Below are 72,089 nucleotides of genomic sequence, written 5' to 3'. Positions count from 1 at the left end.
TGAAGGAAGATCTATTTATTCCCTTACTTGTAACATAAACCATTCAGGGCTCTTTTTTTTTTTCGTACAAAAACACCACCACCACCATCAACAATGATCAAGTAGCTGTCATGTATGCAGTGCTGCCCTATTCAAGGCGGTGCTGAGTATGTGAGGAGGGTTCTCTCTAAAACACAGCTCTGAGGAAATCTGTCTCCTTCGCCCTTTTACACACGCAGGGAGAGGAGCCTGCAGGAGGCTCCGTGAGTTGGGTGAAACCACACGATGAGTGAGGAGACCGAGTGTGAAGCCAGGGGAGTGAGAGCCCAGAGTTCACCACTTCACCACCATGCTGGTGTGCACAATTATCGAAAGGGGGCTACCAACAGCAGGACAGGAAAAAAAACAACTAAAGCATGTAACTTGTGGTTTTAGCTCTGGCTTACTTCCAAAAGGAATATTTTTGTTGTTCTAGAGAGCTTTATACCTCTATAAAAACAAAAGGCTACTGCTGTCAAGCACCTTCAGACTCAAGACAGAGGAGAGCAGTCCCAGTGGACTTCCAAAGTTGTAAATCTGCACAGAAACAGAATACCTCCTGTGGAGTGGCTGGATGGTTCAAGCCAGCAACCTGGCAGTTAACAAGTACTTCCCTTGTACCTGTAATACCTGTATAAAGGGTATTAAATATGAACTACTCCTGGTGTGTGATTTTTTAATTGAATTAATGGGCCTGGAACTTTTTTTAATAGCTAAGAATGGTGAAATCAGACTCCTTTAGATGTTATGATAAGAATACACACTGCACAGGGCTTGGACCCAACCCATTTCAATTCAAAGGAAGACAGATTTATTTTCTTCTTCTTCCCAGAAGGTTCCTTAGCAGAACGTGTGTTAAACAAAATTGTTCAGATATGGAAAAGAGCAACCTCTTCTTGGGAAGGTTCTGGCAGAAAGGGGCTTCGGTTAGATATCCAGCTCAACCCAGCCCCAGAGGCCTCATCATGTTTTATTTTGTTTTGTCCTTGACACTGATTGTCTTGGGAACTTTGGCCCCCGAGCAATGGCCAAGAAGTCAGGTCTTCTTGATGTAAATCCACTAATATCCCCTACTATGATTTTCAGTGCCAATGGTAAGTCCCACCCAGTGGCTGCCACATGCCCCTGAGCAGACACGTCAGAGCAGATGAGAGCATGAGACAGCATTTAAGAGAATAGTAGGCTGATCCTTGACGTAGCTGTTTGGCCTCTCCTCAGAAATCATTAGTGACACTGACTGGCTGCAGTCATGGGTTTCATTAAGAACAAGTCTATCTTTACCAAAGAAAACCGCAAGGTAAGAGGACTTTCAGCTCCAGCTACATATGGCCCCAAACTTACGTACCTATTGTCCTGTTTTCAGAAGAAAAAAAAAATTTGCTCAGTGCCTCCCTGGCAAATAAAAACTTTGGTACTACAACCCACAATCCCAGATAAAGTGTAGGTATCTGCTTTGGCAGCTCCCCTGGATCAAGCTGCTCCAGTAGCTCTTCACAACAACCCTGTGAAGAGATGATCAGTCAGGATAGCCTAGTCTGTTCTGCAGAAAGAAGCTATCCCTGAAACCTCAGTGGCTTAAAATCTAGAAGTTTATTTCTTGTTCATGCAAATTCTGATGCTGGAAGGGCAGTTCCACAGGGTGTTTGTCCCGCACACAGTCACTCAGTGATTCGGGCTGCTTCACATATATGGTGCCACCAGATCAAAAGGTGGATTCCAGGTCATCACAGCAGAGGAAGAGAGAAGTGGGGGTTGTAGATCAGTCTTTGCATGCTTTGACACTTTAGTTGACATAGGTCGCTGGATACTGCTGCTTATATAAAGGTTATCAGTTCAAACCCACCTAGCTGTACCACGAAAGGAAGGGGTCATCTGCTTTCATAAAGGGTACAGTATAGACAACCTCATGCAACAATTGTACTCTGTACCACAAGGGGCGAGCATGAGTCAGAACTGACTTGAAGGCAACAGGCTTTTTGTTTGTTTGTTTGTTTGGTTGGTTGGTTGATTGGTTGGTTGGTTCATTGGTTGGTTTGGTTTGGTTTGCTGGTGGGAGGTGGTTCTACCTACAGCGTATTAATCTGAACTAGTCACTTTAGTTTTTTTGTTTGTTTGTTTTTTGAGAGATGTGGAAAAGCTCATTGGCTTTAATGGAGAGTTAACTCTGTCACAGACGGCCTCCTCAAAATCCCCCCCCCTTCAGAAACTAGCAGAGATTTTCAATGAAGGAGCCCTGCTGGCACCCGCTGCACATCTCCCTGCAAGGTCAGTCCTTTGGAGCCACTGGGGGGAAGAAAAATGAGACTTTCTATTCCTGTAAAGAACTCCAGCCTCAGAAACCCTCAGGGGGCAATTCTACCCTGTCCTCTCGGGTCGCTGTGAGTCAGACTTGAATTTATGGCTATGAGTTGAGTTTTAATTCCATTCACTTACTGCTATTGACAGGTTTCTAGATTAGGACTTGTCATCCCAAATGCCAACACTAAATGAAAATGAGCTGTCCAGGCCACACTAAAGGGGTTGGAAATAAAGCAGGCACACTAATTAGACACCTATGGCAAAATTCAGAACTGAGCATGCCCTGACCCAAGTCATCTAGGCCCAGGTAGAAGGCACACAGAATATGACATCACACACATGCGCCTAAATCAGCCAGTAAGATCGACCAATGCCCTCCAGTGGTGCTGGGAGATGATCCAAGCAGGCCTGGGCTCTTTGTCGCCCTCCCTTGTTCACGTGCTCTGCAAGTGGAGGGTGAGGCCCTTGGGGGTTCCTGCCGGGGCTCCTCAGCTGGTTCTGCACTCCTGCTCAGGTATTCCTCCCATGGAACCACCATATTCAGCTGCAAACTTTCCCCACCCCTGCCATGCAGCCTAGCGTGCTTGTGGGAGAGAGCGGGTACTTTTTGAGACTGTGATACCTGAAACTTTCCTTCATAAAATTCACTTGGATTTACAAAAGTGCTTCTGCCATGTGAATTCTTTCAGTGTTGCTAAGCAAGAACTGAGGGCAACCACCCCAGAAACCTAAAACTATCAAGTCGATTCTGACATATCAATCGAGGGGATCCTCAAACTATGGCCACGGGCCACATGGCCCTCCGAGGACATTTAGCCGGCGCGCCGGGTGTTTTGCCCCGTTTTGTTTTTTACTTCAAAATAAGGTATGTGCAGTGCACATAGGAATTTGTGCGTACTTTTATTTTTAAACTATAATCCGGCCCTCTAACAGGTCTGAGGGACAATGAAATGGCCTCCTGTTTAAAAAGTCTGAGGACCCCTGAAAGGACTGTTAGGCAGCTTAGCCTAGGGAATTGGGAAGTCCATTTACGCATGCCCAGGAGAGCCAGCAAAGGACAAAGCTGGATTTTCCCGCCAGTGGGCGCAGATGGGCGTTACACCTGGAGCAGCCCACCTGGGCCAGGTGACTGCAATTCAGCCAATGGGATCAACCTCAGGTCGTTCACCACGCCTCCCCCGGGAATCCTTGAAAAGGCAGGGACCGGAAGGGAGAGGGGCTGGTCTGGTCGTCTTCGTGGGAGGAGAGAGATCCTTGCGTGACCCGGAGCAGTCTCTGCCAGGCCGCATGGTCAAAGGAATCCTATGGGTGCCGCGTAAAACCTGAAGTTTCTTTTAATTCTCATTAAATTCAATTGGATCAAACCAGCCTGGCTTCGGCGTGAAATCTTTCTCGTGTGGAGCCAAGGACTGAGGTTGGAATCTAGCCAGGAGAGAGACACCTTACAGGACAACGTAGAACTGTGCCTGTAGGCTCCCAAGGTCATAAGTCTTTACAGGAGCTGAGAACCTCACCTTTCTCTGTGCGCCACCAGCGATTCCAACTGGCTGGGCTCATGGTCACACACATTCCATCAGGCTCCTTGAGCCTTAACTTGATAATTTAATGAAACGACACTTCTCCCAGTCACATCGTATCATTGTCTATAATCTTGCTATTCTAATATCAAATTTAAAATAAGGAATATATTTAAGCAATCAGATCATTAAATCTCTTTGAACGCTTACTTAAAAAACGAAAAAACTCTGTCCAATTATTTTCAGCACAGAAAAGATTCCAGTGTTTACAGCTTAGTATTTAATTGCTTTTTCTTGTTTTCTTTTGCATTGGTGAATCATTTTGAGCTTATAATAATTTCAAAAATAAATATTTTTCAGAGCCTCCAGCCATTCAATGTGCAATGATCATTTAAAAGATTTCTTGGTTAGAGGGTTCTCAAAAGAATAAAAAGCTTGTCCGCATGCCTGGTCATTTCTGTATTCAAAAGATGAAATTGCTCATTAAATGCTATGAGTCAATTTCTTCCTTCAGCCAAACTGCCCATTTTAGCAAAGATTCCATCACTGAATTAAGCAAATGGTTCTACATTTCAAAGTCAACAACGATACTCTTTTCCCTTTAACATGAGCATCTTAAATAGCTCCAAAAGTAGTCAAGCTCTTTATTTTGCCTTTTCCTGAGAAAGCTGTTTTGTTGTTTGTTTTATTTATTCATTTAGACTTTCATTTTAAGATTTGTGTATTTTAAGTTCTGCTAGTCAGGACATTTTAAATGGAGCCAGATATTTTTTTTGCACCTTGTCTTTTAAAATATAACGAGGCTGATCAGTACATTCCATAATGAAATATAAAGTCTTCCTGTTTCTGTTTGTTTGTAATTTCCCTAAGGATAACTGTTAATGTAGTAAAACCAACCCCCCCCCCCCCTAATGAACTACATTTGGTCTACCGAGGGTTGTGGCCAACCTTTTGATAGAAAAGCCCAGTGACCCCCTTCTGCATCTCCTTTCCCAACCAAACCCCGGTGGCTGGAAGCTGGAAGGAAGAAAGAGGCTGGGCTGCTAGGGCAGGGTGAAGAAGGTATGACCTTGCAGATTATTTCAAATTCTACCCTGAAGGCAGAAAGTTTTCCAAACGCGATAGCTAGAGATTCACTTCCTTAGAAAAAGATTAAAATGTATTTGTCCCTTAGAAAAGCCAAAGGAAAAAGTTGTTATTAATTTAGGCAATTAAAGAACTTTGAAAGCTGTGTCTAGTACAAAAAAAGAATCTGTCCCTAGAGCCCATCGGCCTAGGAAAACGGAATTTTTATATCACGTAAAATAAAGAAAGGTTATTTCTTAGACTTGCTCAACAGAAGACTGTCATTTAAAAACGGTTATTGTAATGAGAAGCTGGGTTTTCTTGAGTCAGTTTGAAATGAAATTAGAGGTGCATGTTCTGCCCATGGCGGCATATCCGGAGGAGTCTGTGTTCCCGTGACTCTTGCTCTGTCTCGTGCCTTCTGGGAAACTCACAGCTTGGTGCCCACATCTAGTCTCTTGGACTTTCTTGCCAGCTTTGGAAAGGTGTTGAGTCTGTTGGATCTGCTGCACAGAGACAGCATGCATGTGGACCCTTCCCAGATTCCTCATAGAGCAGCCCCCCAGTGTAAAGCTGTGGGTGAGGTTTGATGACCTTTGCGCCTTCTATAAACCCTATATTCTTTGACAGACCCAAGCGCTCCCCCGAGGCATTACCGGAGAAGCAGCTACCCCATAGTTTCCAGATGGTGGGTATCAGCCTGTGTGCTCATTGGGATCGCCAGAGAGCTTTCCAAGAGATATCTTTGTCCCATCTCCATGGAGTCTGATTTTATTGGCCTGGAATGCAGCCCAGGTGCTTGGATTTTTTTCTCTCTCTCTTAAGTTTTTATTGTGAATTGGGTGAAGGTTTACCAAGATCATCAGTTTTCTATTCAACAGTTCATACACATTGTGTTTTATGCCACTTAATGCAATCTCCACAATATAATATCACTTGTTCCACTTCCTACTTGTGCCTTCCATTTCCATTCCTCCTCCCTTCCTACCCTTCTGAACTTGGGCCTTGGATTAATCCTGCCCTTTTGAGATCAAATGGTTTGCTGTTTTAAGGTTTGTGTACCTCACTTGTGTTATTGCTCCCATTGTAGACCGATCTATTCTTTGGCTGAATATTGAACCACAGGTATGGGTTCATTTTCAGACTTAGTGAATAAGGACCATCATTTCAGAGGTTCTGTTAGTCCCTATCCAGCCAATAAACCTGGTCTCTTTTGTGACTGTGAATTTTGCTTCACTATCTAGGACCTTTTGATGTGATCTCTTTCAAAGAAGTTGGAATTGATAGTTGGAGATCATCTAGTTATTCTGTGCTCAGAGTCATGAAGTCTACTGTTCATGTGGCCCATTCACCGCTCTTCTTTCCTCCAGGGTGAGAGTGACAATACTTGCCCACTAATGGCCACTTGTGAGCTTCTAAGATCCAGCTGCTACTCACCAGCGTGGATGTCGAACATTGTCTTTACCGTCTAGATTATGACAATTGACCTTGGTGTCCCTTACAACTATAATCCCCAGCCCCCAAGCCCAGTAAAGCACTCCCTCCAGTTGTTTGGTTATGCTTAAGGAGTTTTTATGTCTTTATCCTCTGTGTGCTCCGGAATATTCAATTCCCTGCATGATCAGAATGCTCAGTCAGGGCTCAGAATCTTGGTGGTAAGGCTCCTGGTGAGATCCTGGTACATCAGACACAAAGTAGAGGGTGTGAGGCTAGAGGATGAGCAGAAGGGATCATACTGGGTCTAACAAGGAAAGAAAAGGAAATGAAGGGTATAAGTAATTAAAACCAAGAGCATAAATAGATACAAATACACAGATGTCCCTTGCAACATCATTCCCAATCTTGCAAATGTGTAAACAGTCTAAATACCCATCAGTAGATGAATGGATAAGTAAAACATGTTGCCTACGGTATATACAATGGACTGCTACTCAGCCATAAAGAGAAATGAAGTCCTGACACAGGCTACAAGAGGAATGAATCTCATAAACATTATGCTGAGTGAAATAAATCAGCTTAAAAAGGGACAGATTTTGTTTAATTCCACTTACATGAAATATCTAGACTAGGAAAATGAATAGAGACAAACATCTATCAATTGCTTCCAGGGATAGGTAGGAAGGTAAATATGGTTGTTACATAATTTCATGTCAATTGGATAAATAAGTGGGGTGGAGTCTTCCTTACACCTATATGAGTGTCCTTGGATTTATTTCTCTAGTCAACCCAGCCTAACCCAGTAGGGCCTGGAGGGGAAGTGCCAGCCCTGAGACGATACTGAGCTTCCATAAGGGTGATGGCATAATTTTGGAATGGGTAAGGATGATATTTGAACAACTTGCAGAATGCCACTTAATTATAATCTTGTAGAGTGTGGAAGTGTCAAGTGTTTTGATTCATGTATATTTACTACAATTTTTAAAGAGTGTATGCAAAAGAGCAATATGGCAAGTCTGCGTTACCATTTGCTGCTGCTCAGCTAAAAGCGATTCGGGCCTAGGTAGTCCAATGGGAACCGCAGAGGCTCAGGAGGAAAGCTGGTACCATCTGGAAACTAAGGCTTGTCTGACCAAATGCAGAGTCTCCCTTCAAGTAACTGACAGGTCAGAGGCAGCTCATCTCTGCTGCAGAAGCAACGATTTGTCTTAATTCCTAGACCACTGCCACAACCATGCCTTGTTGCCCTCGGTGCCCTCCTTCCCCACCACAATAAGTCACTAGAATGTTGTGCTTCATTGAAAAACAAACAAACACCTTCTGTCTCCATCCTGGCACTGTTTCCACTTATTTAACATCATAACATATGTCACCTGTTTCCGTAAACAATCTAACATGGACATGGCATGATGGGACTGATGATTTAGGCAAATGAGAAAGAGCCTGCCCTGCGAACACACACGACGGCATTTGATTTGCTGTCAGTAGATGCTATCGTGTTTCTGCTCCTCTTTCCTGGAAAATAAATACAGAAAAGAAAGAGGACATGGAAAGGGCTGCAAGATGTTTAGCTCTGGTCCTTCTAGAAAGTCTAGAAAAAGTATGTGAACCCTGCCTGCCTTTAGATGCCCCACTCATCTGGCAAACAAGGATTGCGCATTGACATCTGGATCTGGGGGGAGGATATGACAATTGCCCCCACCAGCAAAGAGCTTCTAGATTTACGGGAGAGCACAGGCCAGGGAGCAGCTCATAAAAAGAACAAGATTAATCACATAGGAGGGTGTGCTCCAGCACCACTTCGTCCAGCTGCAGACACATGAAGGAAAAGCTTCCTTTGCTTTGAGTCAAGTTTATGATTCCCACTGCATCCTTACCAACACCTTCACAAAGATCTAGGTTCTTGGGTTGTTTCAGTCCAGGGCTGACATCTCCTTGGTAAAGCCACACTTTATGGACAGGGCATGGTCCAAGAATTCCACTTATATGTTCTGAAAGGGGCCACGCTAAAACCCCTGGCTCAGACTTTCAGGACTGGGCACAACACAGCAAGCCCACCATGGGGACAGCGGGATTTGGTAACACTCTCATCTCCATCACAACCTGGAACTGGCAAACCTATTTTCTTCCACTCACCATCTTTCAATCAATAGTTACTCAGCTATTAATTGCTCCCAGCCTCAACATCAGAAAAGTGTTCAGACATTACCAAATTGTCCATCTAATGGTAGAGGTCTGTACAGAGATATGAGAGCAAGAGGCTCAAAGATGATCAGTGGGTAATGAGAGAAGGATTTGCCTTTGAAAGAAAGCCCCTGAGCTTTAGTCACATTGGCAGACTTTCCCTGGAGCAAGCAAATAAAGCTGCTCCTGGCTCAGCTCCATTCCTGATCTGATCTTGCCATGAGACTATCCAACCCCAACCCCACGTACTGGAAACCACAAGTGGAAGGAGGTGGGTCTTGGGGATACCATTGAAAAGAATGGGAATTACAGAACACTTCATTGTACTGATATGGAGCTTACACATAGACCAAGAGATAGGACAAGGTGAGACTGTGAACGGGACAAGGTGATACTGCATGGTTTAAAATCAGAAAAGGTGTGCATCAGGGCTGTATCCTTTCACTGTTCTTATTCCATCCGTATGCTGAGTAATTAATACAAGAAGCTGGTCTATGTGAAAAAGAACATGGCATCAGGATTAGAGGAAGGCGTATTTAATAACTTGTGATATTCAGATGACACCACCTCGCTTGCTAAAAGCAAGGATGACTTGAATTCATTTCTGATGACAACCAAAGATTGCAGCCTTCAGTGTAAAGAACACCAATATGCTCGCAACTCCATTTCAAGAATAGCACAATCCACAGAAAATAGGGAACATCATGACAGATGGAGAAAGATTACAGTTGTCAAGGCGTCCATTTGTCTCACATCCACAATGATGTTCATGCACATGTTATACAAAATATTGCATTGGGTAACTCTGTTGCGTATGACCTCGTCAAAGTGTCGAGGGCCAAGAACAGCACCTTGAAGACTAAAGTGGACCTGACTCAAGCCATGGCATTTCAATCACCTCGTGTACATGTGAAAGTTGGTTAATGAGTCAGGGAGATTGAGGAAGAATTTATGTAGTTGAACTCCGGCGTTGATAAAGAATCTTGAAAAGTACTGTGGACTGCCAGCAAAACAAATAAATCTCTCTTGGAAGACATGCATTTAGCATGCTGCTTAGAGGCCAAGAATGGAAACACTTCATCGCACCTACTTTGGGCATGTTATCAGGTGAGCGCACTCCTTGGACAAGGACATCGAGCTTGTTAAAGTGGAGGGGCTTGAAAAAGAGGAAGACTCTTACGGAGATGGATGAACAAAGTGGCTGCTTCAATGGGCTAAACCCAACCCAATTCTGAGGACGGCACCGTACTAGGCAGTGTTTGGCTCTGTTGCGCATAGGTTCACTAGGCGTCAGAACTTAATAACATGCACTTGTTGGACTAGCAGGGATCAGCAAATGCAGCCCAAAGACGTATGCAGCACTTTGAGCATGTACAGGTGGCTCTGAAGTAAAATGAAAATTTCTAAAGGATGTTATTCAGATAACGAGGATTTCATTTGTCTAGAAAAAAATATATTTATGGCTCCAGAATTCTTTTTAAATGCTTGTTAGGGACAGGATTAGCTCTTCCATCTCAAAGGCTTGCCAACCCCTGGTCTTGCCTAATGCTTCTCCCCTGCTCCAGGTCCTTAGTCATTCATTCCCACCGAAATATTCACTACTTGGTTCTTGTAGACCCCAAATTCCTCTACAGTCCCGAGACCCATACTCAGTAAATGTTTAAGGGTGCTTTTCCATTCTCTCGGGGGGAAGAAAAGATTGAACATAAAAATTGTCACTGTTCATGTTATTCTCAAATAAGTTCTCCATTTCTCAGAAACATGCAACGTTATGATGCAAAGTCTCTCACCATAAACGGTACAGGTCTCGGCTGTGTGTTCCACTAAAAGAGGAGAAAGCTGGAAAACAATTGGGCTCAGACTCGGGCAGATGGACAAAATCAGGGACAGTGAACACTGATCACAAGAAGACAGACTGTAGCCTAAAAACTTTGGAACAGAGTGCTCAGGCACAGAATGAATCGACATGGAAGGTGGTGATCTCCTTGGCCCAGGGGACATGCAAACAGCTAATAGATCATAAATGGGTGAAAAAAGTATAAAAGGAATTGAAAGAAGACGAAGAACTTTGCTCCAGTGTCAATTACGTGTCAGGCACTCCGTTTGAACTTTGTATCTGTTACTTCATTTAATACCCACCATAGTGCTGAGGAAGATCTTGTCATTTGCACTGTGCCCACGAAGCAACTATAGCTGGAAGAAGGGGGACAACATTAAAATGCTATAACTGGTGAGTGGGCCTGATGCAAAAGCTCATCCTTTTTCTATTGGAACATGCTGCCTCCTTAGCAGGGACCAGGGACAATGTACAAGATTCATTTGTTCATATATACAAATATCTGGGAGTTTCCACAGACTGGAGTGGACCTGGGGACACAGGGAAGAGTGCCCGTGACACCAGGATCCTGGAAGGCAGTTCCAGCAGCTGCTGAGCTCACCACAAGAAGGACTTGCCAGGCCAACACTCCTTCTCCTTCTGTGTATGTTTAGATCATGATTAGAGCTGTATGAGCCCCCAGCAAAATGAGATTTCTTTTTAAAACCCAAACCATTTTATCAGGAACTAATCTAGATATCATACCATTCTATAGTTCAATAATATCAAGCAGTACTGTACAATTACTACCACAATCTATTTTAAAACATTTTCTCCCTTCTTGAACTCCTTGATATCAGTTCCCCTTTATCCCTACCCACCACCTCCCCTACTGCACCTCCCAGGGACCCTGATTCTAGTTGTCTCTGTAGGTTCATCAATCCTGGGTTTCATATACTGAAAAACATAGAAAAACAAAAAACGAGTCAAAGTTACCCACAATGTCAAAAGACAACAGAGATAAACCCCAATATGAAAAAATAGAGAGAAAATATTAAACATCAGATCAAGTCCAAAGTGTATCAGAGGGAAAATCAAGAGGAAAGGTTCTAACCATTAAAGTCAGATTTATCATTTTAATCTACTATATATAGTCTTTTTGTCTCCTAGTCTCTCTGTCTGATAACCAAGTGATTCCCAGGCCTCAGTTATGGTTCGAGAAATTACTGGATGAGGTTTATTTCCTGTGTAGATCCTGAAAATGTATTTTGGGATTCCACTGTCGTCCATAACCTCCGCACATCAGAATCTCACAATTTAAGCTCTGATACTATTCCCTCCTTCAGATTTGGATTTATAATCCTTGAATCATGGATGTTGCTGTGCTTCTTCCATGTGCCCTTAGTTGACATCTCACTTAAATGGCTGCTTGTTTACAAACAAGCCTTTAAGATCTCGTGCATTATTTTATCTGATAGCTGCCATCATCTAATTTTTTCACCACACTTGGCTATAGCACTCATCAGGAGGGTTTCCATCATGAGGGTGAGTATCAAGTACTAATGCTCCTTTTGACCAGCCTACTGACAAAAGCATACAAAAAATATGCCCCCTCCCCAATAAAAAAACAAACCCACTGCCATCAAGTCAATTATGACTCACAGCACTCCTGGGTGGCTGGTAGAACTTCTCCAGAACGTTTCTGAAACCATAAATCTATATAGGAGCAAATAACTTCATCATCCTCTCCTGGAGCATTGATCTTGTGATTACAGCCACATATTTAACCCACTGTACAGCCAAGGTTCCTTGTGTCTAAACAGGGTTACCCAAGGGTGAATGTTCCATTCTTTTTCCAATTCATTCACCTAGAAGCAGTATTTCCCAAAGCAAGTCCCCAGAACACAGAGCCATAGTCTGCTGCTTAGACTAAGATGATGGGTCCAGGTGGTGAGCTTGCCTGCAGGTTGCTCTTGCCACTGGAAGGTATCAGTAAATGCTGGTCCCTAGCAGAACTTCTTAAACATTTTCCATTCTCCACCCCTTCTTGCCTGAGCAAATTATATTCAATCTCAGGTATATAGGTATGTAAAACAGGTAGACAAATCAAATGCTTGTAGTAGTTGTTGTGTGCCATGAAATTGGTTCCAACCCATAGTGACCCCAAGCACAACAGAGGGAAACATTGCCCAGTCCTGCATCATCCTCACAAGTGTCCCTGTGCTTGAGCCCATTGTTGCAACTATTCTGTCAATCCATCTCCTTGAGGGACTTCTTCACTGACCTGCTGCTTGATCAAACATGATGGCCTCCTCCAGGATCTGGTTTCTCCTGACAACATGGCCAAAGTATGTAGAAGGAAGTCTCCCAATCTTGCCTCTCAGGAGCACTCTGACCTTACTTCTTCCAACACAGGTCTGTTTGTCAATTTAGTAGTCCATAGTACTTTCCATAGTCTTCTTCAGCATCCAAATTCAGATGCATTGGTTCTCCTGTTTTCTTTCCAACTTTCATATGTATATGAGGCGATTGAAAATACCATGGCTTGGGTCACCTACACCTTAGTCTTCACAGTAACATCCTTGCTTTTCAGTACTCTAAATAAGTCTTGTGCGGTAGATTTACCTAATGCAAGTCTTCTTTTGATCTTTTTTTTTTTTTATTGCTGCTTCCATGAACATTGATTGTGGATCCAAGCAAGACAAACTCCTTGACAACTTCAACCTTTTCTCCATTTAGCATGATGTTACCTATTGATCCATTTGTAAGGATTTTGGTTGTTTTTACATTGAGCTATAATCCATAATGAAGACTGTCATCCTTGGTCTACATCAGCAAGTACTTCAAGGAATCCTCCCTTTTCTTGCACAGTGTTTGGAGCAAAATATTGAATGATGAGGAAGCATCCAAAGAAGCTGGAAAGAATACACAGATTCACTGTTCCAAAAAGAACTCGTCAACACTCAGTGAAATGCCTTGGCATAGTCAACGAAACCCAAGTAGACATCTTTTGGGTATTATCTGCTTTGAGCCAAGGTATGATATCAGCAGTGATATCCCTTGTTCCATGTCCTTTTATGAATCCAGACTGAATCTCTGGTAGTTCCCTGTTAATGTACTACTGTAACTATTGTTGATTGATCTTCAGCAACATTTTACTGCCATGTGGTATCAGTGATATTGTTTTATAATTTGAGCATTCTACTGGGTCTCCTTTCTTTGAAATGGGCACAGATATGGATCTCTTCCATTCAGTTAGCCAAGTATCTTCCAAATTTTCTGGCATAGATGAATCCTCATTCAAGTTTTTAATCAACTTAATGAAATATTTGGATTGGTATTCCATCAATTCCTGGAGCCTGTTTTTGGCTAATACTTTCAGTGCAGCTTGAACTTCTTCCTTTAGCACCATGGGGTCTTACTGGTATGCTACCTCCTGAAAATGATAGAAGGTTGACTAGTTCTTTGGGGTACAATGTCTCTGGTGCATTTTTCCATCCTCTTTTAACACCTACATTCATTCCACATCATTCAATATTTTATCCATAGAATCTTTCAACATTGCAATTTGAGGCTTAAATTTTTTTCTTGAGGTCTTTCAGTTTAAGATATGCTAAGACTGTTCTTCCCTTTTGGTTTTCTAATCCTAGGTCTTGTACATTTTAATATACTATTTATCTTTGTCTTCCCAAGTTACCCTTTGAAATTTTTTGTTCAGTTCCTTGGCTTCATTCTTTCTTCCATTTGCCTCAGCTATTCTATGATTAAAAACAAGTTTCAGAGTCTTCTGACATCCACTCTGATCTTTGCTTTAATGCTTGCCTTTTTAATGACCCTTTGCTTTCTTCATGAATGACCATCTTGATGTCCTCCCACAGTTCATCAGGTCTTATGTCATTATTGTTCAATGCAGTAAATCTGTTCTTGAGATGTTCTCAAAATTCAGGCGGGATAGACTAAATGTTGTATGTTGGATCCATGGTTTTGTTTTAATTTTCTTCAGCTTTATCCTGAACCTACATATGAGCAATTGATGGTATGTTCCAAACTCAGCCCCTAGCCTGATTTTAGCTGCTGATATTGAACTTCTCCATCATCTCTTCTCACAGATGTAGTTAATTTGATTTCTATGTACTCCATCTGTAGAAGTACATGTGTGTAGTCGCCTTTTGCATTGTTGAATACAGGTATTTGCTATGAGCAAGTTGTTGGTTTTGCAAAATTCTATTATGTGATTTCCAGTTATGTTTCTATCCCCAAGTCCATCTTTTCCAACTAATGTAATGTTCCTTCTGTTTTGTTTCTATATTTTGCATTCCAATCACCAATAATTACTAATGCATCTTGATTGTATGTTTGATCAGTTTCTGACGGAAATCATTGGTAGAATTCTTCAGTTTCTTCATCACTTACTTTTGTGGTTGGTGCATAAATTTGAATAATAGTTGTATTGATTGGATTTTCTTGAATGTGGATAGATAAAATTCTATCACAGATACTTCATGATGGATTTTGCATGTCCTTTTTTTTAAACATTTTATTAGGGGCTCATACAACTCTTATCACAATCCACACATATACATACATCAATTGTATAAAGCACATCCGTACATTCTTTGCCCTAAACACTCTCAAAGCATTTGCTCTCCACTTAAGCCCTCTGCATCAGGTCCTCTTTTTTCCCCCCTCCCTCCCCATTCCCCTCTCCCTCATGAGCCCTTGATAATCTACAGATTGTTATTTTGTCATATCTTGCCCTATCCGGAGTCTCCCTTCCCCCACTTCTCTGCCGTCCATCTCCCAGGGAGGAGGTCACATGTGGATCCTTGTAATCAGTTCCCCCTTTCCAACCCACTCACCCTCCACTCTCCCAGCCTCGCCCCGCACACCCCTGCTCCTGAAGGTATCGTCCACCCTGGATTCTCTGTGCCTCCAGCTCCCATATTGCATGTCCTTTTTGACAATGAATGTCACACCATTCCTCTTGATTGGATTATTCCCGACATAGTAAACCACACACTTTTCTGATTTAAAATGATGAATACCCACCCATCCACATCAGCTAACTACTGCCTAGCATATCGACCATTATGCCTTCCATTCAATTTTTGACCACCTCCAATTTCCCTAAACTTCACACATTTCAAGTTCTGATCATTAGCAAATGTTTACACCTGTTTCTCCTTGCCCTGAGTCGTGCCTTTTCAGAAATGAAGATCCTGAAAACTCCACTCACACAGCCTTTACTCAACCGAGGTCGCCCTGGAAAATGACTCTGAGAAAGCAGCTCTTCCTCAGTGACCTTTCTAATGCCTCTGACCTGCGGGACACATTCCCCAACAATCTCCCATAATGCTCTGCTTCCATTCACTACGCCTTCACTCTCTGACAATGTTTCTAAGCTGTGTACTAGATTTTCAGTGGCTCCTTCCTCTGACATGGGGAAATGAGTCCTTCTTTGTTGTTTGTTCTTGGTCTGGAAGTTCTGCTGAAACCTGTTCACTTTGGGTGACCCTGCAGGTCTTTGAAATATCAGTCACATAGCTTTCAGCATCACAGCAATACACTTAATTAATAATAAGTCCGAAATAAATGTATTCTAAAACATTCTTTGGTATACATATTATTTTACTATTTATTAAAGACTAAATTTTTCATAGTAATGAGATGTATGTGCTTGTTTATTTTTACATATAGAATTTAATCTTGGTGGATTATTTGATATTGCAGGGCACAGAGCATCTCTAACACTTTTCAGTTTAGCAATATTTTTATTTTATTATCATCAATGCTGAGAACAACATATAAATATGTAGTACAAAATTGCAGAAGTATGTTTAGGGCTATTTCAAAAATTGTTAGAAATTCTGTTATAGTCACAAGCCAGAATTTATTTAACAATTCTTTTAGGGAACTCCAGTTTTAAACCCGTGTCTCTTAATAATTTGGCAAATTCTTCATGAACTTTTAATGACCGATGATTGGCATTGTTTTATTATTTCAACTGAGTATGGTTAATGAACCCAATTTATTTTTTTAGAATCAAAATTTGAAGTCAAGTATTCTGAAACTGTATCTCCAGGGACTTCTAATGATCAATTTAACTCTTACAATTAAATATTTGGGAAGGTTATTTTCAATTTTAAAATAATCTGTAGCTGTAAACATTTCTGAAGGACTATTTTCCACCTTATTCTTCTAAATGCTAACTCTTTTAGTCAAATTTTCAATTTTTATCCTTTAACATAAACATGCTATACTTTTTTCTTCAAAGAAACATGTCATTGAGTTTTTCAAAAATAATTAACACATAATATAGTTTGGAAAGTCATAATTCATTATAAAAATTAACAAATTCTTATTTATGCTCCATCAAAAATATAATTAGCTTCTCTAATCTGTTTAACCTTTGCCCTCTTGAGAGCCACCTTACTTCTACATGCAGTAAGAAGACTCGTAATTGGAGTCCATGGCTTTGCATAAGTTTAAAAACAAACAACTGTTAAGGATACTTAATGAAGTTAATAATCTTGATAGTAGCTTGAAGTACAACATCTAAGTCTGGTGATTAATTTTTATTTCAAATGCCTCCTGTTGGATTATGTGGTGAGTAAAAGTATGTTCATTGCCATGACCTTTAACTGTTGCTACAAGTCCAACATTCTCACGCATCGTGCTTCAGCACTGTACAGACTCCCATGCAAGTTTTCCAATGTAAACCCTTTATTTGTGGAAAATTCCTCGACTTTAAGATATATTTATATATATTCTTTTCTTGTGTGCCCTTTCAAAGGGCAGCCAGACAGTAATTCTTCGTGTATGCTTTCTTCAGAGACATATCTTACATAAAGTAATAGCTGTGCTATATTAGTTGTTTCATCTCACTGAATTGCAAATTTTGGCTTCCCTTAAACCTGATAAGAAGCTGACACAATTGGTCATCACTAATTTCAGAAATCCTTTTGGAAATAGTATCATTCAATAAAGGAATTTCATTAATTTCTTCCCATACATTTTCCCATGAACTATTTCTGACATTTTAATTGCAGCAGGTAACACAATATTTTCTTCTATCATATAGGTTTTTTAAAATAGAAATTAAATAAGAAGTTCCATTATGAAAGTAAATAGTTTCCATTAACATTAACAAAATTTTGACACATTATTTTTCTTTAATTTTTAAGGCATTTTAAATATTCCTTTGGTTTATTGTAGTGTGCTGCATAATTGCTATTAAAAGGTAATTTTCATTTTGCTGGTTTCATGCTCTCCACAGCTAAAATTTCACTACAAATTAAACAAAGAGGCTTCTCCACACCATCACTATCATTAGAAGTAAATTCATATTGCAAAAAGGCTGCTACCTGTTTCCTTTCTCTTCTTAATTTGGGTGCACTCGACCCACTAGTGAAGACTTAGCTGCCGTATCATCAGTATTTTTCCATCTTCTGTCTAAATTTAGCCACTTACCCATAATAAAAATATTTTATCTTAAGATATAGCTAAATATTGCTAATGCTTTCTACCAACAGAAATGCACTTGCTTACTCCAAAATGTGCATAGTCCCCTTCCCCTGTCTTGACTTGACTTTCCCCTCAGCATCACTTATCTTTCTGGTAGGAGTGTCTGTTCATTTCGGGTGACCTTAGCATAATTTTGTTTGTCAGCAATTAAAGGTCATCTCCCACTCGCCCAATCTTGCACATCTGACCCCAGCTGAAGTGAGGCCTCCTCTGTCAAAGTGATTTTTGAGAAATGCATACAAAGAGGATGCTGCATTCCAACACGATGCAATCCAGGGATACACTCTACTCATATGATATGTATATGCTGAGGAGTGACAGTAGAAAAATATTAAAAGTCTGTCTGTCTGTTATTAAACTATTATGTCTCTGCAAGAAACCTTGCAATACACAACACAAAACTGTCTCGACTCTGAGTCGAGGTGCCTGTAGCAGCGCTTGGTGGCATTGCCTGGCGCGAGGGCACAACACGTGCAAAGTGAACGTGCTGTGTGCTCAGAACCAGGGCTGCAGTGTAGCCCGCAATACAACATGGATTAGCACTGCCTAAAACAGCTCAGACCCATTACGTGTTTGATTTTGGATTAAGTTTGGGTCATGGTGCATTCAGAAACTTTATATTGTTGCCAAATTTTCGTGACCCACGGGTTGAGATGTTTTCGACTACCTTGGGCCAGCCCCTGTGAAGGCTCAAGCTCATTTCCAACCCGGATCCTGAGAGGGTTCACTGCTCTCTTTATAACAATTGCTTCCCAGGACAGATGATCCCTTCAGGACCGGGGCTGAGAGTGGCGATACTGGGAGGCAGGTGTGGAAAGGGGGAGCCGATAACAAGGATCTACATATAACCTCCTCCCTGGGGGACAGACACCAGAAAAGTGGGTGAAGGGAGACATTGGACAGTGTAAGACATGACAAAATAATAATAATTTATAAATTATCAAGGGTTTATGAGAGAGGGGGGAGCGGTGAGGGAAGGGGGGAAATGAGGAACTGATACCAAGGGTTTAAGTAGAGCGCAAATATTTTGAGAATGATGAGGGCAACAAATGTACAAATGTGCTTGACACAATTGAGGTATGTGTGGACTGTGATAAGAGTTGTATGAGCCCCCAATAAAATGATTTTTAATTGCTTTCAAATTTATTTGACTGTGGCATTTTATATTCAGCCCTACGCAAATCACGCCACTAAAGCCAATGTATAATGAAACAATACTTATCATTATTGTGTGGGGCAAGTGCAAATAGTTTCTGTCCTGTTTTCTTTTTACCATGGCTCAAGACCTTCTAAATCAATTCATGACACCATGGTTTGAAAAAACTGATCTAGAAACCATCTTGATTTCTAGGTAAGCTGACCCCACTCTAAATCAGAGGGTCAAAGAAAAGGTCACAGAACTAAGAATCGAGAGACTGAGACTCCAGCCCCAGCATCCCTGCTTCCTGGCAGCAAGACCTCAATCCAGGGGCTTCTCCTCCCTGAAACCCTGATCACTTCCATCCATGCTGGTACAACCTGGAATCAGACAGGAAGTAGATAAGGTTCTCAAGGAGAATTGAAGGGACATAAGCATTAGTCGCTGGGTCAAACCCACCTGCCACTCCTCAGGAGAAAGTTGAGGTTATCTGTTCCTGTGAGGACCCGATATAAGCCAACATAAGTAAGAACAGATGGTAGGATGGCGGTCAGAGAGTCCAGAGATGAGAAGAGGAAGCATATGCGGGAACCTGGAGGGAGAGCTGTAGGAGGACCCCCCACAGAGCACAGCCAGTACCCTTTAAGATGTATCCATTGCTGGATGGATCAGATATCACATCTGATGAAGCAGAGGCAGTGTTGAGAGGGGGAGACCCCCTGTGAGGGGAATTAGCGAAAGAACTACAGCAATGACCTGGACATGATAACAGACTGAGCAGCATTTCTTTCTTGTACCCAAGGTCACCAGAGCCGGGCAACCTGAAGGCAGCCGACAACAACCCAGTTTCCATGGTGGTTGTCTCTGGGGGTCTTTGAATGGAAGGTACTGCAATAAATAAGGGATGAATTCCATAGCAGGGCTCCATCCATGGGGCGGACCCTCTAGGACTGGACAGAGGCAGTGGCCATCCACTTCTGGCAGTCAGGGGATCTTAGCAGAACCATGAAAGTTCAAGGTCCTGGGCCTGTTTCTATAGAGGAAAGCACTGGGATTTTCCAGAGGAACATAAAGAAAGGGTTGCTAACTTTTGGAATTCAGACTCTTGGAAGGATTTTATTTTAAGCAGGGAAAATGACACAGCAAAAGCTTTCTTTTTTAAAATCCCCCGAAGGGGTGTACCGTTCCTGAAAGTACTGCAATGCCAGGTTGATGCGTGGAGTGGACGGAGCAAGCTCCTATTCCAACTCCCTGCTCCAAAAATCCATTTAATCTATTGTCCTCAGATAGAGGACGTATCAGATATTAAACAGATAAGAACAGATACTACACTTGATCTTAGCCAAAAGGCTGAGAAGCGATTTAAAAAGGCTTTTTAAAAAAGAAAGAATTCCATCTGGCAGCTCTGTGGAGGATAGAAGGGAGAGAGATGCTGGAGTCTGTGAGAAGGGATTAAATTGGAATGCCCTGACCACTTCAGTTCCCTGCTGGACTGTAGGTAGCAGGGCTTGGGGGATAGAGAAGTGTTTTCACCTTCAATTTCTGCAAATTTAACGAGCTCCCTTTCAGCAATAGTGAAAGAATCTAAACATCACCAGTTTCCAGATTGGTTTGTGGGGCTCAGAATGGAACTACGAATCTCCTTGCCCTTGGCCAAAAGCACACAAAGGAAAGTGTTTGAGAACAGATGAGATGGCTGCTTTAAAAAACATCACACACAGGTATCTGCAGAGGAAATTCATCCAATGTTTGTGGATTAAATTCCCCATCAGTCATCGAAGATTTAATTTTAATTAATGGAACAGACTGGTAGAATACCTTTGGTTTCACTAGGGGAAAGTATCTGAGTCTAGATTTGTTCAAGATGTGAGTATTTGCTTGGTGCAAAAGACCTAAGGAAGATGAGAAGCTCAAAGCTAGCTAAGTGTGAGTGTTGACCGACTCCCAGATTGCAATGTTTTATTGAACAATATTTAGTTCATTTGCCATTTGGGTGGAAAGCTTTTCATTCCAGCAGTACTCCCAATCAGCCCTCAGAAGGTACTCTGAACACCTTAATTAGCACCTATGAAAAGTGGCCCAAACTTGAACTACAAAAAGTGAAATAATAATTGGGGGATTTGCCATACTTCAAAGCAAAGCCCTTCCCTATCCCTAGTTGGCAAGGATGTCTGCTGGGTTTCATGAATGCTGCATGCCATGTGTAATTATGTTGAGTAATCACAGCTCTCCCAAGCTCCATGCCTGATGACAAATGGGCTGTGGCAGGCTCTTGTGGCAGGCTCTATTTCTGATCTTCGGGTGCAATTATTCAGTAAGTAGACTTTATGCTGTTTGGGCACATAAACATACATATTTATCACAACCCTTTGCAAATCTGACACCATATACTTGAAGACACTGTCCTATCTGTGGGTAACCAGTACTTCATGAATATTAGATTTCTGTCTTAATTTCACTACCGTGACTTTTTTCTTGGCAGGGAAAAGTCAAGACTCAATCATGTTCATGCCACTAGCAAGCAGCAGAACACACTCCTGTTCCGGGCAGAAAGATGTTATCATGGAGGAGGTGAATTAGATCTTTCATCTACCTCTTTACCCTGACAGTCTCCTAGGTTCTCAATGAAACTCGCTAACACCTCGCCTCCCAGTCTCATTGTCCAAGACAAAAGCTACCAAGTCAACCTCAAGTCCCGGTGGCTCCATTGTGTGTCGAAGTAGACCTGTGCTCCACAAGGTTTGCTTTGGCAGCTTCTTTTAAAAGTAGATCACCAGCCCTTTCTCCCCAGGAGTCTCTGGATGGACTCAAATCACACTTTCCATTAAGAGCCGAGTGTCATCTGCCAACAACTGTAAGACACACTAACAAACTCATCACCATGGAGTCGATTCTAACTCATAGCGACTCTGTAGGTCCGAGTAGAACTGCCCCTTTGGGATTTCCAAGACTTTACATCTTTCCATGAACAGACAGCCTCATTTTTCTCCCACAGAGCACCTGGTGGGTGCAAATTACTGACCATGTACTGAGCAGGTCAGGGCTCTTTGCCCCACCCAGAGAGCAGTAAGTGATTCTTACTGAATGACACAGCAAAGATGTGCCAATGGCACGATGACTGGAGAATAAAAAACGATAAGGAAGTGGTGCATTGTCCAAAGGGCCCTGCATGGCAGCCCAGCTGCAGTTCCTAAAGACACCAAACCCACTGAGAGATGTCTCTGTTGCCAAGATGGCTCCAAGAATGTTTTCTTACAACTAACAGACACTCAAATCTTCCCCCTAAATCAGGCACCTTCAACAGATAGAAAAGGAGACAGAATTTTTTTTAATTTAACAATTTATTAGGGGCTCATACAATTCTTATCACAGTTCATACATATACATACATCGATTGTATAAAGCACATCTGTACAGTCCCTGCCCTAATCATTTTTTTCTCCTCTTTTCTTTTTGTACATTTTATTAGGGACCCATACAACTCTTATCACCATCCATACATATACATACATCAATTGTATAAAGCACATCCATACATACCCTGCCCCAATCATTCTCAAAGCATTTGCTCTCCACTTAAGCCCCTTGCATCAGGTCCTCTTTTTTTTTCCCCTCCCTCCCCTTTCCCCACTCCCTCATGTGCCCTTGGTAATTTATACCTCGTTATTTTGTCATATCTTGCCCTATCCGGAGTCTCCCTTCCCCCCTTCTCTGCTGTCCCTCTCCCAGGGAAGAGGTCACATGTGGATCCTTGTAATCAGTTCCCCCCTTCCAACCCACTCACCCTCCACTCTCCCAGCATCGCCCCTCACACCCTTGGTCCTGAAGGTATCATCCACCCTGGATTCCCTGTACCTCCAGCCCTCATATGGACCAGTGTACAGCCTCTGCCCTATCCAGTCCTGCAAGGTAGAATTCGGATCATGGTAGTTGGGGGGAGGAAGCATCCAGGATCTGGGGGAAAGCTGTGTTCTTCATCGGTACTACCTCGCACCCTAATTAACCCATCTCCTCTCCTAAACCCCTCTATGAGGGGATCTCCATTGGCCGACACTTGGGCCTTGGGTCTCCACTCTGCACTTCCCCCTTCATTTAATATGGTGTATATATATACATATACATATACACATATATACACACACTTATATCGTTGTTGGTTTTTTTTTGCATGATGCCTTATACCTGGTCCCTTGGCACCTTGTGATAGCACTGGCCGGTGTGCTTCTTCCATGTGGGCTTTTTTGCTTCTGAGCTAGATGGCCGCTTGTTCACCTTCAAGCCTTTAAGACCCCAGACACTATCTCTTTTGATAGCCGGGCACCATCAGCTTTCTTCACCACATTTGCTTATGCACCCATTTGTCTTCAGCGATCCTATCATGGAGGTGTGCAGTCAATGATATGATTTTTTGTTCTTTGATGCCTGGTAACTGATCCCTTTGGGACCACTCGATCACACAGGCTGGTGTGTTCTTCCATGTGGACTTTGTTGCTTCTGAGCTAGATGGCCGCTTGTTTATCTTCAAGCCTTTAAGACCCCAGTCACTATCTCTTTTGATAGCCGGGCACCATCAGCTTTCTTCACCACATTTACTTGTTCACACACTTTGGCTCCAGCCGTTGTGTCGGGAGAGTGAGCATCATAGAATTCCAATTTAATAAAAGAAGGTATTCATGCATTGAGGGAGTGTTTGAGTAGAGGCCCAAGGTCCTTCCGCCACCTTAATACTTGACCTATAAATATAGACACATAGATCTATTTCCCCATCTTCCTATATATATTTGCATGTACATGTCTTTGTCTAGACCTCCATGAATGCCCTTTGACTCCTAGCTCTTTCCTCCATCTCCCTTGACTTTCCTCCTGCCCTACTACCATGCTTCATTGCCACCTGGGCTAGAGTATACCTCTTCTCTAAGCAACCTTACCCTTGATCATTTCCCACCATGCCTGCCACTCCCCCTTCTCTACCATTTGGGGTCCCATGTTTTTCCCTTGTCCCTGGGTTTGTTAACACCACTTCCTTACCCCCCTACCCCCCCACCCCAAGTCCCCCCGGACAGAATTTTTTAAAGAAAAAGAAACATTGAGGGAATTAAGCAGTTGAACTCTGGGAGATGGTCCAGGGCTAGGCTAGGCCCTGATAGCTCCATCACTGTCTTCTGAAAAACTTCTACCCCATCAGGTAGCCTTGAATTCATTCGGTTCCCATTAGATGAGCACTGCCTATCTACCAAGCATGGCGTTAAACACTGACAAACAAAGATGAATTAGACGATCTGTCAGCCTGTGAGTCATTCATTTTATAATCATTAATTTACTGGTCTTCTCCTGGGTGACAAACACGGCCATGTTCTGGGTTTACAGTGAAGAACAAACCAGATGCGGACCTATACCCATGATGCTGAAAGTTTGTGTGGGTAGATGTGTGATTGTGTTTTTATTTGTTTGGTGACTAATTAAAAATTTTGCTAAGTATTATCAAATCAAGGAACTATATTTCACAGCAAGAATAACAGGAAAGATCTGATCTAGCCTGAAACATCAGAAAAGGTCATTGTGAAGAAGTGGCACTTGAACTGAGATGTAAAGAGTGGGATGAACATTCTACGCACTAGGGAAAGAGGTATAAAGACTTTGACATAGCAAGAGTTTGACATGTCCAAGGAGGCACTGCCAGAAGGACTCTGCTGGGGCAGAGGCCATGAGGAAGGGTGGCAAGAGATGGAATGGGAAGGTGGTAGAGCCTGACTAAGGAGGGTAAGCTGGAATTCAAAGACCCCACCGAGAATGGCTTTCATGGAAAGAAGCCATTGAGTCTGTAACCTTCCATGGGAATTTTTAAGAAGTGATGTGTCAGTTCTCTGGCTTCACAACTCAAGTCTGAACTCATTGCCATCAAGTTGATCCCAACCATAGCAACCCTGTAGAACGTCTCCCTATTTCTGAGGCTGTAAATCTTTTATTTTTATTATTTTCTTAAATTTTAATAAATCATTTTATTGAGGGCTCTTACAGCTCTTATAACATTCCATGCATCAATTGTGTCAAGCACATTTGTACATAGGTTCCCATCATCATTTCCAAACATTTTCTTTCTACTCGAGCCCTTGGTATCAACTCCTTTTTTGACTGCTTCCTCCCCCGATCCCTCCCACCCTCTTGAATCCTTGATAACTTACAAATTATTTTCATGTTCATATTTTATACCATCCACTGTCTCCCTTCACCCATGTTTCTGTTGTTCATCCTGCTGGGCGGGGCAGGGGGCAGTTGTTGTATGTCCATCATTGTGATCAATTCCTCCTTTCTCCCCTTCTCTCCCAGCTTCCCCCTGCCCTCATTGTATCGCTACTTTTATTTTTTGACCTGAGCGATTTATCTGTCCTGGATTCTATGTATTCGGAGCTCTTATCTGTACCGGTGTACATTCTCTGGTCTAGCCAGATTTGTAAGGTAGATCTGGGGTCATGATAGTGGGGGGAGGAAGCATTAAAGAATTAGAGGCATGTTGTATATTTTGCTGGTGCTGTACTGCATCCTGGCTGGCTCATCCCTTCCATGTGACCCTTCTGTGAGGGGATGTCCAATTGTCTACAGATGGGCTTTGAATCTCCAGTCCAACTCCCCTCATTCACATAGAAATGGTTGTTTATTTGGGGTCTTCTGATGCCTGATACCTAATCCCATCAATACCTTGTGATCAAACAGGCTGATGTGTTTCTTCCATGTGGCTTTGTTGATTCCCTGATAGATGGCCGCTTGTTTAAGTTCAAGTCTCTACGACCACAATGCTATATCTTGTAATAGCCAGGCACCATAACTTTCTTCACCACATTAGCTCATACCCCCATTTTGTCTTCATCAATCATGTTGGAAAGGTGAGCATCACAGAATGCCAGGTGATTAGGACAAAGTGTTCTTGCATTGAAGGACAACTAATACCTAACCTATAAATATATGTACATAGACCTATACCCCTGTCGTTATATATTAATAAATTTATACATGTACATGCCTATGTTTATACCTCTATAAATATCTTTTGCCTGCTAGTTCTTTCCTCTATTTCCTTTTACTTTCCTCCTGTCTCACTATCATGTTCGACCTTCATTCAGCTCTCTGTACTTCAAGGCTATAAATCTTCATAGGAGTAAAAAGCCTCATGATTTTCCCTTGGACTAACTGGTGGGTTTGAACTGCTGATCTTGTGCTTAGCAGCCCAAAATATAACCCACTACACCACCAAGACCCCTCTGGCTTCACAACTCACTGCCATCCTGTCAATTCCGACTGAAGGCAATGCTGTGGGACAAAGTAGAACTGGCCCTGTTCATTTCTGAGACTGTACATCTTTATGGAAGTAGAACGTTTCATCCCTCTCTGGTGGCTTCACAGAGGGGATGGAGAATCACCGCCATCCGCATCACCTGCTATAAGCCGGCTTCTAGGAGGCCGGGGTCTGACATGCCTCCGCCCTCCAACTGTCCTTGTCATTTCGAATACCAGCCATCCCTCCCACAGCACTCTCTAGCCTCTGTGCTGGTCATTCCCTGTCATGGCCACACAGAGCTCACAGACAACATTCAAGATTATGGGAGTTGTTAATAGGCTACAAATGCTCAGGATACAATTATTTAGCAGGGACTGCCTGCAGGCAGGCCTCTCTCTGGTCTTTGGTCTCTCAGCTACAGGGTCCCTTAGCCTCTACCCTGCTCATGCAATGTGACAAAGTTCTTCAGGGATGACAATAAATGCAAAAGGGCATGCCACTCCACTGCAAGCCTCAGTTCAAAGCCACTCAGCTCTAGCTCTGAGAATCAGCAAACCTAGCTCCTCTAATTATATGCTTGGCGAAATCTCATTCCACTAGGCAACCAATGGCACTCAGCTTGATTTCCTCCATGGGCTGGGAAGTCCACTGCCATGTCTCATTCTTTGACTCTTGATTCTGCTGCATCATTCCTCTGTCACTCATTGACTGCCCCTCCTGGATCAAGGAGTTTCAATACACAGGGATCTCAAGGTCCAAAGGACTCGTTTCTGGCTCTTTTCAATGGACAGAGGTTAATAAGATCCTCCCCCAACACCTTCTTATTCTGAGATGGTTCATTTTATACCCAACAAGATGGCAGTCACAATCAGCAGTCACTCATAACTGAATCCTATCAGCATCTCCCCACACATGGTCCCTTGGTCTCTACCCTGACTGAGACCCATCAGGAAGAGGTTTGGTGGGAATAACAAAGACCATGGCTAGAAATGCCGTGTTAAATAATTCACTGTGCTGAAGAAAATGGTCATGATGTTCTCTAACGTCTAACTGAAATGAAGTTGTCTCTGTGACTTTGCCATCAATAGAAACCACAGGTGTTTTCGAGTCACATTACAGTTGCTGCAAATTTAGTGCGATATCATTTATACCCACTACTACATTGAAATTAGCACAATGACCATAACCGCACCCATATCCTTTCTGTAGTGTGGTGCCAAAGAAAGACAGGAAGACATTGAATTGGCTCCCAGATCTTGGACACCAAAAGTGAAAGCATGACTGCGGACCCCTGTCAAATACGATTCATGACCAGACAAAGGAGGCGAGGCAATGTGCTCTGCTAAAGGAAATGAGGTTTGGAAGGGAGCCAAACCAAATGAGTCTGAATGAGAATCCTGGATTGGTGGAGGAAGAAGGGGCAATTGAGCAGGGTCACCAGGGCACCGCAGAGCCTTACAAGCCCCAGACAATGTCACCACCCCCTGTGTCTCTCGTAAGCCTTCATTGAAGAGGAGTTTTTCCAAAAAAGGTATTATCATGTGACACAGGTCAAAGCCTCTAGAAAGGTTTGTGGGAGTGATGCTTGGATCCAAAGGGGAGCCAGAGGTATCCAACACAGCAGATGCATCAACTGTAAGCCTACACAGCAGGTGCTTTCTCGGTACCACCTCTTACTACTGCTCCTGGACTGAGTGCAGTAAAGTTTCCCCAATGTCACTGAAGGAAATGGGTACACAGGTTGCTACTTGGAACAGTTTTGCATCTAGGCCTATGGTCCTTCTTGAACCCTCAAGCCATATGAAGATTCCTCGAACGGGACTCCAGGCTACTCCTTTCCACTAGACAGTGCAGAGAAAGTTGGAACAGAGAACTAGAGAGTGATCCAGTTGCTTGTTCATATGGTGGAAGTATTAGACACCTTGGTCTCTACCACACATTCTTTCGGCCTTCCTGAAAGCTTTACCCACCCAAACAGATCAGGAAACAGAGTCTTAAGAAGGTAAATACCATGTCTATAAACTTAGACAATGCATCGTCTCATGTGCAGCAGGCCTCATGACCCTCCAGAGGGCTGCGTTTGATCTCTTGGGAGGGTTGAGTCAGAGGACTAGAGTCCCTGTGAATGTTCCTGCTTTTAGTAACTGCACACTACCTACCCGCATCTTATTCTAGCCTTTCTTCTCAGCCAGAGGGACACAAAAGAAGAGGCAGTGCTTCAGAAAGCAGACATCCTAACCCAAGCCCTCCAAGTTCTCTACCTGTTGAACAGAGCTGATGAAGATACGAAGTTGTTCAGTAGATGGTCTGTCAAAAAGCACATCAGCGAATTTAGGAAGGGCCGCAGGTTGGGAGACAAGGCTAGATGAGGATGAGGTTTCTGATGACAGTGATGAAGTTTGTGACAACCTCGCCCTTTCTCAGATGACTGGATCATGAAGAGAAGCCTTCATTTTTTCTGAGCATAGTGACAGATGGAAGTGCAAGGAACTAAAATGATGGAGGATAGAGTAAAGGTCCTAAGTTGAAATGCTACGTGTCCTGGAAGATAGAAGAGATGAGACAGAAGGGAGGGGACCAATATGCCTGTGGAGCCCACCCCATTTAGGAGAGAGGGTCATGGTGTAGGTTTCTCAGAGGGGTTCCCCCTGTTCCTGCTTCTCAATGCTGAAAGAATTCACGGGGCAGAAGCATTTTTGTAAATCTAAGTAACTTTTAGGAGGGAAAGGGAAGTTTCAGGTAATACACTACAATCTGAATGTGCTACATGCAGATACACATGCTATCTCTAGAAAGTATGGAAGGCCTCATGGTGTGCGGGGAGAGTTCACAACTGAAAATGGCCGCTTTGGAGGAGTTTGAAAAACCACGTGGGAAAATGGCTGGTTAAGAGGAGGCCCAGAACCCCAGCGAGAAGTGCTGGGACCCAAGGAGAGCGCCTGCCGAAAGAGAGCAAGCTGTGGAACTGGACAGGGGGCGAGGACGTGTGCATGCGTGCTTCACCTAAGGGAGAGACCCGGCCCTCCAAACTGAAAGAGAGGGCACCTGTCCTCCATTTCTGCTTCTTATCCCCTCCTACCTATACATGGCAGTGAAGACCCAATGTGACCAGCTTTCTGATTTTTAAAAAAGACCTGAGAGATCTGTTCATTCATGTGATAGCTCCTGGTTTTTGAATGCTGGCAATGAATTCCAATTATAAAACAAACAAACCCTATGCAAGGTGTGTGTGTTTGCACCTGAGAGCTGGATGTAGAGGCCACCATGGGGTCACCTGTGAGACTGGACTCATTCCCAAAGGGATTCCTGGTACCTTGGGCCCAGTGTCAGGATCCAGAGCCTCTTTTTGGGGAAAAGGCGCCCAGGTTCAGACTTGTTTTTAAAAGCTGATTGTAAATGAGCTGGAAAAGAGAGGAATAAAAACAATTACGGTCACTCTAAGAAAGCATTTCTAGTCCATGGATCATTTACTATTGATCATCGAAACACATGCAAGTGTGCATGCCCTATGGCTGACTTTCAAACCTCTGTATCTTTGGAGTTTTTGATTTACTTAGAAGCACTATAATAAGCAGCACATGACAATTACTCCCTTCAGTACTCCCTGTAATCAAGATAAATTATCTTGCTATTGATGCAAATGGGATAGGAAAACCTAGAGTTCTCTAGAGGAGGATAAACTCCACATTATGCTCACCACATTTGAATTTTGCAGCAAAATCATTTTGGGGTCAATCAAAAACTTATTCTCCCAAACTTTTATTGTCATTCATCCTAAGTCACCTCCAGAAATAATTAACAAACCATACCAACAAGTTAGTGTTTAGCCTAGCAGTGAATTGTTTTGCTTTTATCACTTACCCCTTATAGAGCACTATGCCCTCAGACCAGGGGCATCATTTGACACTCACAGGTGTATTATTACAAACACATTTACATATTGTTCATATTGATTTACAATTCCTTTCCTTCCACTGCCAAACCAAAATGGAAAGTACAATTAACCATATAGGAGTTTTTGTAAACCCAGTCAATTCAATTTGCATTCTCTCCCCTTTTATTTCTCCCTCTTCTTTTTTTTAAATACTTTTATAGGGGGCTCTTAGATCTCTTATCACAATCCATACATTCATCCAGCGTGTCAAACACATTTGCATATATGCCACCATCATCATTTTCAAAGCATTCTCTTCCCACTTGAGCCCCTGATATCAATCCCCCCCATTTATTCCCTCTCCCTACCCGACCCACACTCCCTCACGAACCCTTGATAAGTTACGGATTATTATTTTCATATCTTACATTGTCCTCCATAGCCCCTCATCTACTTTTCTGTTATTCATCCCCCTGGGAGGGGGTTCTAGATTGATCCTTGTGATCAATTCCCCCTTTCTCCCCCCACCCTCCCCTAATCCTCTTGGTATCTCTGCTCTCCTTGTTTGTCCTGAGGGGTTTATCTGTCCTGGATTCCCTGTGTTTCAGGCTCGTATCTGTAGCAGTGTGCATTCTCTGGTCTAATCTGATTTGTAAAGTAGAATTGAGGTCATGATAGTGGGAGGAAGGAAGCATTAAAGAGACAGAGGAAAGTTTGTATTTCATCCGTGCTGTACTGGCTCATGTCTTCCCTGGGACCTCTCTGTGAGGGGATGGCCAGGTGCTTTGCATTTCCTAGCTAATGTCTCTTTCCCCAGAAAGGGGCCTTCCACGGTGGTCCTTGTTCTTCCTGCCCTCCGCCCAAGCTTTCTGCAGGCCAGTGGGGCGCCCCCAGGGCAGACCCCTCCAGGCAACCTTGAAGCTTTTCGTGTACCTAACTTCTCCTGTGCTGCTGCGGTTTAATTTGTTTTCTTCTTACTCCACATCTTCATTACAAAAGCTCCTTCTTTTCAGCCATCTTTCAGTCATATCTTCCCAAGTGACTTCTCAGTTTCAGTTCACCCAATCCTCCCCCTGCCAAGAAGAAAGGCTGCGGGGAGGAAGGAGGAGAGGAGACAGGAGAGCGAGGGAGCAGCTTCATCAGCTAACACTCCCTTGAAATCACAGTGGTGAGCCCTGTGCGGTAGGAGTGTGAGTGATCTTATTTTATTGTGTTCTCTGTTTTTGGGGATTTTACCACTTGTTGTCAGTGAAGATATGCGCTTGGTCAGTGTCCCTAGAAAAAAAGAGTGCAGCAAAAGTTTGTTTCTTCGCACTTGACTGGAGGAGCATTCCCGGGAAAGCGAAAGTGCGTGTAGAAATCCAGACCCATTGCCATCAGTTGGAGGCTGTGGCAGGGAAGGTTGGGTGGAAATGGAAAGCTAATAACGGTGAGTGCCAGAATGAAGACAATGCACCTCCCCCCAAACTATCATGATCCCAGTTCTACCTTACAAATCCGGCCAGACCAGAGCATGTACACTGGTACAGATAGCAACTGAAAACACAGGGAATCCAGGGCACTCTGGACCCCTCAGGATCAGTGGTGAGAGTGGCGATACCAGGAGGGTGGAGCGAAGGTGGGATAGAAAGGGGGAACTGATTACAAGGATCTACATATAACCTCCTCCCTGGGGGATAGAAAACAGAAAAATGGGTGAAGGGCGATGTTGGACAATGTAAGATATGACAAAATAATAAATTATCAAGGGTTCATGAGGGAGTGGGGAGCTGGGAGGGAGGAGGAAAAATTAGGAGCTGATGCCAGGGGCTTAAGTGGAGAGCAAATATTTTGAGAATGATGAGGTCACCGAATGTACAAATGTGCTTTAAACAATGGATGTATGGATTATGATGAGCTGTATGGGCCCCAAATAAAATGATTTTTAAATGAAGAAAATGTTCTAGAACTGACTGTAGTGATGATTGTACAACTCTTCTTGATATGAGTAAATTATTGAATTGTGTGATTTTTTAATTATTTGCCAATAAAACTGTTTAAAAAATTGATCGGCTCATAGAGACCCCAGAGAATAGCCTAGCACTTCCCCACAGGGCTTTCCAGACAACCATATTTACAAAAGCAAACAGCACATCATTCTCCTACAGCGTAGCTGCACCGCCAGGGCCCCATAAACATATCCCAAATGGTGTGAGCTGTTCCCAGCTTCACCAGAAAACGTGCCTGATTACTCGCACACTTTCCTCACTCTTAACTGCTTCTCACCCGAGAAATTTGCAACGCTGGCTGCCACGCACTGCCAGAAACCCCTCACCTTCATTACAAGTTTGATTTTGAATTAATTTTTGGTCGTGGCATATTCAGAAGCCTTTTACTCTCGCCAAATTGTTCACAACCCCGCATCCAGTTAGGGGATCCCCAGATGGGGTTGCAGCCCACAGCTTAAGAAGCTTTGACTTGGAACATATCCAGAATGGCCACCGGGAACGATGTCACTTGCTGGTGCCTTTGTCTCTCCTGTTGGCTTGCTAACTGCCCCACAGGTGCAGCTCATGCTACCCAGCTCCTTGGGCAGCCCCTGGAGAAGCCCGGGCGTCTTCCATGCGTGGGCCCATGTGGTGCCCAAGGGAAGCCAGCCCTCCTTCTCTCCCTGCCATGCACAGGGACCCTCGGCCTGCAGAGCTGACAGTGGGAGCAGAAGCAGGAGCCAGGGCTTTGTGAGCACACTCGTAGCCTGAGCTATTTCCAGGGTTGCTCCAGCCAGGAAACAAGGCACACAGCCAAAGCCCACTGATCACATTTACTTCTATCTAAAACAGGTCATTACACTGGAGATCCCCTCATAGAGGAGTTTAGGAGAGGAGATGGGTCCGTCAGGCTGCGATGTAGTCTGATGAAGAACACAGCTTTCCCCTAGATCCTGGATGCTTCCTTCCCCCAACTACCATGATCCGAATGCTACCTTGCAGGACTGGATAGGGCAGAGGTTGTACACTGGTGCATATGGGAGCTGGAGGCAGAGGGACTCCAGGGTGGACGATACCTTCAGGACCAGGGGTGTGAGGGGCGAGGCTGGGAGAGTGGAGGGTGAGTGGGTTGGAAAGGGGGAACTGATTACAAGGATCCACATGTGACCTCTTCCCTAGGAGATGGACGGCAGAGAAGGGGGGAAGGGAGACTCCATATAGGGCAAGATATGACAAAATAACAATCTATAAATTATCAAGGGCTCATGAGGGAGGGGGGAGCAGGAGGGAGGGGAAAAAAGAGAGGACCTGATGCAAAGGGCTTAAGTGGAGAGCAAATGCTTTGAGAATGATTGGGGCAGGGAATGTACGGATGTGCTTTATACAATTGATGTATGTATATGTATGGATTGTGATGAGAGTTGTATGAGTCCCTAATAAAATGTAAAAAAAAAAAAAAAGAAAATGATTAGGGCAAAGAATGTACAGATGTGCTTTATACAACTGATATATGTATAGGTATGGATTGTGATAAGAGTTGTATGAGCCCCTAATAAAATGATTTTTAAAAAACAGGCCATTAAATTTAAATGTATCGATCCCTTTAGTCTTTTCTTATTGTTGGTCTGTTCCAACTCCTTTACATCCCAGGTCCAAACTAGACACAGTGCTTTGAGACAGAGGTTGTAAACCGCAAAGCCCACAGGGGCCAGACCAGTAGCATCAATAGCGACACGCGCTCAGAGGCAGCCATGCCAAGTGCAAGGGCTGTGGCATGTGGATTCGTTCATAGCTGCTCGGCTCCAGCCTAGCACTGTCACAGCTCATGTCTACTCTCCAAAGATTTTAAATTGAAAATCAAGACTGGTCTAGATTATCTTTTATTTTATGGTTGAGATCAAATAAAAGTGCCTGGTTCAAATATTTTGGATCAAATAAAGCACGTCAGTTGACACTAGATTTTTATCTAGCTGACCATCAACCTGTGACATTTGTTTTTAAAAGGACACTGTCAAACATAGAATAACTTCACTTTTCCAGGCTTTGCATTGCCCCTAAATACTATTTCATACTTACTAAGCATGTTGCATGTACATAACATTATTCAATGTAATGCATGGATATCCTTCTTAATTTTCAGTACACTATTATTCTATATTGATCACATTGCTCATGTCAGGTCATCTTGGCTCAAAGCAGAGAATACCAGAAAGATGCTTACTTGCATTCCATTGACTATGAAAAGGCATTTGACTTCATGGATCATAATAAGCTGCGGAAAACCTTGAAAACAATGGGAATTCTAAAACACTTCATTGGGCTCATGTGGAACTTGTACGTGGATCAAGAGGCAGTGTGAAAACAGGTCAAGGGGATATTGCATGGTTTAAAATCAGGACAGTTGTGCAGCGGGGTTGCCTCTTCTCACCGTACTTGTTCAATCTACATGCTGAGCAAATATCCGGAGAGCTGAGCTTTATGAAGAAGAGTGCAGCATCACAATTGGGGGAAGGCTTACTAAGAACCTGGATAAGCAGATGACACACGTTTACTTGCTGAAAGTGAGGAGGAACTGAAGCACTTGCTGATGAAGATCAAGGATTGCAGCCTTCAGTATGGATTGCAACTCAGTGTAAAGAAGGCCAAAATCCTCACAACTGTACCAGGAGGTGACATCTTGATAAATGGAGTAAAGGTTGAAATTGTCAAGGATTTTGTCTTACTTGGAACAACAATAAATGCTCGTGGAAGCAGCAGCAAGAGATAAATGCGATGTATTACAGTAGTTAAATCAGCTGCACAAAACCTTGCTACAGTACTGAAGAGCAAGGATGTTTCTTTAAGGACTAAGGTGCCTGACCCAAGCCATGGTACCCTCCACTGCATCATATGCATGTGGAAGTTGGACACTGAATAAGGAAGGACTAAGAAGAATAGATGAACTTGAATTGTGGTGCTAGAAACTAATATTGAAAGCACTATGGCCAAAAAAAGGTAAAACGGGCCTGTCTTAGAAATAAGGCCAGAGTGCTCATTAGAAGCAAGGATAGCAGGACTTCATCTTACATATTTTGGACATATTATCAGGAGAGACCAGGCTCTAGAGAAGGACATCATGTTGAGTGACGTGGAGGGATGGCAAAAAAGAGCAAGGTCCTCAAGGAAAGGTATTGTCACAGTAGTTGTCTCAATGCGCTCAGGCGTAGGATCAATTGTGAGGACAGTACAGGGCCATGCAGCATTTAATTCTGTTTTGAATAGGGTCACTATGGGTAGGAGCCAATTCAATGGCACCTCCCAACAATAACAACACTATCACCCTCACTAGACTACTTGTCTGTCAGTTGGTTTTACTGAGCTGTAAATTAACCAAAAAGTGTCCCTACCCATAATGTGCACAGAAATCCAATCTCTAGATATACTATCTTTTTTAAGAAAGAAAGAAAATAACTTTGTTGAGAAGCCCTGAGCAAGGATCCAAGAAGATTCCTAGGCTCTTTAAATACCTAGATATTTTCAGAATTACAGGGAAACAGAGAGGTAATTTATACATATTCACAAAAAATGGTGAGGTAAGACAAGGGATTGGGTGAATTTATGTGCGCTTCCATTTGTTAAAGAGCTATGTAATTTTTAACTTACTGTGCAGGTATTCAGAAAGCACTGGGGTTTGGGCTCCAGGAAACCAGGAAGTATGCCTGAAGGGTTTAATAAATCTGACATTAATCCAAGTTGCAATCAAGATATGTTGGTAATTATTGATTATTGGAATGTAAATGTGGCAAGCAAAGATGAAGGATAACTCAAAACTCACTTCTATCTAGTCAATGCCAACTCATAGTAACCCTTAGGATAGGGTAGAGTTCTCCTTGTGGGTTTCTGAAATTATAACTCTTTCTACAAGAAGAGAAAGGCCTAAAGCTGCTGTTTGGGACAGCTAGTGGTTTTGAACTGCTAACCTTGTGGACTGCACCCCAACACATAACCACTACACCACCAAGTCTGGTTTAAAAATAAGGCCTTGATGATAGAAATTATGCCAGAGAGCACATGATAAAACTTTATAAGATCAATCACTTATTCACTGCGATTACTTTTGTTCAACAACATAAATGACAGCTATGCATGCGGGTTCTTCCAGATGGAATAAACAAGAATCAAGTAGACTACATCTGTGGAAAGAGACAATGGAAGGGCTCAATATCATCTGTCTGAATAAAATCAGGGGCCAACTACATCAAACTTATTCCTGAAACAGTCTCTAAATTTAGGTTGGAACTTCCATATGGACAATTCATGGAAGTTTACACTGAACTTAAACAAAATCAAAACAAGTCAGGAAAGCCAAATTATAGTATTGAATCCATTCTATTTAAATCAAAGACTATTTCAAGAATGGATTCAACACATTGGATACTAATGACAGAAGACCACACAACTTGTGAGATGGCATCAAGGCCATCACACATACAGAACTGGAAAAGTCATTAAAAAGAAAGAAAAGATCAAAGCAGATGTCAGAAGAATCTCTGAAACTTGCTTTAGAACAAAAGAAGCAAAAGCGGTAGGAGAAATGATGAAGCAAAAGAACTGAACAACCACATGGCCAGCCCCACTATGAGATATGATGTCCCTCACTGACCCATGGCCCTGCAGGGGATAGCATTGGAGACACAGTGTGGGAATTGTGCCAAAACTGATCCCACCACACCGAGACAAAGCACTGGGGGAGTGCAGCAGAACAACAAGGGAATGGAGCGACAAGGTCCCCAGGGAATGCTGAAAATGGACTTTGGGGCCAGGGCATGGTGCCCCAACAGACTGGACTGGAGAACACTCCTAAAGGCCAACAAGCAATCCTTGAACTAACTACAAGCTTTTCTTTCTTGATGTCTTTTGTTTTGTTCTTTGTCAGTGGTTTGTTGTTGTTGTTTTGTTGTATACTGTTGCTTGGCTTTCCTCTGTCTTTCCTCTGTTTCTGTGCATGTTATTATCTCCACAGGTCTGTCTAAATAAGATAGGCAGGATGAAGTATCAGGAGGAAAAACAACAGGACCGACAGTTCCGGGGGGACTTGGGATAGGGGGACGTGGGAGTAAGGAAGTGGGGTTAACAAACCCAGGGACAAGGGAACAACAAAGGGTCCAAATTGGTGGTGAGGTGGGAGGGGGAGGCCTGGTAAGGAATGATCAAGGGTAAGGCAACGAAGAGATATAGCTATAACCCAGGTGGAGATGGAGCATGATAGTGGGGCAGGAGGAAAGTCAAGGGAAGTAGAGGAAAGAGCTTGGAGGCAAAGGGCATTTATAGAGGTCTAGACAAAGATATGTACATATGCAAATATATATATGAGGGTGGGGAAATAGATCTATGTGCCTATATTTATAGGTTTAGTATTAAAGTGGTGGAAGGACCTTGGGCCTCTACTCAAGCATCCCTCAATGCATGAATACTTTCTTCTATTAAATTGGCATTCTATGATGCTCACCCTCCCGACACAACCACTGAAGCCAAAGCAAGTGAACAAGCAAATGTGGTGAAGAAAGCTGATGGTGCCTGGCTATCAAAAGAGATAGCGTCTGGGGTCTTAAAGGCTTGAAGGTAAACAAGCGGCCATCTAGCTCAGAAGCAACAAAGCCCACATGGAAGAAGCACACCAGCCTGTGCAATCACGAGGTGTGGAAGGGATCAGGTATAAGGCATCATCAGAAAAAAAAAAATCTTACCACAGTGAATGAAGGAGGAAGCGCAGAGTGGAGGCCCAAAGCCCATTTGTCAGTCACTGGATATCACCTCACAGAAGGGTCTAGGGGAGGAGATGAGGCAGTCAGGGTGCGATGTAGCACTGATGAAGAATACAGCTTTCCTCCAGTTCCTAAATGCTTCCTCACCCCCAACTACCATGATCCGAATTCTACCTTGCAAGTCTGGATAGAGCAGAGGTTGTACACTGGTGCAGATAGGAGCTGGAGGCACAGGGAATCCAGAGCGGATGATCCCTTCAAGACCAGGGGTGTGAGTGGCAATACGGGGAGGGTAGAGGGTGAGTGGGTTGGAAAGAGGGAACCGATTACAAGGATCTACATGTGACCTCCTCCCTGGGGGACGGACAACAGAAAAGGGGGTGAAGGGAGACGTCGAACAGGGCAAGATATGACAAAATAATAATTTATAAATTATCAAGGGCTCATGAGGGAGGGGGGAGCAGGGAAGGAGGGTCAAAAAGAGGACTTGATGCAAAGGGCTTAAGTGGAGAGCAAATGGTTTGAAAATGATTAGGGCAAAGAATGTACAGATGTGCTTTATACAATTGATGTATGTGTGGATTGTGATAAGAGCCTTATGAGCCCCAATAAAAAGATTTTTTTAAAAAAGATTAGACCTTTGCTTGAGTTTAGGGTTAGGGTTACTGGTAGCTTTAGGTTTAAGGGTAATGGTAGGGCTCGGTTTAGACCTAGGGTTATGATGAGTGTTAGGGACATTTAAGTTTTGAATCCACACAGGTGAACTTGTGTGGGAAACAGAACCTGGGAAAGAGTGCATGCGGACAAATTCTCAACATTCATATGTTAAGGGGTCTTCGAGGCCAGGGCTTCTGAGAAGGGAACCTTCACAATCGTAAACTGGAGATATGTTCCAATAACATTCTCCTAAAAAGTAAGTCACTCCCCTCAATGTCCTCCCATAATAATGCCAAATTTAAGGAGATGTTTGCAAACACATGGTCACTTACTAGGTGCTTGCAGGTCAACTGCTTGAAGGCTATCTGCCTGAAGGGTGTCTGTCATCAAGAGCAATCAGACCCTATTGTCTGCCCCACCCTAAGTACAGCCCACTCCCTTCTGATAAGGATCATAGATGATTCCCCTGGAGGAGAACTCAAAGACACCTAAGGTCAAGCCAGCTCAGAGACGACCAAGTTTAGGCTGCCACCTTGACTACAGTCCATCCATCTTGTTACATATGTACCGTCTATGTATCTTCCTGTCACATGTATACCTCTAGTCCCTCCCTTTCCTATTGTGTGTATACACCTAGCTCATCCCCATCCCCATTACGTGTATGTCTCCAGTACGATCCCTTCCTGCTATGGATGTGTTTACCATGGTTTGCATGCCGGAGATTATATAAACTCATGTGATCACATTACACTCTCTCTAAGAACCAGGACCTACAAATCAAGCCTGTCTCCTCTGAAATGTAGGGTTCCTATGTAATGGCAGCTCTGTAACACAAGATCCATGTTAAACCAAAATTTTATTTACCCCAGTGTGTTAGGCAGGGATCTCTAGAGAAACAAAATCAGGACACTTGTGATTAGATAGATAGATAGATAGATAGATAGATAGATAGATAGATAGATAGATCTATGTAGTGAGAGGGAGTATAACAGCTAGTTAGCCCACACAGCAGTACAGAGGGCTCAGTTCAACTCACTTTCTTTGAACAGTTAATATACTGATAGCCCTACAATTCACAAGGGCTGCAGGTCCAAGGTCAAGGAAGCAAACAGCGGCATCTGCTCTCAGGCAAGACAGGTAGAGTTTGCCCACTGACAGCAGACAGTAGGGTGGGGCCGCCACAGGTAGTAGCGTGGGAACATGGTGAAGCAGGCCCCAATGGGGTCTCAAGCTCCAGGAATTTCTGAACAGCAACACCACCAGTAGAATGGCAAAGCTGGTCTCGAAGGAGCCTCAAGTTCTAGCAATGCACAGCCAGGCGACAGACACAATCCACAGGTTGGCTCAGCCCACAGGTAGTGCAGCACATGGTTGAGGCAAAGGATTAGCCCAAGCAACAGCATGCTGGTCCAATAACCAGGGAGAAAGAGAAACGGGAGGCCAGCCTTGGAAAGTATTTATCTCGGTCGCCCTCCAATCAAGCTGTGACCTGATTAAACTCCGTCCACATGTTCCTACAGAGGCCTAGTCTGCACAATAAACCTAACTATCACACTCAGTTTGTGCCCGTCATTCTATGATTTGTGTCTGACTGAAGAGCTATCCCACCAGCATGTGTATATATGTTATATACACAAAGGGACAAGGAGGCTAACATTTAGAGAGACACCCCCATGACTATCTCCCGCAGTCTCCTTTCCCACATATGTGAAAATAAAATTTAGAATCTTTCGAATCCACCTGTTTCTGTAACCTGGCAACAGTGACAGTGCAATATGGGGCCTCTCTGTTACCACCGTGCAACACAAGGAATTTAAGGATGTAGCTTAAAGGGTGTCTGAAGATAAAGGAAAAAAAGAATTTTGGAAAGTGTGAGGGAATGAAAATTCCCTGATCCTTTCAGAGAATTACATCCTGTTAACTTACAGACAACAGAATATTCTGGAGCCCAAGACAGGTAAAGAGCAATGAAGGGCTGACACAAGAGAACTTTGGGCTTAGACATACTTTGCTTTCCTTTTACATTTTCCTCACACCGCTGAGATCAGGTTTTCTCCATCACAGACTAACAGGCAGATAAATTCAAAATAATTACTCTACAGTGGCCTCAGAAGAAACCAGGGAGATTGACTTCAGTCCCTCTCTATTTATAATGGCAAGGATCACTCACATGCAACTTATTCTTCAGGCACTAGGGTACAAATCCACCTGCAGTGTCTCTGGGTTCTCCATCACCAGTAGTCACTGCTGGCCCTGCATCTGCCACTTTTGGGAAGGGACTTCAGTGGGTGGGACTCATATGCTATGATGGTAATACAAATTATAACCTGCCCTTCAAAAACCAACTCTCCATCACTACAGACACATCAAATACTCAGTTATTCCTGAAGCTGAGCTCCATGACTGCTGAGGACATGGTCATGTGTTACTGTGCAAGGTACATAGTGAGAGGAAGTCTGAGAGCCAGACACCAACCCACCCTGCAGGGAGGATGGCTGGGCAGCAAGGGGTGCACAGGACCACCCAGGATTTAGATACTGAAGCAGGTGCAGATGGCTTCAGAGCAGGTTTCATTTTGTGGTTTCTGATTCATATATATCTCACAGCTTCCCTAAGGTAGTTCTATTTTCTTAATTCTGTTTACTCCTGATATCTGGGAATTCAAAAGTTGTATTATAATAGGAAAAACTTTTCTGTCTTACAGCAGTCAAAGGAATGCAACCGGAAATGCTGGTGTGTTGTTGTTGTTGTTGTTTTTCTCCTGCAGGGGTGCAGCCAATTTACCCTCTCCAAGTCAAAGGAAGAAAGGAAAGTTTTGATTTCAAATGTATCCCAGTGAGGAAACCACAGCAGTCCAAAATAGAATGTCTTTGTGGTATTATGCTTGAAATCAGAATACAGAGAGAATATAAGAGGGTATGCAAAAACAAAACAAAAAATTATTTTCAAACTCTGTATTTAAATTTTTTTAACAAAACAAGCTTACACTTAATACATTTGTCAAATCTGCAATTCCATTCTTGGAAACATTTTTCAAACTCAACTGTTTAGATGGCTAACAGCACCTCCCTCGTTTTTCTCTTCATGTCTACGTTCATCAAGTCACTGGCTTTTCATGTTCGTCTTCATTCATGGAAACAAAAAGAAGTCACACAGAGCAAGGTCAGGTGATTAAGGTCCGTGGGGCAAGAGAGGCATGCTGGCTTTTTCCACAAACTGGTGCACTGAGATAGCTACCTGAGCAGGTGCATTGTCATGGTTGCAAAACCAGCCCCCGTCTGTCACAAATCAGGACTTTTTTTGTTGCACTGTTACACAATCTTTTCCCCCATAGAAAGCTTAATTAACAGTCTGACCTGGTGGAATGAACTCCAAATGCACCAGGAGTCTACATTTTTGTCCGTTGGGGAAGGTGACAGGCCTTCCAAACAAGGTTTGTTATCAATGGACATTTCATCTTTTTTGAAATGAGAAAACCACTTGTACACTTCACACACACACCCATAGCGCTGTCCTTGTAAGCTGTGTTCAACATCACAACAGTTTCTGTGGCATTTTTCCTCAGCGGGGGGGGGGAGGGGATTTCAGAGCTGCATGCTGTTCTCTTAAATTGGCCATCACAAAAAAATGAAGTTCAAGTGAAACTGCTTTTAGAGAAAAAATTCACTGTGACCAGTGAGAACCTTCCCAGGTGAGGCCAGTGCCTGTACTAATTCAGAAGGAGTTGCTCACAGGAGCCAGAGGGAGGGGGTTGGGAGACGAGGGGGTTAATGGGATGTGTACTGTTGGTTTTTTCTTGGGGATACCCCTCATACATACTTTTGGCTTTGGAATTTACACTTTGAGGAGTCGCATGTAGATACTTTATATTGCCTGGGGTTTCAGGTCATTCACGTGAAACAACTGTTGCCCAGGAGAAAACATACAGAGCAAGAGGGTCCTGTGAGCCCTGGGCCAGTCTTGGGAAGTCTTCATTGACTAACTACGTAGCAGGGTCTACATTTTAATCACTCATAGTCTGGTAACTAAGAGAAAACTCCCAGTATTATGGACCCTTTTACTTGGCCATCCACGTGCAACCTGCCTACTTCTGAGCAATGTAGCAAGTTACAAAAGTTTCATAGAGACCCTAAGGAAGCGCCCTTAGGCTAACTGTATTTTATAAAGGAGGATTTTTGTTACAACGGGAATAAAAGGAAAGGTGTCTGTGAGAGGTTTTGAGAAGGTGAGGGGTTACGTTATGCTCAGCAGGTACTGAGAAGAAGTTACAGAGGCTGGCATCAAGACCCCTTCACTCAATAAACCTTAAATTCCTGCCTTTTAATAATATGGAATATGGGCAAAGCTCTTTGTCTTCTGTAATTTCTTCCTGCTGGATGCTTGGTGAAGATATGTATACTTTTCTGCAAGAAAAAAAAGGAAAACAATGAAACAAAATATACATACATATTAAAATGAGGCATCCTAGGAGCAGCAGGACCCATGGATCAATTAAGTCTTTTTTAATCCAGAAATTCCAAATGTATTTGATCAGACAATGTGTCCAGGGGTACATATTTTGAGAAAGTTTATTTTACACTTCACATTTTAAAATTTCACATGGTGGAATTAGATCAATGTGTTTCATTTTAGGCTGATTCCTCCCCACCCCCCACCCCCCGCCCCTTCTCTTCTATCTCAATAGAAGGAAATGTTTTCCAACATGGACCAGGCAGGGATTCTTTTTTCAGGATTTGTCACTTTCTCCCAGCCAGCTTGTTCTTGCACCCAGTCTCAGTAACTGCTATCTGGTCAACTCTGACTCGCCGCGACCCTGTAAGACAAGACTCTTTACGGGCATAGAAGGCTTCCTCTGTCTCCCTCGCAGTGACTGGCGATTTCAAACCTTTCTTCCTTTCTTTTTAAAAATCATTTTATTAGGGGTTCATACAACTCTTATCATAATCCATCTATATATCAGTTGTGTCAAGCACATCTGTACGTTCATTACCCTCATCATTCTCAAAACATTTGCTAAGCCCCTGGCATCAGCTCATTTTCCCCTCCCTGCCCATCCCCCCTCCCCCATGAACCCTTGATAATTTATAAATTATTATTTTGTCATGTCTTACACTGTCTGATGTCTCCCTTCACCCACTTTTCTGTTGTCCGTTCCCCAGGGAGAAGGTTATGTATACATCCGATAACAAGGGATATTCGGTCACCCAATTAGAGTTTTGTTGAAAGGATGTCATGCTGGGTGCTCTACAGGCCAGGAAGGTGTTCATCAAGCTTTACTGTTTCCTGTTCGTTTATAGGAATTAACATGCAGGTACACCCCTGTCCATCGTGTTCCTGTTCTTAGATGCTGTCCAGATGATTCTGACCCCTAGTGGCCCCTTGGGACAGAGTTGCCCCCTAGGGTTTTCTTGGCTCAAATCTTTATGGAAGCTGATTGCCGCTGGGTGGGCTCCAGCCAGCCCCCTTTTGGTTGGTAGCCAAACGCTTCACTACAGAGCCCCTCTTCTGGTAGAGAATTAAATTGTCATAGCGATTAGATCAGGGCCCCTCAGACAATTGGCACCTCCAGCTCCCTCTGCCTGCCTCTGATGGCTACCGACGGCGGTGGTTCATCCTATATCAGATCCCCTGGTCCAGCAAGAGCCCTGATGGCTGGTCCCCTTCCCCTCCCCCACTTCACCTGTTCCCGAGATGACAGCTGGCCTGGGATATTCCCTAGTGCTGCGATGTCCACACCCCCAAAGCCCCCAGGGAATTCTTGTGCTGTCACCTTGGTGCTTGCTACTCAGTGTGTCCACCCGGGAGTCTGTGAGGGTGCAGACCAAGTTCAGCTCTCCACTTACACAAGTCTCCCAGGTGACCTGCCCGGTCACCTGCTGTGAGATTGTCCTACCCCAGCTGGCCGAGGCATCAGTTCTTGAGCCACACCTGGTGGCCAGGGACAGTCTGGAGGCGAGGTGAGCCGCTGCTGCCGCTGTGTGGAGAGGCGCCTGGCCAGCAAATGTTTGTGGTGGCTAAGCCAGGATCAGAGAGGGACTCCTCTTTGCGCTGGTTGGCTTTGAACTTGCTGCTCTGTAAACTGTGCCTCATCTGACTGTGTGGGTGTTCTGACCCTGCCAACGACTTCCTTGGTTGATTGGGTCCCTCAGAGGGCTGTCCCTCCTGTGAGTCCCCACCCCCACTCAGCCTGAGTGCAAGCACCCTGGGGGCTGAGGGGGGGGGGAGGGTCGGGTGCCCTTGCCCGCCTTGTCTGTGTGTCCCCGTCCATCAGTGACTGTGCCAAGGCGGTAATAAACATCTGTCAGCCGGAAAAAAAATTGGGAGACTTAATGGAGAATCTTGTTCCCCACCCTGAATTCAAGATGCTGGGTGTGCGGACCATTCCTCAGATGTCTGAGAACCCACTGGCATACAGCACATTTACTTGGGCAGGCCTCCTCAAGCATTTGAGACAGATGCTCATTTCTAATGCAAACGTGGAAGAAGGTATCAACTGGCAAGTACGGCCACCTGTATCAGGACTGCCTCCTCTTGGCAAAACACCTTTCACCAGGGAGCTTCATTTGAACACTTCTATTGCTAACTTGGTCATCCTTCGTGGCAAAGATGTGCAAAGTGCAGATCTGGGGGGATTGAAAGATCCAGCCCTCTATACTTCCTGGTTAGCACCTGTTGATGCTTTTAATGTATGGAAAACTCAACGAGCCTTCAACAAGTATGAGAAGTCTGCCACATTGGTCAGCAACAGCCAGTTCGTAGTCAAGCCACTTGATCTGATTGTCGGCAAAGCGTGGAATGTGTTTGCTTCAAAAGCCTACATCCATCAATACACAAAATTTGGAATTGAAGAAGAGGACTTCTTGGACACTTTCTCTTTGTTAGAGCAGGTCATTTCCAGTCACTGTAACCTCTGATCTTGAACAAGAGTGTTTTGGGACTAAAATAATTATTGTTAATATCATTTCTGTAAGGGTTTCAACGTCTTATTTGTTAAAGTAACAGTGGAATGCTGGTTTCGTTGTGCACACTAGACCCAAAGGAAAGGAGGGACATCTTTATATTACAAAATAATGTTTTCAATGAAAACATCTTCTACTTACTTTTCATTTTTAGGGGAAAAATTGGTTCTTTTACAAAGAATATTAGAAACCCTTGCTGAGCTGTTGAGACTCGTGTCTGGAGTAGCCAAGGAAAAAGAATATTCCACTTGCCCTCATATTCCTAAATCTTCCGTCTTTTCTGAAAAAGAAAATTCATTCAATATAAAGTAAACCTCTGCTGCAAAATGTTAAGCTAAGAAATTCCAGTTGCGTACGTAAATACAAATGTATTTATCTTTGAAGTGCACGCTTTGAGCCAGCAGAGGGAGCTGTTGTCAAAAGCTACAACGAACATTTAAAAGTAAAAAGTCATAAAAATAAGTTTTGTTTTTTTTAAAGTAAGATTTTTTTCCCACTTAAGCAACTATTTAAGAAATGAATGTCAGGATTTTTATAATAAATATACATCATGTATTTCTTAGGGCTGTCCTCTCTGGTGGAAACTGAATTGGGTATCAGGAGGGCTACGTAGATTCCTCTTTTCTTCTCCATCTCACTCAATGCCTTGTTGTGCCTTTTTAACAGCGAAAGAAGCAGGGTCCAAAGTACATAATTATACATATTAAACTAAGAAGTCCCAGAAGTGGTAGGAGCCATGGGGCTCAAGATTTCAAAATAGTTTTTAATGTTCTTTTCTTTTAAAGAAACCAAGGCAAATAAAATCCACTTTCCTCAAACCTTCTACAATGTACTGTATACCTTCAAGTTTAGCCTACTGTCCATCCTCTGGTACACCCAGACATCCTAAGACAAGCTCCTCTTTTTGTGTTTTTGTTTTTGTAATCATTTTTATTGAGGGCTCATACAACTCTTATCGGAATCCATCCATCCATTGTGTCAAGCACATTTGTACATTTGTTGCCATCATCATTCTCAAAACATTTCCTTTCTACTTGTGCCCTTGGTATCAGCTCATTTCCCCTCCCTCCCCCACCATCCCTCCTTCAGGAAACCTTGATAATTTAGAAATTACTTTTTTCATGTTTTACACTGTCCAATATCTCCCTTCAGCCACTTTTCTGTAGCCTGTCCCCCCAAAGCTACTTTCTTTAACCTTCTTACATCCTCATTGTTTGCAGGTATTGCAAACCCTGACAAATACAGTTCACCTTTCCTCAATCCTTCTCCAACTTACTGCATACTCTCAAGCTGCGCTTTGCCCTCTTTCATCTTCTGGCACAGACGTAAAATTCACGTTCTTCTTCCTTCTTCAGCTTACCGAATCTTTTCCCCTAGCTGGCATTGGAACTTCACTTCTTGGCATCTATGATTTTTGCAGTTAACATAACTTTTAAACCTGCCCAATTGCGTATTGGGCAGAATAGTGGAGAACAGAGTGTAAGGGTTGGGAACAATGGGATGAATCGGCAAGACAGCAAAGTTGATGATGCTTTAAGATCTTGAACTAGTCTGTAGTTGCTACTGGTTTAATGACTGGCAGAATTGGTAAGTTGTAGGGAGAGTGAGTGGGCCTTAATAGGCCTTCCTTCAGGGGTTTTGACATTATAGGTTTCAGGCTTTTAAGTGTCAAAAGTGATAGGGGACTGAGGCACATTAGGAAATGTCAAGGTGTCATTTAACCTGATGTAAACAGGTTAGTGACGCAAAGTAACAGCATTTAAATGATATACCTCACCCGTGGGTTAACCAGAGCAGGTAGTAAAGGAGGGAATTGACAGGGAGGTACCAGGACACTAGAGCTATTTTGGGAGGAAGTGAAGGCAGGTAGCATTGTAAGAGAAGTAATAGGTTGGGAGGCTGTGAGGCTTCTGTCAATTGTATAGATATTCCTGTTTTGAATTGAGTATGGGGATGGGCAATATGGAATGGGTAGAAGCTTGTGTGAGAACTGCACATTATACCAGTGATATGAAAGTGTTCGTGTAATGAGTGACTCTGATACTACACTTGTGACTGCTGGAATAGTGGCTGGTGCTAAAGAAGTGTGTCCTACGTGTGTAAGTAATGTAGACTATGCAGAGAGGAAAGAAATGGGCTTACCAGAGATGACAGTAGTTACCCTGGGCATGAGGTGGGTGGTCTCCGTGGGCCTCAGACCCTGGACCCAGTTCTTGATTGCTGAGCCTACGAGCCCTGATGGTGAGGCATTTTTGAGGAGGTTGCTCCAGAGACATTATGGAAGAGGTGATCCTTCCCACTTTCTGGCAGAAAAGGCAATCAGCATCCTAGAGTCCCCTTTTGATTGTATTCTAGGACAGGTTCTGGCGGAAATCAGGGTCCAAGTGGCTTACCCACTTGTGGTTGAGTGTTAACTGGTTCAGATATACCCATTGTGCTTTGAAGGGTAAAGGCCAGCAAATGTATAAGCTCTTTCCTCACCTTGGGAGATGTGAGATAAGATGTGGATGAGGTAATGTAGTGCCACCTAGTGTTGAAAGAGTAAACCTGGTGAATTTATGAAAAGTCTTTGAGAGGCTATGACAGTGGTTCTTAACCTGTGGGTCACGACCCCTTTGGGGATCAAACGACCCTTTCAAAGGGGCTGCCTGATTCATAACAGTAGAAAAATTACAGTGATGAAGTAGCAATGAAAATAATTTTATGCAAAAAAAAAAATAATTTTATGCTTGGGGGGGTCACCACAACATGAGGAACTGTATTAAAGGGTTACGGCATTAAAAAGGTTGAGAACCACTGCTATATAAAAACTGTGCTGAATTTTCTCATGGGTTCTAGATATGAATTTCTATTGCTTCTCTGTAATGCCATATATTAGTTACATAATCTGTTGTCCATTTGAGAGGATTAAGAGCCAGGGGGTGGGGTGTAGCCTGTCAATCAGGTCACAGCTTAATGACCTTATTTGGAGGTGCTAAGGAGATAAATAGCTCACTGGAGGCAGGACATAGTATGACTCCCTGAAAGACATTCCACCTGAGAAGACATATGGAGCTAAACTAATGCCCTGAGCTTGAAGAGCCATGTAGAGACCCCTGCCAGTGCTGAGATGCTTACACACCACTGGATCCATAAGACTTTGCACCCACACTGGCCTGTGATATTTCTGCATTTGGCATCATTGCATGTGTTGTGTGAGTCTGAAGAGGAATTTATACACTGGAATCAGATATATGGCTAATATCAGACTTATGGATTTGATCTGGACTAGACTGGGACATTTTCTCAATATTCAATTACTCTTGCATGTAAAGCTCTTTCTTATTCACATATGAGTCTCCCTGGATTTGTTTTTCTAGTCTACCCAGACAAACCATGCTGCTACCCAGACACTCTTCCTGTCTTTTTTGTTTAATCATTTTACTGGGGGCTCATACAATTCTTTTTTTTTAAACAATTTATTGGGGCTCATACAATTCTTATCACAGTTCATACATATACATACATCAATTGTATAAAGCACATCTGTACAGTCTTTGCCCTAATCATTTTTTTCTCCTCTTTTTTTTTTACATTTTATTAGGGACTCATACAACTCTTATCACAATCCATACATATACATACATCAATTGTATAAAGCACATCCATACATTCCCTGCCCCAATCATTCTCAAAGCATTTGCTCTCCACTTAAGCCCCTTGCATCAGGTCCTCTTTTTTTTTCCCCTTCCCTCCCCTTTCCCCCCTCCCTCATGTGCCCTTGGTAATTTATACATCGTTATTGTGTCATATCTTGCCCTATCCGGAGTCTCCCTTCCCCCCTTCTCTGCTGTCCCTCTCCCAGGGAAGAGGTCACATGTGGATCCTTGTAATCAGTTCCCCCCTTCCAACCCACTCACCCTCCACTCTCCCAGCATCGTCCCTCACACCCTTGGTCCTGAAGGTATCATCCACCCTGGATTCCCTGTACCTCCAGCCCTCATATGTACCAGTGTACAGCCTCTGTCCTATCCAGCCCTGCAAGCTAGAATTCGGATCATGGTAGTTGGGGGGAGGAAGCATCCAGGATCTGGGGGAAAGCTGTGTTCTTCATCGGTACTACCTCGCACCCTAATTAACCCATCTCCTCTCCTAAACCCCTCTATGAGGGGATCTCCATTGGCCGACACTTGGGCCTTGGGTCTCCACTCTGCACTTCCCCCTTCATTTAATATGGTGTATATATATACATATACATATACACATATATACACACACTTATATCGTTGTTGTTTTTTTTGCATGATGCCTTATACCTGGTCCCTTGGCACCTCGTGATAGCACTGGCCGGTGTGCTTCTTCCATGTGGGCTTTTTTGCTTCTGAGCTAGATGGCCGCTTGTTCACCTTCAAGCCTTTAAGACCCCAGACACTATCTCTTTTGATAGCTGGGCACCATCAGCTTTCTTCACCACATTTGCTTATGCACCCATTTGTCTTCAGCGATCCTATCATGGAGGTGTGCAGTCAATGATATGATTTTTTGTTCTTTGATGCCTGGTAACTGATCCCTTCAGGACCACTCGATCACACAGGCTGGTGTGTTCTTCCATGTGGACTTTGTTGCTTCTGAGCTAGATGGCCGCTTGTTTATCTTCAAGCCTTTAAGACCCCAGTCACTATCTCTTTTGATAGCCGGGCACCATCAGCTTTCTTCACCACATTTACTTGTTCACCCACTTTGCTAGCTTCCAAAAAGAAAAAACCAATAGCCCACTTGAAAGGTGGGCAAAGTACTTGAACAGAAGTTTCACAGGCGCAGAAATCCGAATGGCCAACAAACATATGAGAAAATGTTCCCGATCTTTAGCCATAAGAGAAATGCAAATTAAAACAACAATGAGGTACCACCTGACACCCTCAAAGGTAGCCCAATTCAAAAAATCAGAAAGCAACAAGTGTTGGAGGGGCTGAGGGGAGACAGGAACTCCCATCCACTGCTGGTGGGACTGTAAGTACGTACAGCCACTATGGAAATCAATCTAGTGATACCTAAAACAGATGGAAATAGAGTTACCATATGACCCAGCAATCCCCCTACTGGGCATATACCCAGAAGAGGCAAGAAACAAACCAAGACCAGACATCTGTGCTCCAGTGTTCATTGCGGCACAGTTCAGAATTGCAAGGAGTTGGAAGCAACCCAAATTTCCATCAACTGACGATTGGATTAAAAAACTGTGGTATATACATACAATGGAGTACTAGGCATCACTAAAAAGCAGTGATGAACGTATGAGGCACATAGCGGCATGGGAAGAACTAGAGGAAATCATGCTAAGTGAGGTAAGTCAGGCACAAAAGGACAAGTACAACATGAGCCCGCTGAGGTAAGAATTAAAACATTTTTAAAAAAGCAAAAGTGGCATAGGGAAAAAAACTACTGTATACAAACATTTTTTTTCCCGCCATATATACAAACATTTTAGGGGTGAAGACTGTGTAGTATGGAAGAGACCAGACCAAAACCAGGGATGTACATGGTAGACAATGGTGGAGGAAGCGGGGAAAGGAAAACAAAAGGATGAATACAAGGAAGAAAAGGGTAGTGGGGTCATGGGCATTAATCCACCCAAGGGGAGGGTATTGTTTATATCTCATACAATTCTTATCACAGTCCATACATACATCCATTGTCAAGAACATATGTACATTGGTTGCCATCATCATTCTCAAAACATTTGCCTTCTACTTGAGCCTTAATATCTGCTGCTCATTTTCCCCCTCCCTCCCCACTTCTCCCCTACCTCGTGCACCCTTCATCATTCATATATTACTATTTTGTCATATATTACACTGTCTGACATCTCCCCCTGCCCTCTTCTCTGCTATCCCTCCCCCAGGGAGGAGGCTATATGTAGATTCCTGTAATCAGTTCCCCCTTTCTACCCCACAGTCTCTCCACCCTCCAGGCATCACTACTCTCATCACTGTTTCTGGAGGAGTCATCTGTCCTGGATTCCCTGTGTTTCCAGTTGCTCTCTGTACCAATGTACACCTTCTGTTCTAGCCAGTTTTGCAAGGTAGAATTGGGATCATGATAGTGGGGAGGAGGAAGTATTTAAGAACTAGAGGAAATTTATATGTTTCATCATTGCTACCCTGCACCCTGCCTGGTTCATCTCCTCCCCCCAACCCCTCAGCAAGGGGTGTCCAGTTGGCTACCATTGGGTTTTGGGTCTCCACTCTGCACTCACCCACATTTTCAATGAATGATGTTTTGTTCCTTGATGCTTGATACCTCATCCCTTCGACAGCTCATGGTCACACAGGCTGGTGTGTTCTTCCATGTGGGCTTTGTTGCTTCTGAGCTATATGGCCGCTTGTTTATCTTCGAGCCTTTAAGACACCAGACACTATCTCTTTTGATAGCCTGGCACCATCAGCTTTCTTCACCACATTTGCTTATGCACACATTTGGCTTCATTGATCATATCAGGGAGCTGGGCACCCACTGATATGGTTTTTAGCTCTTTGATATCTGATAACTGGTCCCTTCTGCACCTTGGGGTCAGACAGGCTGGTTTGCTTCTTCCATGTAGGCTTTGATGGTTCTCAGCTAGGTGGCCGCTTGTTTATCTTCAAGCTTTAGGAGCCAGAGTAGTTATATGAATAATATGAATATCTTTCCAGGTAAGATTATAAGACTGAGTGATATTTTAAACTTTCTGGCATAAATGTCTACGTCAGAGGCAAAAGTTTCCAGACATCTTCCTAGAAAAAAATAAACCATAAATTTGAGAAAAGAATATGCATTTTTACCAGCCCTTCTGCTCCCATGACTTCTCGGAGAGGAAGGAAGGAGGCAGGGTTTGAGGATGGACTCTGGATTCAAAGAAGCTGCTTCTGTGCAGGGAAGAGTTGAACAAAAACTGGTGAGAGGAAGGAATGATGCCAGCAGCAGGGGAGAGATGTCAGATTGCTCAGAAGATGGTGCTGATGGGAGGGCACTCTGACACAGAAGGAGTGAAGGGAGAAACTTGTGGTGTGGGGAGGGAGAAATGACTGCAGAAGTTGTATAGATAACAGGGTAGGGGGTATGGGATTACAGAATGTCAGAAGGTGGTGGAGGAGATGGAGGTGGAGGAGATGGGATTACAGAATGTCAGAAGGTGGTGGAGGAGAAGGTGGTGGAGGTGGGAGTGGGAGGGGTTTAGAACAAAGGAAGAAGACGTTCTTGAGGAGGGGGTGAAACAGCACTAAAGGAAGAGGCTGACTGAGGCTTAACGTGATCTGAAAAACTAGAAGGGCAATTTTACCCTGGGCTTGCAGGAATTGAGGAGGAAGGCAATCCTGATAGAGATGGGGATGAGAGCAGAGACTATAGAATGCTTGCAAGTATGGTTGTTGAAAAAAAAATTTGATTTGCAGTAATCATTAGAATTTTTAAGTCAGGAGTGCCATCTAGTGGACATTTCAAATTGTGAGGATTAATTTGTAGTCGCTAGATTTTCTATAATCAGTTGGATACCCAGCAGTTCCAGGTTGCATTCACAGTACATCCTATAATCAAAGGCTGAATGAGTGAAAAATTGAGCTCGTGAGAGGAGCCACTGGCTGAGAAGGACATCTGACTGCAGATGACCCTGGAGTGGGGAGCTTTGGATTTTACACTCACAGATCCTTTCGAATTGGAATGTCTCTAACTGCAGACATACAAGACTGCTGTGATGGGTCCGGGAAGAGGCCACCAGAGAATCAGTATTAGAGAGGCTAATGTCTCAACAGTCCTGGCCACAAATACCTCTCTAGAGTTTCAGCACCATTATGTTGGAACGGGAATAAAGGAAAAGCAGAGCCAGATAATAGATTTTAATTAACAGGTTTTAGTAGAGTTAACGAACTGCCAGGGTGTTTAGATTGGAATGAGAGTAAAGAGGGCAGGTTAAAGGAAGTTTGGAAGACAGTAGAGAGAGAATATCTGACAGGAAGAAGGGAGAGCTAGAGAGAGGAAGAGACTGAGGGACTTGCGGCCACAGGAGAAGGTGCAGAAAGTCAGAGAGAGAGAGAACAAAGGAATCCCATGTTAATAATCTTTGGGGCCAGAAATAAATCATTATGTCTAAAAGGAGTCTACTATTCCCCACATTGCCTGTGGCACCAGGGGAATGGTGAAGAGAGGGGGCAAGGTCTCTGTGAGACTATTTTGAGAAGACGAGGTGTCACAGTATGGAGCTACCTCATGGGGGTGGAGAAAGGGTTAGAGACGCTGGCTATGGCTGAGAGCTGCCCCTTCGCTCAGATGGACCTTATAATTTTCTAAAAGCATTCAGTAAAATAACTTGAGGGATTAAAATCAATGAGTAATTTAATCAATGAATTTTTTCAGATGATAAATTTTATTTGGGTCAGTAATGGAAAGGATGAGAGTGTTACCGGATATGTATAGTATATTGTAAGCCTGTCTGATTATGCAGAATCTAAACCATAATGAAACTAAACCAAGAAAATAATCATGAAATAATTATGAAAAGTAATTTGATAATTTCCAAGCTGTATAACAAGGAGTATCTTAAAAGGAAAACACATAAATTCTTTGTAAGACCTCCAAAGTGAAAAATGCTACCATGTAATTTACAAAATTTCCAGTGATATATGCACTCAACCTCACTGCAGATCTATAAAATCTAAGTATCCCATTGTGTTGGACAGCAGAAGGAAACACTGCTTAATCCTACACTGTCCTTTAAACCAAAGGAGGAGGAGAGGGAAGAGGAGAAGAGAGAAGACTGTCATGGAGATAAAGTGACACATGGCTGGGAAAATTGGGCTCCAATATCAACACTGTGAGGAGGGTACAGGGCCAGGCAGTATTTCCTTCTACTGCATGCAGGCTCTCAAGGAGTCAGGACTGACTCCAAGGCACCTAACACCACCACACTGTCTTAACAATATTTGCTATATTGGAGCCCAGTGTTGCAACAGCCACTGCATCAATCGATCTCCTGAGGACTTCGCAAAGGAAATGTCTTTCCTTTCCATGGTCCTTTCAGTCAGCACAGCCTGTTTTCAGATTAAGAGCCTGCCGTCTGAGGACACTGACACCGATGACCATGCAAGAAACAGAGAAAAGTCGCATCCTGAAAATGTCCGAGACCCACAGCAGAAGGTGGCTGTGCTGGACGGGGGCAGGGACTGGGGCAATTTGTTTGCAGACTTGAATTGACTTGCTGAATACAACTTTGTAAAACAGGAAACTTTCACTTCCTGTTAACTACTTTCAGTTCTGGGCCATTAAACTCATTCCACAAAATGGGAGAGAACATGCTTTCTGACTCCAATCATACAATCATACTCTGTCATTGAGTCTATTCCAACTCACAGGGACTTTATATAGGGTTTTCTGGACTGTAGATCTTTATGGACAGGTAATGTAATAGTTCTCCTTAGAAACTGGAGTTTCGATGGCCAGTGCTCTAATCACAGTGCCACCAGGATTTCTGTATCCTCATTGTATTAAAAAACAGAATAAAAACCAACCAGGTGTTGTTTTAGTTTGTGTAGAGGTGATTCTGGCTCAGAGTAAAACTGCTTCTCTTGTGTTAAAAGAGAAGAGCAGGGCTTATTCATTTGATTCAGCAGGGACCCCATATCGACCGATGAAATAAAACTTAAAGTACAAAATGAAACTTTTTTTTTCAGGAACACTTCCTTACTTTACTTTTCCCTCTTTTCTGCTTTTGAAAGGAGTGGTTGGTTTCAAAATATCAAATGACACTCAAAAGCAGATGTAGACAACACCAATCATTGGCATAGCATGGAGAAGGCCACAAGTAAGGACCAGATAGCAGCAGCAGGTGACAAATGGGAAGCGATTGAAGCAGTGGTTATACAGGTTCACACGAAGCTCAAAATATGCGGCAGGTGATGCCCTACTGTTAGTACAGGTTACATCAGTCACTACTTTAGTGGGTACCCTCAGTGTGTTTGTGTTTAGATTCTGTACATCAAAGCAATTTCCTCCAGTGAAGAGCTCATGGCTTACACGAAACACAGGGTTGCTGGAGGGCACTGGACCCGTCCATTAGTTTTTTAAGATGCTGTCATAAATCTGATAGATGTACTGAGAGACTTCAGAAGCTCTGCACTTCAGTAACAATATATAATTGGGTTTCCTGACTGGATAAAAAGTTTGGCCAAAATCCATTTCCCATGAGCTTCAGCGATTGGTACAGTATGTTCTGCTCTTCCATATTTTGCTTGGCAACAATATAAACATTGCTGTTTTGCAATTTTCCGGAAACAGTGTTGGCATTTAAATGACATTTCTTCATCTGAAACTGAAGTTCATTTTCATTAGGAATATCCTTCCATGTTGCAAAGAAGATCTGGCATTCCATTTTGCCATCTTCTACAAAAAGCATATTGAATGGAATGAGGTAGCTGAAGTAGAAAACATCTGTGTTAGTCTGGGTAGACTAGAGAAACAAATCCATGGACACACATATGGGTATAAGAAAGAGATTTATGTATGAGCAATTGGACATTGAGAAAACATCCCAGCCCAGTCAAGATCAAGTCCATAAGTCCAATATTAGCCCATATGTCCAAAACCAATCTATAAAGTCCTCTTCAGACTCACGAAACACATGCAATGGCACCGAATGTAGAAGATCACAGGCGAGTGGGTAGAAAGTCTTTGGATCCAGTGGCATTGGAAACATCTCAGTGCTGGGAGGTCTCTGCATGGCTTCTCCAGCACCTAGGGCTGCATCAGGGTGGGTCCATGTGTTGTGGCAGCTGCTTGTCTCCCAGGGTGTGAGCAGAGTCTCCCACCTCCAAGGAGGAAATAGTGGAATTCCCAGAATCCTTAGGGGAAGGCTATGCCCACACAGAAGCCTCATTGGTTATGACCTGATTGACAGGCTGGACTCCACCCCTACACGCTTAATCCTTAAATTGACTGTTATATAACTACCACAACATCCATATTATTTTTCACAACCACCTGCAGAAGTTCCATCTTCATGACTGGGTCTAAGGTGTTGAGAAGAAGGGAGATGTCAATGCTCTGGTTTGGCATCAGTGGTGTATAGATGGTCAGAGGTGTGCTGGGCATGGCACCAAAGTTATTCTTGTTTAACTGGATGGCAAAGTCTGTCATGTGCTGCAAACCTGTGTGGGTGAAGTTCATTTCCATATAGATGTCGCCTTGATGGTAAGTGAATGTTCCTGAAATCTCCAAGCCTTTAAACTTTGCTGCAGTCACATATTCTCCTGTTTCTGTGGAAAATTCAAAAAGGTCATTCAGCAGTAGTAGGTGGTCAGCAGTAGTAGGTGGAAGAGCAAATTTTGCAGGCACTGAAGATGGGATGCAGGACTGCCCAGCCAGACTATCTAGTTCCCCTGCCAAGAGATCCACTGCTCCCATTTGCATGGAAGACACCTGTGGCTCATTGACTGGGAGACTAAGATCAAGATTCAAAAGATCTCCTTGAGGAATCAAAAGGTTGCCTGAGTAAAGAAGCTGAGGTTGTTCCAAGTTGGTTGCAGTGATCGTGCCAACAGGGTTGTCACCAGAATCAGTGCTTCCATATTGAATGGGTGTTTGTTATGGATCCTAAGACTTCCTTCTACAAACGCATTGGGAAGCTGATGGTACACAGAGGCTACAGAGTCAGTGTGACAGATTAGTTCATCTAACAAGGTTGGCTCAATAAGGTCTGTTTCCTTGGAGATCAGTGGTTTCTCAGACAAGACTACTTCTTTGGCAGTGACGGAATCTGTTGACAGAAGGTACCAGTGAATGTAGCCCCAGTTGCAAAGTTCAGGGTTACCAGAGTCCTCAGTTGCCGAACTTTCTAGAATTCGTTGATTCCCTTTTCATGCACAGAAAACATCGTTCTAATACTAATTTCTCTTTTTACATGTCCAACACACACCAAACATACATCTTACCTAAACAAATCCACAGGTGTAGTGAAGTAAAAATCTATACATCTATGGAATTGTATGTTCTTGTCCCCTGAAAATGTATCACGATGCTTTTCTCACATTAATAAATGGTCCATGAGATATTAATTTTAAAACTTTACTCTTTCCTGTAATTACAAGGCATTTGAATTACCAATGATATTGGAGGTTTTCAGAATTATAGGGAGAAAAAATCAGAAGCAAAGTTCCAAGTCACATCATATCACTTGGAGACTGGGAGACTGGTGACAAGAAGCAGAAAGTTAGTGGAAGTAGCACTGTGCCATGGATCAGAAATACCCACTGAACTCAGAGACGTGGTGACATGATGATTCGGGGTGGTAGTAACATAATCTGTTGTCAATTTGAGAGAATTAAGAGTGAGGGAGTGGAGTTTAGCCTGTCAAGCATGATGCAGTTTGATGACCACATTTTGGAGGCAGGAAACAGGCCACTCCCAGAGAGACATTCTTGTTGACAAGCCACATGGAGACTGACTGATGGAAGTCAAAGCCTCAGAGGTGAAGGAACCACGTGGAGAACCCTGCCAGCACTGAGATGCCTCCTCCACCACTGGATCCACAAGACTTTCCCCCCACCAGCCTGTGGTCTTCCTACATTCAGCATCATTGCATGTGTTGTGTGAGTCTGAAGAGAAATTTATAGACTGGTACTGGACATATGGGCTAATATCAGACACACGGATTTGGACTGGACTGGGCTGCTTTCTTAATGTAAAATTGCTCTTGTACATAAAGCTCTTTCTGATACACATATAAGTGTCTCTGGATTTGTTTCTCTAGTCCACCTGGACTAACACATTTTGGTACAAAATGAGAAAGAATTAGGAAATTAGCTCTACTACTGTCTGCAACTCAATGGGACAGTTGGAACAAATTAAATCCATGTTGATAGAGGGAAGTGGAAGACTGTCGGCTGTTGATCAACTCTGTAAATGTACCATATTTAATTGAGATTTAGTTTGTTAAAAGGCATTTCCCATTGCCTCATTTGCATGTGAAAGTTGGACACTGAATAAGGAAGACCGAAAGAGAACCACTGCGTTTGAATTGTGGTGCTGGAGAAGGTCATGAAAATACCCTGGCCTAACAGTACAAACCAGTGTGTGTTGGAAGGAGTGAGGCCAGAGTGCTTCTGTGAGGCAAGGATGGCAAGACTTTGTCTTGCACACTCTGGACAGATTGTCAGGAGATAATTCCTGGAGAAGGGCATCGGGCTTGGTAAAGTGCGGGGGCAGCAAAAAAGAGGAAGGCCTCAGAGAGATGTATTGATACGGTGGCTGCAACGATGAGCTTAGACATAGGAACAATTGTGAGGTTGGCGCAGGACAATGTAATGTTTCATTCTGTTGTGCATAGGGTTGCTATGGGCTGGAACCATCTTGATGGCACCTAACAATAAGGATAAACCAGCTCTACAGTAAATTCATTAGTAAATTCTATTGTAAATTGACACCTGTTAATTCTTGAAGATCTGGGCCTGTGAGAAAGTCTGTTCTAGGGGCTCTCCCTTACCCCACCCCTGCCAGTAGCATACTCTGGGGTGCTGTAGGAGTGGGGCCCCACCAGAATCATGCTTCTTGGGGGACCCCTGGCACCCCCCCCCACTGGGAGCATGCTTGGGGGCGGCTGTAGAAGTTGGACACCACCAGAAGTATGATTCTGGGGTCTCCCTCTAGCACCTCCTGAAAAAAGCATGCTCAGCAGGGTGGGGTAGGAGTGGAACCCCACCAGAAACAAGCTCTGGGGAGCTCCCCCTGGCACCCCCATCAAAAGCAGTCTGTAGGGAGGTGTAGGAGTGGTATCCTGACAGAAGCATGTTTCTGAAGGGATACCCCCCTTCTCCCCCTCCCATCCCACCCCCACCCCACCAAGCAGGCTCTGGGGGTATGTAGGAGTGGCACCCAGGCAGAAGCGTGCTTCTGAGAGGGGCTCCTCCTGCCCCCAACCCCTACCAGAAGCAGGCTCTGGGGTGGTGGCAGGGGTACACCACCAAAGCATGCTTCTGGGGGGCTCTCCCTGGCAGCCCCTCATGGGAGATGTGTCTCTGGTGGGCCATGTGGGAATGGGAACCCATCAGAAGCCTGCTTTTGTGGAGCTTCCCCTGGCACCTCCCCCAGAAACATAGTTGGGGCAGGTATAAGAGTCGGTCCCAGTCAGAAGCAGGCTCTGAAGAAGGTATAAATGGAACCGCACCAGGAGAATGCTTCTGAGGGCTCTCGTTGCCCCACACACACCAGAAACATCCTCTAGGGGGATTGTAGGAGTGGAATCCTGCCAGAAGCATGTATCTGGGGGGCTCCCCCCAGCACCCACCGCCAGAAGCAGGATCTGGAGAAGGGATGTTGGGGTGGGACCCTGCTAAAAGCCTGCTACTGAGGAGCCCCCCTAGGACCCCTCACCAGAAGCATGTTCTGGGGAGGGGGTGTAGGAGTAGGACCCCATCAGGATGCTTTTGTGGGGCTCCCCCTGAATCTGCCTGCAGAAGCATCCTACAGAGAGGGTTGTAGCAGTGGGACCCCAAGAGAAGCATGCTTCTGGAGAAACCCCCCTTGCATGCTTGGGGGGCTCCTTGAATCTCTCTCTTAAAGTATTCTCCCCCTTGCACTCCACCAGAAGCATTATGTGGGGGGGCTGAAAGAGTGGGGCCCTGCCAGAAGCATGCTTCTGGAGCTCCCCCTGACCCCCCCTACAAGAATTATGCTGTGGGGTGGGGGAGGGGTATAGGAGTGGGATCCCACTAGAACCATTCCTCTAGGGGGCTCACCCTAGCACCCCTCCTCAGCAGCAGCCTCCCTCCGGGGTTGTATAGGATGGGACCTGAGCCTGCTACAGAGGAGCACTCCCTGGAACCTCCCTCCCCTCCAGAAGCAGGCTTTGGGAAGGGGCGTGGGTGTAGGTGTGGGACTTTACCAGAAGCATACTTCTTGGGGATCCCCCTGCACTCCACACCAGAAGTAAACTCTTGGGGGGGGGAGTGGGAACCTGCCAGAAACGTGCTACCTAGCAGGCTCGGTTTGGGTATAGGAGAGGGACTCCACTAGAAGCATGCTCTGGGGGGGGGTGTAGGTGTGAGACCCCTCCAGAAGCATACTTCTGGTGGGCTCCTCCTGGCACGCCCTGCAAAAAAGTAGGCCCCACTCCCACACTCCAGACGGAGGCATGCTTTTTGCTGGAGCTGGTGGGGAGCAACCCTACAGGAAACAAAGATTTCTCCCGAGTTGCCTCCCCCAAATATATGCCAAACTTAGGTGCTTGCTACGTATGGTAAATGACTACACTTGGAGGCCAAGGAAAGTAGTAGGTCAGGGGTTATTCTCCCTGGGGGTTATCAGCCATCCAGAGCAAGCAGACAACACTGTTTATCCCACAATAAGTAGGGCGGAGAGAAGTTCATCGGTGGGGCTTCAAGCTGAGTGCCCTGTTCCTTGGGAAGGTCTGAGACTAGGACCAGCAATGGCCCTAACAGGGCCTTCCCTGAGCCACGGGGAGGTGAGTGCCCAGAGTAAAGGGCTCAGCACAAGGGCAGACTGGCCAGGATAAGCCGTGGACTCAGCCTGCGGAAGGGACCGGTGGATACCTTCTTAGCTGGAGCTTGGAACACTCACGGCTGGCAAAGTTGAGTTCAATGGCTCCGGTGAGGCACCCTCTCCTGGGGCCACACCCAATTCAGATAACTCTCTCCTGCCCTCTCCTCTTCCATCTCCATGTGGACCACCAAGTGGGGCTGAAGTGAGCATACTACCATGAAATATGTCTGACTCCTTCACTTTACTCTCTCTTCTATCTCTCATGACCTCAATGACTTTACTACAGTAATGTTTACTTATTATCTCTGTACAATTGGGCCTACCAGACCTGCGATGATTCGTTAGGGGCTGGCTATCCTGACACAACTTCGAAGCATGCTTCTGGCAGAGTCCCACTCCTAGACCCACACCCAAACCCACCCCACAGAGGCATGGCTTTCGACAGGATGCCAGGGGGAGTCTCCCAGAAGCATACTGCTGGTGTACACTCCTACACCCCCACACCAGATGCAAACTTCCGGAGTGGGGACTGCCAGGGGGAGCCCCTCAGAAGCATGCTCCTGGTGGGATCCCATTCCTATACCACCACCACCCCAGATGCATGTATCTGGAGGGGTGCTAGCAGGGGAAGCCCCCAGCAGCCTGTTTCTGGCGGGGTCTCACTCTTACACCCACCCCAGAGGCATGCTTCTGGTGGAGGCTGCCAGGGTAGCTCCACATAAGCTTTCTTTTGGCAGGGTCCCAGTCCTATACCCCCCTCCTCAAAGGAATGCTTCTGGTGGGGTCCCAACTCCTATATCGCCCCCAGTGGCTTGCTTCGGGATTGTGGGGCCTCCCAGAGGAGCCCTCCACTAGCAATCTTCTGGCAGGGTCCCTCTCTTCCATGTCCCCTAGCCATGCTTTTGGCAGGTGGTTGCCTGGGAGACACCCTCAAAAGCATGCTTCGCACGGTGCCCTACTCCTTCACCCCCGAGAGGCATGATTCTAGTGAAAGCTGCAAATGGGAGGCCCCCAGAACATGCTCCTTGCGGGTCCCATTCCTACACCAACAGTGGGAGCCATCAGAAATAGACTTCTGGTGGGGTCCCACTCTTGCACTATTCCCCAGAGGTATGCTTCAAGAGGCTTCTGACAGGGTCCCAGTCTACAAAATCCCAGAGGATGCTTTGGCAGGAGGCAGCTAGGAGGAGCTCCCCAGAAACAGGCTCTTGGCAGGATCCCACTCTTATATGCCCCCAGAAGCATGTTTGGGGAGGGACCAGGGGGAGCTTCCCAGAAGCATGCTTCTGGCTGCAGTCTGACACTAGCCCCTCTCCCCTCTAGGCATGCTCTGGCAAGGGTATTCCAGAGGGTGTGTCCAAGAAGCATGATTTTGCATGCTCCCACTCCTACCTACCCCCACCCAGTGGCATGCTTCTGCTATAACCAACCCAAAAAGCAAGCTTCTGTTGGGGGGCTGCCAGTGGGTGTTCCCAAGATGCATGCTTCTAGCCCTCAAGCCCACCCAACTAGACTTCAAGGCTTCCAACTGGCTCTCAGGCCTCAAACTAATCCTCAAAGCCCCAAACTAGCCCTGAAACCCTCAAGCTAGCCCACAAGCCCTTGAGTGGCTGGTAGACCAGAACCACTGGCCTTCCTGGTCATCAGGGTGTAGCCATTGCCCCACCAAGTTGCCTTCCTTCGTCATTAGGGAGATGTTTGTAAATCACACACATAGGGTGGCTACAATAAAAAGACAATGGAAGTGTTTGAGAGGAAGTGGAGAAATTGGCACCCTTATTCAGTGCAGATGGAAATACAAGATGCTGCAGCCACTTTGGAAAACAACTTGGCAGTTCCTCAAATAGCTAAGTATACTGCTAACATATAGCCAAGCAAGTCCACTCCAAGGTATACAAAGGGGTTAAAAAAACTCAAAGGAAAAAACCCATTATTCATTATTTTTTAATTCCATTGATTCATTTTTTGAAGTCCCCTCTTATAATCAAAACTAAAACCCTGATAGCAACCCTATATGCAACTGGTGAATGGAAAAACAAACTAGTATATCCATACAATGGAATGTTATTCAGCAATGAAAATGATTTATGCTACAACTTGGATGAACCTTGAAATTATTATCCTCAGTGAGATTAAATCATTAAGTAGAAGATAACAGTCACAAAAGTCACCCCATCTGATTCCATTTAAGTGTAATGCCCAGAATAGGGAATTCTAAAAAGAGAGTAAATGAGGGGCTGGCAGACACTGGGGGAGGGGAGATGAAGCATGATCACTTGCTAATGAATATAGCTTTCCTCTGGATTGATGAAAATGATCTAAATTGATAGTGGTGATGCACAACTTTGTAAATATAGTGAAAACCCATTTAATTGTACAGTGCAGTTAGGTGAGTGTGATGTGTGACATCTTACTAAACTTGTTTTTTTAAAACCGAAGAAAAAGCAGTAAACACAGAAAGTAGGAACAATGTTATTACATTGTGGGGATTGCAATTAATGCCACGAATCACAGAGTTTATGAGCTGTTGAACAAAAAAATCACTTTGCTCTGTAAACTTTCACCCAAATCACAAAAAGCTTTTTAAAAACAAGAAAATTCACACAAAGAATACAAGTGGAATGTGAATAGTTATACTCAACACTCATCTACCTTGATGTAATTTATTGGATAAAATGTAACCTACCTAATAAAAATTCCACGAAAAAGGTAAATTGTTTCTTGTCTAGCCGACAAAAGGCTATTAACTCTGTAAGAGGATGAACTGGTCGGGAACTTGGCTGAAACCTGAGTCTCGGTTATCTGTCAGCAGCTCTGAAACCTAATCCCTAAAAAATAAAAACGAAGTGAGTAAGGGCGAGTAACACTATTTGTGGTTGTCTCAGACACACTTTTGGAACATTCAAATACACAGATCATTTGAGTCCTAACGCGGCAGTACTTTTTAAGTTCTCATCTTCCCACTTAGCCTTCAACGCCAACACTGAAGCCAAGTACTAACTTTTCCCGACCCAACCACAGCCAAAGGGTTAAGAATCCGTCTCCTCCTCCAAGCCAAACGGTACAACCAGGTTGACAACCAACGCAATTAGGAGTTCCGAGTGAGACACACCCCCAACTGTCGCTTATACCTGGTATGCCACACAATGACGCCGGGGCTCCAGAAGAGGTGGGCGGGAATGCGGGAATGCGGGAATGCGGGAATGCGGGCCTGGGCCATGGAACAAAGGGTCTGGTAGCGGCCTCGGTGCAGGAAGGAGGTTAAGGAGAGTGAGAGGAGACTGAGCCAGCCAGAGGTGCCCCGGGCGCCCTGTGGGCCGAGAGCCAGGGAAAGGGCCCCCGGGTCGGCGACGCCAGGCGGCGCTCACAAAACACCGTTAGAAGCGGACCAGCTGCGGCTTTCCGAGGTGAAAACCAGAATGGACCGAATCACCTTCGCGGGGCGTGCCTCTCTCGAAACCAGCATCTGGCCGACAGTAGCTCCAACCTCCCCCACGGGAACTCCCGCCCACCGGGAACTCCCGCCCACCGGGAGCTCCCGCCCACCGGGAGCTCCCGCCCACCGGGAGCTCCCGCCCACCGGGAGCTCCCGCCCACCGGGAGCTCCCGCCCACCGGGAGCTCCCGCCCATAGGGAGCTTCCGGTTGGTGCGCGGCAGCAAGTGGGCCCCGGAAACCCGGCTCCGGCGTCTGGGGTCCGGGCCGCCCGAGGGTCCGGCCTCGCCGCGGTGCGGGGAAGGCTCCCAGTGGGCGATGCGCTTAACCAGGGAGGAAGACGTAGCGATTCAGGGCCCGACTAGGACTCGACCCAGCTCCGAACCCTTCCCGGACCGACCGTTTGCCTCGGAATCCCGAGCACCTTAAGAAGCCGGACACGTCAGAAAAGCAGTCGTTAGCAAGCCTAGGGTTGTATGGAGATGCCAGCTAATTTGTCTGCCCTCTGTGTGGGAGCATCTGATTGTTCTGACTGTTCACTTGTCACCCCTCGTGTTGCAGTGAATTATATGGAGCACCTCCGCGAACAAATGGCCTGATATTTCTCTTTAGAAAATAATAAAGAACGATGGAAGTAAGGGGTCGGTCTTAATGGGATTTTATTAAGGGGTGTGCGCGATCCCAAATTGGTAACGTTTTTTAATTTCTTTTAATGACCTAATGTTGGGTGATAGCAGCGAAATGAGCATGTCCACACAAATAGCCTGAAAAGGAGAATCGCCTATTGAGTTTTGCTCGACGATAAGTATGTACTGTTAAGGACAGAACAAGGAAATTCCTGCATTTGGTGCCTTTTCCAAATAATTGCTTTCCGAGCAGAAAAGGGGGCTAAAACCACAAGAGCAGGGACTCTGAGGTAAGGGGCTGTACCAACTTGGAGCCTCCGGAGTAGGGGTGGCAAATGACTTAGATACCCTTAGATTCACTAGTATTGTAAAAGGCGCATATCCTCTAGCACCATGGCAGTTCAGAGCCCAACCAATTCAAGACAGGAGAGGGGTATAGCAGTTACATATTCTAGTGTCAACTTGAGACTATTAAGAGTGGAGGGGTGGAGTTTAGCCTGTCAATCGGGTCACAGCTTGATGACCTCATTTGGAGGCACTATGGAGACAAAAAGCTTATCAGATGGTAGATGCACTCTCCCCTTGACATCCCTGATGACAAGCCACATGGAGCTATGCTGATGGATCCACAGCCCTGGAGCTAGAGGAGCCACATGGAGACTCACACCAACACTGAGATGCTTCCACCACCATTGAATCCACAAGACTTTCCACCCACTAGCCTGCGATCTTGCTGCACTCAGCATCATTGCATGTGTTGTGTGAGTTTGAAGAGGAATGTATAGACTGGAATCAGACATATGGACTAATATCAGACTTGTGGACTTGATCTGGACGGGCCTGGAATGTTTTCTTAATATACAATTACTCTTTAATATAAAACTCTCTCTTACACACATATGAGTCTCCCTGGATTTGTTTCTCTCACTAGTCTACCCAGAGTAACACAAGGGACAAGGGATGTCACTCAAACTGGGCGGGGGTAGGAGGCTGGGGGAACATTCCTATTCCCAGAAAAAACCTGACTTTCTCCCCTAAGCATATATTTCACATCAAGATATAAAAGCCCTTGCTTTGTATCATAACTGAGTCTTCTCCATTCTGTGGAGAACACCTATCGTTCCTTCTTTAGAATGTACTTTAACTTGTAAGTAAGTGCTTGATGAGTGAGTTTGTGTGGTATTTGATGCCATGGCCAACTCTGATTCCTCCCAGAAAGGGGAGTGGCAAGCCAGGTAAGTCCATCATGGACAGCATCTTTGGTATCAAATTAGACTGCTCGATAAATCTCCCTCCCTACAATTGTGACATACCACAGTCCTATAGGAGTGAAACTAGGAGGAGTCAAGAATTGAGTCCTCCTGTCTCTGGTCAAGACTGTGAAGAACCATGGGAATAACACAAGATCATGCTGAGGTTGATCTGGGCTGCTATGACTCCCAAAAGACAGCTGGAGACACCTGTTCAAGAAAAAAGAAGCCACTCTCAGAAAGCTAAGCCTTCTAGTGTTTTTGTAGAATAAATGCATTCCTTGGGCAGGGATTGTTTTTGCAGTTCCACTTTGCCTAATCCTGGCTGTGACCAGAATTTCTTCATGATGTTTGCTTCCTGTAAGACAGGGGTTCTTATCACAAGCCTCCTTATAAGTTAAAATGAATATTTATTTGGAGTTGTAACTGGTGGCTGCAACTGGTCTTCACTGGAGCAGTGAGAGAGAATAATTATCTCCCCCTCACTAGGACTGTGATTTCGGGTCAAAATCTTGGTGACTGAAAGCTATGCCATCAATCCCCCAAGGAGAGGCTCTCAGCCTCTTCCACCTTTATCCCCACTCGCAAGTCTCTGTAATCCCAAGATTCCTAGGGCAGATCTGTGTCTCAGCACCCAGCAGTAGTAGGAATACAGAACCTCCATTTGGACCCCAAGTAATTTTGCTATACAACAAGTCCACAAGTGGTACTGTTCTTAAATGCCCTCAGCTATTCGAGGACTGGGGGGACAGATCACACCACGTGGCAATCATCCACCCAGGGCTCCTCAAACTTTTTTAACGGGGCCAGTTCACTGTCACTCAGACTGTTGGAGGGCTGGACTATAGTTTTAAAAAAAACTATGTACAAATTCCTATGCACACTGCAGGTGTCAGCTGCTAAGCAGGACAGGCAGCGGTGACAAAAAACACCCAGCAGGCCAGATAAATGTCCTCGGTGGGCCGCCTGTGGCCCATGGGCTGTAGTTTGAGGGCCCCGATCCACACTTTACTATTAACAGTTCCCTGAGGAATTCGTTTGGCAATATACCACATTCACAACCCAAACTCCACAGAACTGCACCATTGGACCCTTCTCTTTAATAAATAGCACCATAAGGACGATGAATGTATATTATTACACTGTCACCCCTTGTGCTTTATCCCCTTTACAACACCTCCAGAGCAGTTCCTGAACTCCAACCAGGTGACGTTCTAGTGTGGAATCAAAATGTAACTCAAGTGGATGGGCCAAGCATAGCCAGGCCCCTTGCATACATTTGTGGAAAAATAACATTTGGGACTAAAACCTGCCATCTGGCTGGGCCTTTACATGTAATTGTTATTCTTCCCAGATGTTTGCATATCACTGCTTTGATGGGCATTGAGCAATACACAAAAATTTAAAATCCGGACTTTAGACCCTTATATCCAGTCTATGTGGGCAGACCAGGCCAGTGGGACCCTCACCAATACTTCCAAAGATGTCAAGGCCAAGGAGGGGATAGCAGCAAGCTGGGGACCAATATAGGTAGGGCCTGAGATATACAGGGGTCCAAGTAACCTGCAAAAATGGGCAGGGCAGATTAACTCTGCCATTATAAACACCCCTCCCTACACATGGTTTGCATGTGGATGGATCAGTGCTTCCAGTGGTGGGGATTCACTTGGTTAGCCCAATCTTCAGTCAAGGGAATGTATTCTCTGGGCTGAGGGACTTCCCCCACAAGTTCTGTGTTCGTCTGGGTTGACTAGAGAAACAAATCCAGAGACACTCATATGTATATAGGAAAGAGCTTTATATACAAGAGCAATTGAATATTGAGAAAACAGACCAGCCCAATCAAGATCAAGTTCCTAAGTCTGATATTACCCCATATGTCAATACTAATAGTAGTCCATCAATTCCTCTTTAGATTCCTGAAGCCATGCAATGATGCTGAATGCAGGAAGGTCACAGGCCAGTAGGTGGATAGCTTTGTGGACCCAGTGATGGTGGAAGCATCCGCGCTGGCAGGGGGCTCCATGTGGCTGCTCCAGCTCAAGGTGCTAGCATAGTTCCATGTGTCTTGCCAGCTGCAATGCCTCCCAGGGAGTGAACAGAGAAAGTGTGTGTCTCCTCCTACAAGGAGGAGTAGCAGAGCTCCCAGAATCCTCAGGAGAAGGCCATGCCCACACAGAGCCTCATTGGCTATGACCTGATTGACAGGCTATACTCCACCCCTTCACTCTTAATCCTTTCAAATTGACAAACACTCATATAACTACCACAGGTTCTATTCATATATCCCAAGATTCCAGTCCTTTCTACCTCCACTCATTCCTCTGTTTCATCCCATGCTACATCCCCGAGAAACTACCTTACCTTACCTCCAAGGAGAGGACGAGGAATAGCTATGGAAGGAGTCACAACTGTAATTTCAGCCCCGGGCTTAGCTGGAAGAGTGGCCTACAAGGCAAACATTATCCAAACCACCTCCTGCATGTGGACAAGACCTGCGAGCCGTCAAATGTCCGTGGACTCTTGGGCTCATCAGACACTAGACTGACAAACCCCCCCGAGGCTGCCTATTAACCACGGTGGAGTCTGTGCTCTTGCCAATGCCGCAGGTTGCTTTCACAGAGGTCAGCCGGTAGTGTTGAGAGCAAGCAACCTATTTCACCAGGCCAAGTGGTGGAGAGAAAACCAGACAGAGTTCACTGAAGATATCTGGAGAAATAGAAAGAGCTTTCTTCCATCTGTAATGTGGTTCCTCTTCTGGGATGTCTTGATATGATCATATTTTGTTTACAGTTTGGACCATATACCATCTGTTAATTTATTAAAGGAATGTGTTTCCTCTTGCTTTCAAGCCATCTATACCCAGGTTCTTTGAGACCCAGATGGACACGCCCTCACAGGGATTGAGTGACTCATTCAAGAGAAATGGATCCATTGTCCAAAAGGACATTTAAAGATGGGTCCTGAAGTATAATGCTGTCTGTGATATTCCTGATTCCAGCAGTATCACCAGAGTAAACAGGTTTCAGTGGAGCTTCCAGGCTAAGAAGCCTACGAAGAAGGAATCAGCTGTCCACTTCAGAGGAATCGGTCACTGCACACCTGTGAACAGCATTGAAAAATTGTCAGACACCCAAGGCCAAATGGATAGAAGCAAAACTTTGTCAGAAACAGTGCTGGAGGACAGAACTTAGGTCAGAAAGCCCTCAGAATATGACCGTCGATGAGCTGCCTGCTCAAAGGAGGGTCAACCAGAATGACATGAATGGAGTAAAGTCTGTGAGAATAAAACCACTGGGGCCTTCGTTTATTGATGGGGCACAACTCAAAATGAGAAGAAACAGCTGTAAAAATCTAATAATTGGAACTTGGAATATAAGCAATCTGAATCTAGGAAAATTGGAAGTCATCAAAGTGAAATGGAACATGAATATGGATTTCCTAGGTGTTAGGGAGCTGCCATGGACTGGTATTGGCCATTTTTAATCAGAAAATCATATGGTTTACTACGCCGGGAATGACATGGTCAAGAGGAATGGTGTTGGGTCCATCACCAAAAAGGGCATTTCAAGATCTATCTTGAAGTACAATGCTGTCTGTGATAGGATTACATCTGTCCCCACTTCAAGGAAATCCAATCAATATGACTATTATTCAAATGTATGCACCAACCAGCAAAGCTAGTGATGAAAAAAATTGAAGAATTCTGCCATAGTTTTAGTCTGAAATTGATCAAACATGCAATCAAGATGTATTGATAATTACTGGCAATTGGAATGCAAATGTTGGAAACACAGGAAGGAACAGCAGTTGTAAAATAAGGTCTTGGCGATAGAAATAAAGCTGGAGATCTCATGACAGACATTGCAAGACCAGTGACTTATTCGTCACAAATCCCTTTTTCAACAACTATCTACATGGACTTCTTCATATAGAATACACAGAACTCAAATTAACTACATCTGTGACAGGATGTGATGGAGAAGCTCTGTATGAGCAGGTAAAACCAGGCCAAGGGATGACTGTGTGTGGTAGTTACATAATCTTGTGTCAACTTGAGGATATTAAGAGTGAAGGGGTGTAGTCTAGCCTGTCAATTAGCCTGATGATGCTTCCTTGTGGGTGTGGCCTTCTTATGAGGATTCTGGGAACTTCCTCTCTTTCTCCTGGGAGGCCGGCCACATTCTCTCTCTGCTTCACCTTCCTGTTGAAGAGCCAGCACTGAGACACTTTCACTGTCATTGGACCCACAAGACTTTTCACCCACCGGCCTATGATCTTCCTGCATTTGGCATCATTTCATCATGTACTGTGTGAGTCTGAAGAGGAATATATGGACTAGTATCAGACATATGGGCTAATATCAGACTTATGAACTTGATCAGGACTGGGCTGGGATGTTTTCTCAATATCCAATTGCTTTTTCCTATAAAACTCTCTTTTATACACATATGAGTACATCTGGATTTATTTCTCTAGTCAATCCGGTCTAACACATTGTGGAACACACGCCATCCATTGCTTACATGGGAAGTTCAGGATAAAACTAAAGACTGGAGCAAGTCCACCAGAGTCTAAATAAGATCTTGAGTCTATCTCATCTGAATTTTGAGAACATCTAAAAAACATTGACCACTAATGACAGAAGATCTGATGAGCTGTGGAAGCAAAACAAGAATATTTAGTGACCATTAAAAAGACAGGAAAGAGATAAAAGCTCAAACTGATGTCAGACAAAACTCTGAAACTTGAATTTAACGGAAGAGTAGCTCAATCAAATGGAAGAAACCGTGAAGTAAAGAGCTGGATGGGAAATTTCAAAGGGCAGCTTGAGAAGACAGTCAAATATTATCATGAAATGGACAAACCAAAAAGGAAGAACACGTGCATATCTTAAACTAAAAGAACTCAAGGGAGAAAAAAAATCAAGTCTTGAGTTGCAATACTGAAAGATTCCATGGTAAAAGATGAGGCAGGAAGCATCAAAATAAGATGGAAAGCATATTCAAAATCATTGTACCAAAAAGAACTAGTTAACAATCCACCATTTCAAGAGCAAGAACCAATGGGGCTGAAGGAAGAAGTTCAAGCTGCACTGAAAGCATTAACCGAAAATAAGGCTCCAAAAATGGATGGAACGCTCGTTGAAATGTTTCAACAAGCTGACAAAACACGGAAAACACTTACTGGTCTATGCCAGGAAATTTGGATGACAGCTACTTGGTCAACTCATTGGAAGAGGTACGTATTCGCACTCATTCCAATGGAAGGTGACTGAACAGAATGCTCACATTATAGAACAATATTACTGATATCACATGTAAGTAAAATTATTTTGAAGATCATTCAACAATTGTTGCAGCAGTACATTGATAAGGAGCTACTAGTTCAGGCTGGATTCAGAAGAGATCTTGAAACAAGGGGTATATCATTGGGACATATCAGGGGATATGGCAAATGGATCTTGGCTGAAAGGAGAGAAAACCGAAAAGATGTTTACTTGTGTTTTATTGACTGTGCCAAGGCATTCAACTGTGTGGATCATAACAAACTATGGATAGTCTTGAAATAAATGGGAATTCCAGAACATTTCATTTTGCTTATGGAAAATTTATACATGGATTGAGAGGCAGTTGTGTGACTAGAACAAGGGAATACTGTATGGTTTAAAATCGGGAAAGGTGTGCTTCAGGGTTGTATCCTCTCTCCATGCTGATTCAATCTGTATGCTGAGCAAATAATCAGAGAAGGTGGATCATGAAGAAGGATGTGGCATTAGGATTAGGAAAGGCTCACTAACAACCTGA

The 72,089-nt window shown here is 44.1% G+C and overlaps 1 non-coding gene and 2 pseudogenes across 1 annotated transcript; 1 reads left to right on the top strand and 2 right to left on the bottom strand.

The window, feature by feature from the left end:
- Nucleotides 1-20,168: 20,168 nt before the first annotated feature.
- LOC142457426 (U2 spliceosomal RNA) lies at nt 20,169-20,359 on the bottom strand. Its single transcript, XR_012786173.1, has one exon. It is a non-coding gene; the product is annotated as a U2 spliceosomal RNA (small nuclear RNA).
- A 20,552-nt stretch (nt 20,360-40,911) lies between these two features.
- Nucleotides 40,912-45,442, top strand: LOC142457241 (tubulin delta chain pseudogene; annotated as a pseudogene).
- An 8,936-nt stretch (nt 45,443-54,378) lies between these two features.
- On the bottom strand, nt 54,379-59,017 carry LOC142457240 (AP-2 complex subunit beta pseudogene; annotated as a pseudogene).
- Nucleotides 59,018-72,089: the final 13,072 nt, after the last annotated feature.

This window comes from Tenrec ecaudatus, chromosome 9, assembly GCF_050624435.1.
Source record: "Tenrec ecaudatus isolate mTenEca1 chromosome 9, mTenEca1.hap1, whole genome shotgun sequence".
NCBI lineage: Eukaryota > Metazoa > Chordata > Mammalia > Afrosoricida > Tenrecidae > Tenrec > Tenrec ecaudatus.
Note: the sequence above shows the minus strand (reverse complement) of the source record. Positions and strands in the feature narration are given on the sequence as shown.